We start from the raw sequence: 71,246 nt of genomic DNA on the forward strand, positions 1-71,246 counted from the left end.
AGACATTTCACCAAAGGAGACATACAGATGGCCAAGAAGCACATGAAAAGATGTTCAACATCACTAATTATTAGAGAAATGCAAATCAAAACTACAATGAGGTATCACCTCACACCAGTCAGAATGGCCATTATCAAAAAATCTAGAAACAATAAATGCTGGAAAGGGTGTGGTGAAAAAGGAACCCTCCCACACTGTTGGTGGGAATGTAAATTGATACAACCACTATGGAGAACAGTATGGAGGTTCCTTTAAAAACTAAAAATAGAACTACCATGTGACCCAGCAATCCCACTACTGGGCATATATCCTGAGAAAACCATAATTCAAAAAGAGACATGTACCCCAATGTTCATTGCAGCTCTATTTACAATAACCAGGACATGGAACCAACCTAAATGTCCATCAACAGATGAATGGACAAAGAAGATGTGGCACATATATACAATGGAATACTACTCAGCCATAAGAGGAAACGGAATTGAGTTATTTGTAGTGAGGTGGATGGACCTAGAGTCTGTCATACAGAGTGTAGTAAGTCGGAATGGAATCTAAAAAAAAAAAAAAAAAAATAGTACTGTTGAACCTAGTTGCAGGGCAGGAATAAAGACGTAGACATAGAGAATGGACTTAAGGACACAGTGGGGGGAGGGCAAAGCTGGGGTGAAGTAAGAGAGTGCAATGGACATATATACACTACCGAATGTAAAATAGATAGCTAGTGGGAAGCAGCCGCATAGCACAGGGAGATCAGCTCGGTGCTTTGCGACCACTTAGAGGGGTGGGATAGGGAGGGTGGGAGGGAGGCTCAAGAGGCAGGGGATATGGGGACATATGTATACATATAGCTGATTCACTTTGTTGTACAGCAGAAACTAACACAGTATTGTGAAGCAATTATACTCCAGTAAAAATCTAGTTTTAAAAAAAAGAATAAATTTAATCAGAGAAGTGAGAAAATGCAGAAAGGTAAACAGTAAAACAAGACAAAATAATACTTTAGCCATTAAACAAAGTCAAGTATCTTTAGTTCTTCCTCAAGGACTATAGATAATATTGTGAGTCATGTCCTTTGAGCTGTTTTACAGATACTGAAACCCCCATCAGGTGGAAGAAGTTAACTGCATGCTGCCCCCAAGCACGTAGACCCCAGACCGGTTGGAACCAGAAGGTTAATGATGCTGACTCCCGATGACCTCATCACCAACCAATCAGAAGAATGTCCAGGAGACGAGCATGCGCTGCTCTTTGAACACTCTAAGACTCCTCTCTAAGCCCTCAGGATGAGACAGTCTTCAGGCTGTGGCTTCCTTTGCCTGGCAAAGCAGTAAAGCTCTTCCTGTCTACTTCACCCTAAACTCTGTCTCGGAGATTTAATCCGCACCGGTGTACAGAGGCCGAACTTTGGCAACAGCACCCGGCTTAGAATACAAAGGCCTCCGGTCTGCTGGAGGGGACCCCTGCCCATCCACTCTCCTGCGTTGGGGTTTATCATCCCGCTGAGGGGATGTTACATCCCTAAGCAATACCAAGCACTGTTTGGCGTATTTTAAACTTTGTCTAAATGGCCTCAGACCTTCTGCAATCTTCTGCAAGTTGCTTTGCAGTTTGTTTCTTTTCTAAGGAGACGGGTGGCCAGCAGTGGGAAGATTCCTGGTCCTAGAGCCCAAGCCTGCACTTGGCAGTGTGACTACATCAAATCACACAGCCTCCCAGCCTCAGTTTCTTCATCTGTAAAACAGATGGGGAGGCAGCGGGCCATGCCCGACCCAGACATGGTCCTTCTTCTGCTCCCAGCGCTGACGGCAGCCCCCAGCCCCTGGCACCTGTTGCCTAGCCCAGAGCCGGCTCAGAAGAACTGCCTGAACTCTGCCGCCTGACCCGGCCGGCAGACAGCGGAGCCTACAGGGTCTTCTCCATTTGTCCCACATCACTGCTCCAGTGGCTCCCCCAGGGGACCCTGCTCTACCCGAGGTCTCTGTCTTTGGCTGACAGGGGGTTTTTCCAGCCCTTTGGGCTGCAGGGGACTCAACCACCCTTCCCAGAGAGATGCTGCTGGTCTCCTGGGCCTGGGCCGGGCTCTGACCTTCACATCCCCCAGTGTTCACCCCGCCAGCCGCTTCTGAGCCACCTGCCCGACACCAGCTCCAGGCTGCTTCTTCTCAGCCTCCTTTGCTGTTCTCAGCTCTTCAGCCTGTGGGCAGATGCCCGAGCCTCGGTTTTGGAGCACATCTCATCCCACTTCCGTAGGGATGCCTCCCTCACTGGGGTTTGAAATACCAGCACCACAGCAAGGGCTGCCAGGTTCGCACTGAGCTGCAGACTTCGCCCCTAAGCACAAGGCCTCAGCCACCCAAACCCCTCCTCCTGACGCAGACCAGGAGCCCTGACGGTCACATCCAAAACTAGACTCTCAGTCACCTGTCCCCAAAACCCACTCCATGCCAGCCCCCACTCAACGAACGGCAAGCTCATCCTTGCACCTGCTCAGACCAGCACCTTGGGAACGTGCTCATCCATTTCCTTTCGCTCATTCCTCCTGGCTTATCTTTCAAAACACATCCAGAATCGCCATCTTTCACTGTCCCGCCACCCCACCTGGCCCGGGGCTGCTGTGACCTCTCTGCAGGATTGCAGGAGCCTCTTCTGGTTCCCCTCACTCACCCCGGCCCACCTCGGAGGTCTGCTTGACCCAGAGGTGGAATGAACCTGTGAAAGTCTACATCAGGTCCCACCACCCTCTGCTCAAAACCTACAAGGGGCCCCTCTTCACACAGGGCAGCAGCCAACATCAGGACCACAGGACCCGGCCCCCACGCCCCTCAGGCCACAGCAGCTACGGCTCCCGTGGGCCCAGAACACACCGGCTGCAGCCTTGCCTTCTGCCTCCCAGGCGGGGCCCTGCCGCCCACCCCCCCGTTCATGCCCTGGAACCTTGGCTCAAACCTCCACTTGTCAGTGAGGCCTCCTCTGGCCTCCATGGTTCCCCCAACCCTTTCCCTGCTCCCCTGATCTCCATAGCGGGAGTCACCTGCTAGCATCTCTTCCCAGTCTGCCTCCCCTCCCTGAAAGCTCCGCGGGGACAGGGCTTGGGACACACGGCACCCTCTGGACACGGGGAGAAGCTGCAGGAGGAAATCTCAGCCCAGGCCCCAGCCGTCCTCAACCCCTCCTGCCCACAGCCAGCAACACCCCCAGGCCTGATACTCACACCCACTCCTGCAGCCCTGAAGGCTTCAGCCCTTCTCCTGGCCAGGCCCCTTCCCCAGCTCACTCCTTGGTGGGCCACTCCCCACCCCAACTCCCCACTCCAGCCATTCCCCTGCACAGCCCTGGGCCCACAGTGTGAGAACGTCTGTCCTCTCAGCAGGACCCGAGAGCCCAGGCCAGGGCCTGGGCACAGAAGGAGAGAAAGGGAGGCAGGGAGGGTGGGGAGGCCTGAGGGTCTCAGGAGCTGGGGGCCGTGGGGGGCTGGGGGCAAGCTGTCCCGGCACGGGCTTGTTCCACGGTACCTGGAACGGCCCTCAGAAGAGCCACCTGGCTGTCGGGAGCTGCAGCCCTGACCGCTGACGCAGCACAGGGGAAGGGAGCCCTTTCTCCCTCACTCATGTTGCCCCTGAACCGGGGCGCTCTGAGAGCCGGGCCATGCGTAGATGGTGTTTCCCCTGGTTTGGATGTGACCATTTGTCTCAGAGGGTGGGCAGCCTTGCTCCTTCCGCGGCCGGGCCTCCCCATCACAGCACGAGTTTGTCCTCTCTGCCCTCGGGAGGGACTCCGGGCTGGCTCTCCTAGCCTCTCAGCCTCTCCAGGATAACAGACGACCAGCCCAGGCCAGTAGTCCCAGAATGCCACTGAATGCATTTTAATATTGGAACCCTGAGCTCTCGCCCAGGTAAAGCTTCTTCCTTCCACCAGCTCAGGCCTGCCTTGGCCTGCACCTGCCGTGGAAGTGGGTGCCTGGCCTGCTCTTTCCTGCCCTTTTCACTGTACCCGCTGCTGTTTAGGGCAGCTCCAGGGCTACGGAGGGTGGTCTCGGGGAGTAGGACTGGGGACACAGTGATAGGAAAAGTCGACTTGATGGGCCCAGCTGGGGAAGCTGACTTACTCCCTTGGACAGTTTGCAGGTTCCTCAGTGGCCGCTGGCTGGAATCCTGGCACAGGCAATGCCCTCCTGGGCTGGCTGCTCTCAATCCCTCTGCTGGGGCCCTTGGTCTCCTTCAAGGCAACCCTCACTGGTGTTGGGCACCCACCCTTCATCCCACCATTGGTGGAAGGGGACCGCGTTTCCGTCAGGTTCCATGTCCTCTGCCTGGCAAATCCCTGATAGCCTCCTGCCTTTGGGCTTTCCCAGCAGTGGGGGTCACGGGTGCTGGTCCCCACATAGGCATACGGTAATCTTCCGTCTCCAGGCCCACCGTCACAGTCACACGATTCACTTTGGACGATGACATGGGGACAGCTGTGAGCCAGCTGTGTCACTCCCAGGAGAAAGCGTTAAGGTCCAACATGCAACTCGCCACATCCTTTTCCTTCAGCCAGAGCAATAGTAGGAGAACACATAAAAGCTGATGGAGGGTCCCTGAGTGACTATGGGACCAGAAACCTCCACCAGCCCGTGCTGGGCAAGGAGTGTGAATGGAAAGAAGCATCATGGTGTGAAGCTCTTAGCTTTGGGGGTGCTCCCTACTGCAGCATCACCTAGTTGGTCCTCATACACCAACCAAAGTCAGACTCCAGACCTCGCATTCCCTATGATCCAGTGCCTCCCCTGAAGCCTTCTCCCTCTTGCTTGGGGGAGGGGGGCACCCTTCCCCCACTGCGCCCCTTTGGGGGTGGTAGGCACAGCACACAGCAACCCTCCTACCGTGGGGTCTTCAACTTCCCACATAGCCAGAGGCAGGGTGTGGACCAAGGCAGGCACAACTAGCCTCACCGTCTTGCAGGGTGCCCCTGGAATGCAGCCTGGCATCTTGCTTCAGGGAGATGCAGGGCTCTGGCCTGGCTGTAATAGGAACCAGGAAGCAGCATCTTCACCCTTCTCTCACTGTCCCTCAGACCTGCGTCTCCTGCCCCAAGCCCTGCTCCCTTAGATGAAAGTTCAAGTGGGTCTTGTAAGTCTCTGGATATTGCTGGTATAATAAAACGTTTTCCTGTCACTTTTAGTCCAAAACAGCATTCCTTCCACGATCGACGTGCCCCTAAGTCAAAGTCAGAGACCCTTGCTTGGTGAGAGCTGCCCCTTCGCCCCAGGGGGCTCAGAGGCGGGACTTCCTCTCTGCACGGGAAATGTCAGACCCCACCTCACTGGAGGGGTGTCCCCGGAGCCTCGGAGATCCCTGAAGAGCCCCTCCAGGCATAGCTGCCCTCACCTGAGAGCCCAGCTCTCCCTTCGCTGGCCCCTCTGGACGAATGTCCCAGGCTCGGGCACGTCAGTGCATGGAAACACGGCCTGCGGTGCGTCCTTGCCCGCCGCCTCTCCAGGCAGCCTCCCACTTGGTGTCAGTTTAGGCCAGACTTAGCCAAGTGCCCAATGTGGCCCCCTCCTGGGGGAACCTATCAAAGGCTAAGGGTCTTCCTGAAGCCCCTCTGGCCTGGTCAAGACGATGTGGAGCGACCCCTCCCCTACAGCAGGCCAACCGCCTTCCCCAAAGAGAACCTCCTCTCGCACCTTCACACTCAACTTTTTAAAGTCGAGAGGGTGCCCATTCTTTCATCAGGTACTTACTGAGCATTTACCATGTGCCAGTCACCACTGTGGGGACCAGGGATACCTCAGTGAATGAAACAGACAAGAATCCCTGCCCTCGTGGGGCGGCCCTTCTGCTGGAGGAGATAAAAAGACACACAATAGACTACTAATAGATAACCAATAAGAGCCTACCATATAGCATAGGGAACTGTACTCAATACTCTGTAATAACCTGAACAGGAAAAGAATCTGAAAAAGAAGAGATATGTGCATATCTGATTCACCTTGCTGCACACCTGAAATGTTCACAACATTGTAAATCAACTCTACTCCAATAACTAACTAAATAAATAAACAAAACAGTCAGTTACAATCCCCGAACTACCTTTTTGCATAATAAAGATCTCCAAACCTAAAATTAATAATAATAAGACACACAATAGTGCAGCAGATGACACAGCATTAGAATGCCACTGTCCTGTGAAGGAGACACCAGAGAGAGGGTGCGGAGTGAGACCGCAGTGGAGAGGGAACTGCCACTTTAAACACGAGCCTCAGGGAGGGCCTCAGGGGGAAGGTGATGCTGGAGCAAGGGCTTGGGGAAGGTGAGACCGTGGACCATGGAGGAAAGCATTCTGGGGCAGTGCAAAGGTCCTGGGGCACATCAGGCCTGGCACACACCAAGCAAACAAGGAGGCCAGTGTCGACAGAATGAAGTGAGACAGGGGAGAGAGGTAGGTGTTGAGGTTAACAAGCTCCTGGGGGCCAGATGACACAGGCCTCTGAGAGAGCAGGAGTGGGGGGCGAGTCTCTGAGCAGAGGAGAGGCGTTTCGCGTCGTCCGTTGTAAAAGGATCGCAGGCAGCCTGGGGAATGTGGATGTGGAGACCAGCTGGGGACCAGCACAGTAACCCAGGTGAACTTGGGTCCCGGAGGAGGAAATGCAAGCGGTGAGAGAGGGTCACAGCAGGACATGTTTTCAAGATCGATCGAGCCAAATGGACTTTCTAGTTCACTGAAAGTGATACGAGAGAGAAAGTGAGGCCAGGACAGCCCTGGGGCGCTCGGCCTGAGCAGCTGGACAGCTAGGGCTGCCGTCCCGAGACAGGGAGGCTGGTGGTCTGGAGTTCAGGAGTGGGTATCCCTGTCCAGAGCCGAGGAGAGGCCGGGCTGGAGACAGCCGGGGCCTGAGCACATGGGCCTGGCAAGGAAGCCAGCACAGACAGAGAAAAGAGGTCCAAGACAGCGCCCAGCCAGGAGGCTGACAGCAGCGCCGAGGCCCAGCGGGTGTTTGTCTAAGGCCACTGCCTGTGCAGGTCCCACCCACGTACCTACTAGCCCCTACTTTCGAACGTGGGACACTCACCATCCACTTGTCCTCTGCATTTGGGGGTCTCGACCAGAACTGACAGAAAAGCCCCATGTTAATCTCTTGCTACAGGGTCATTCTTTGGGGACCCTGGTACAGGTAGATGAGAAAATGCAGGCCAGGTTAATGTCAACGTCTAGGTCAAGGGCACCCAGCAGAGCCAGCACCCTCCACCTGCAAGCCCAGATCTGTCTGTGGGGCTGGTGGGGGTCTGGGCACATCCCTGTCACACTGCAGTGGTTCTGAGTGCCCGAGGACCCTGCAGCCTCCACGTGTCTGCACTGACGGGTCACCTGGAAGGCCTGAGGGGCAGAGACGCCAAGGCCAGCCCTGGACTGGGCACCGCAGACCGCCCCTCCTGCAGCAATCAGGGCGCCTTCAGTGTCAGGACCCATGGCCACACTACGCCAGGAGTGACCACATAGAGGCATGTCCGCCTTCAATACCTCCTGTTCGATTGTACGGTGAGCTGAAGACGGGTCATCAAGTTCTCATCAGGAGGGGTGGGCGGTTAGCGGATGACGCTGGGGCCCTCACGGGGCCCCTCCCCTCCCCCTGGTGCTCACAGCGTCCTGGCCGACAGTCTCTGCCACCTGTGCCCCCTCCTCCCTTCTACCCTTTGCATCTGCCATCTGTCTGTCACCAAGACCCAAATAGCACTTCTCAGGGAGCAACCTCATGGGCATCTATACGAACTGATAGCGTATCCCAGGAGAGTTTCCCTCACCCCTGCCTCGGCGTGGGGCAGGGTGCATGCTGAGAGACGCAATGCTCACCCTCACAAGGACCTCACAAAGCAGGGACCCCCGACTCATTTCACAGGTGAGCAGAGCAAGGCCAGTGTGCGTGCAGCCAGGACACGTGACTCTGTAGCCTGCCCTCCCTCAACCACAGGTAAAGAGAGAACCTTACTAACTCCCGCTTGGCAGGTAAGAATTTCGCTATTTCTGCTCAGACGATAGATTCCTAACCAATTAGCAGAAAACCGTGGAAGGTTGGTAGCAAACATGAATTTTGATAAAACAGGAAAATGCAAGATCCCATTTGTTGAGAACACTTGCTGCTGCTCCCTCAGCATTACGCCCCCTCCCCCTTCCACAGCACTAATCCCACCCAGCCACCCATGGGGTCTCAGGGGAGCAGCAGCTCTGCAGCCTCCAAGCACGGAGCTGGCCTCCTGGGCTGAGCCAGTTCCTGCATCCAGTCACTGAGATGGAGATGGGCTACTGTCACTGCTCGTCCTGGCAGGAACTACAGCGGCTGTGAACACCAGAACCAAGGCTCCTTCTGGCTGGACGTGAGAAGACTCGAGTTGTTCAACAAGCTGCAGTCTGCCATCTTGGGAGCCGATATGAAGCAGTCATTTGTTAAATCTGGCGCTGTGGAAGGCAGTATGGGGAAATGGGCCTTGTGACACTGCCAAGCCACTGAAGCAGGTCCAGGAAGATCCCACATGCCACGGAGCGGCTGGACCCGTGAGCCATGGCCTCTGAGCCTGCGCGTCCGGATCCTGTGCTCCGCAACGGGAGAGGCCACAGCAGTGAGAGGCCCGCGTACCGCAAAAAAAAAATAGTCAACATTTGTAGGGGCAACTCTCAGGGTCCCGAAAAAGAATTGGGCAGACAATTGGGTAAATGTTCCTTCAGCTCAGGATTCTGTACCCCTTCTCCTCAGGAAGGGTCAGGCACACATTCACGCAGCCCTTGATCCCCACATCCAATAACCCAGTGCATTCTATCAACACCCCCTCCCAGCTCAGACATGGAGGGGGCAGGGCGCTTGCCCTTCTCAGGGAGTCCCACCCTCTGGGCTTCATCCACACCCACCACCCTCTCTGGTCACCTTCCTTCTACCAAACGTGACCCCCTCAGGATGGGAAATCTGCTTGTACAAGCTTCCCAACCCTATCTTTATGCTATAAGCTTCATGTGCTGAGTCCTTCTCTTTCAAGAAGCCAGGCTGTTAACTACTAAAAACCTAGGCTTGCAAGACTGTGTCTCTGCTATGTGTTTTAGGGGAATATTTTGAAATCAAACTGTGACTCTTGGTATATGAGTCGGTGTCCTCCAGAAAACAAACCAATAGGGTGTGTGTGTGTGTGTGTGTGTGTGTGTAAAGAAATTTATAACGATCAGTCCATGTGATTATGGAAGCCAACAAGTCCCAAGATCTGAAGTTAGCAAGCTGCAGACCCAGGAGTGCTGATGGCGTAGTTCCAGTCCAGATGCCAACAGGCTTGAGATCTAGAAAGCGCTAATGTTTCCATCTGAGCGCGAAGGCTGGATGAACTGATGTCCCAGCTCAAGGCAGTCCGGCAGAAGGCACTTACATGCTTGTGCTATTCAGGTCTTCAGCTGATTGGCGAGGCGAGCCCCATGGGGGAGAGCAAACTGCTTTCCTCAGTCTACCAATTCAGATGTTAATTTCAACTCCCTCACAGACACACCCAAAGTAACGGTTGACCAAACGTCTGGGCACTGTGTGGCCCAACCAAGTAGACGTATAAAATGAACCATCACACTAACAAAGTTCCAGGCTGTACCTGCCTCTATGCACTGGAGCCAAGGCACACAGGAAGCAGTCGTTTCTGGGGGAATCTGGTACAAAGAGCTTGTGTAATATCTCTAAGGTTATCCTGCTACACTGAAGTCCAACTCCAGGTTTTTACGAGCAGTCTTCCCCCAGCCATAAATTCCCTCCTTCCTCTTTGTGGTTACCCTAGTCTTACGGACCACTCAAGGCCCAGCAAAATGTGCACCCCTACAGTCTGAATCCCCCCTTCCCAGGCAGGGCTGATAGGGGATAATCTCTGAACAAAGCTGGGGGTGAACTGAAGACCAGTAGTGAGCGTCCAGCTGGATCCTGACAGCAGGCAGGGCGAGCCAACATAGACCGATAGCTGGGTACTGGGGCCAGGGATGGAGAGGCAGGAGAGGAGAGCCCACGGAGCAGACATGGGCTCCCACTCAGGACTTCCCTTCTCCACAGCAGCGGTCCCCAACCTTTTTGGCACCAGGGACCGGTTTCGTGGAAGACAGTTTTTCCACGGATGCTGCGGGGGTGAGGATGGTTCAGGTGGTAATGCCAGCAACGGGGAGTGGCACATGAAGCTTCGCTCACTCGCCCACCGCTCACCTCCTGTTGTGCGGCCCACCTCCTAACAGGCCGCGGACCGGTACCAGCCTGCAGCCCAGAGGCTGGGGACCCCTCCTCCCCAGCACACGCTCCTGGGTGAGGCAGGACATAGATGGGCCCCAGGCTGAGCAGCTGGACTCTGTCCCCTATGGACAGACACTCCAAGATAAAGATGATAGCAGGAGCAGAGAGGAGCTGAGTCCTGCCCAGATAAGAGATAAAGAGACCACATATACCTCATTCTTGAGGCCAAAGAGACCTTCCTGTCTACACATGCACAGAAAGGCTCCTCAGGGATCACAAAGGGGCACCATCCCATAGTAGGTGATGTCAACCTACCCGTAGGCCTCTTCGCTGGAATCCATCATGGCTAAGAGATGCACATGCGCACAGGGGAGGACCCTGAGATGTACCAAATATGGACTCAGAACCAGGCAAAGCAAGATGATTGACCAGAGGAAACCCAGAAGCAATGCCCCATAAAAGTGATTCAAACTACCACGAGGGTGCGACTCTCTGAGCTCACCCGTGTGAGTCTATTCACACATACATTTTTTCCTCCTAATAAACACTTTACTTGCTCCACTACTTTCTGTCTCTTCATGGAAATTCATTTCTACAAAGCTGACGGGCCAGGGCCTTGTCACTGGACACTGGTCTTGTGGCTAGGGTTCAGCGCTCTCACAGCCTGACTTCAGTCTGTGGCCGGGAACCAAAATCCTGCTTCAAGCCACCTCAGGCTGAGGCCACCCAAGACCATGGGGACAGGATGCACCCAAGACAACTTTGCCTCCTTCACCAACCAGGCAGAAGTGCCCACGCCATTTCTCCGCCGCCATCGGCTTGAGACCCAAACCTGGCCCCTCCTGCTCTACTGAAGGAGACAAAAGGGACTCATCTAGAGGGCTGGGCCAAAGGCTACGGTTATCTCCACTGCCAGCAGCCCCCTCCCCTGTGAAATGCATAATGCACCATAAGTACTGCTCAGAGGCAGATAAAAATAGCTTTGAATCAAAGAGGTAGTTTCCTTATTTTGTCTCCAAGGACACAGATCTGAGGGCTGGACGGCATGTGGGCAAATCAGTTTTTGCTCTTGGCAGGAGTTTCAGTGCTTTTCCTCCACAAGCACAGAAAAGTCTGCCAGTGTCGATATCTGAAGCTGAGATAATAGGCTGGAGCAGTGCTTTATCTTTTCTTGACCCACTCCCAGCCTTCAAGGTCTCCACTCTCCGTCTGTAGACACACAGGATAAGCCAGACATAACAGCAATAGCAGAGAAGTCCACCAGGCCCGCTGGACCGATGAAGTTGTGTAACGATGACCATCGCCCTCCACCGCAGACATCTTCTGCCTGCAACTCTGCAGACCCATAGCGGCAGCCCCATTTTACAGGTGGGAAAACCGAGGCTCAGAGAGGCCACATTATTTTTCAAGCATCAGTGCTAAGTCCAGCTACCCTCAAAGCCTGAGGTCTTTTAAGACTCTGCAGATGTGGAATCACTATCTTGGCTTTGCCTCCTGCCTCCTCCACTTAAAAGCTGGGCCACAGAGATCCAGGCTCTTAATCTCTCTGAGCCTCAGGTTCTTGTCTGTAAAATGGGAGTCAAAACTACTTCCAGAGCTGTTTGTAACTCAAAGGAGATCGTGTAAAGGAGTTTTGTATTCTGCAAATTGACATGTAGATACTAGTTATTGTTATTCTTATAACTGAGCACTTAATGCACACAAGGCACTGCTCACCAGGCCCCTAGGAGGCAGGTATTATTAATATCCCCACTGTGCAGCTGACTGATTGAGATGCAGGAAGGCTAAGGCCTTGCCCACAGCTAGGAAGAGGCAAAGCCATCACTGGAACAGAGGCAGCTGGCTCCAGCGTGGGCACAGTGAAACCTAAACATGGCGATGGTTACCACAGATGTATTTTCCTACGCTGAAGACGGTTAAGGGTGACGGTGCCTTGCAAGAGTATCTTCGCCTCCCTTCAAATCCTCCCAAAGGTTTATTCTATTCTGTAGTTCAATCCTCAGTCTGGGGAAAAAAAGATCTGATAAAGAAGTCACACCAAGGTGTTGCTGCTGATAAAGCGTCTGTAAGCAGCAGGGGTGTTTGCATCCTAATCAAAGCCTGGAGGGACGGACAAGACAAATAGAAGGCAGACTGGAGGGTCAGCGCCCAGCACCCTCCTCAAGGGGGCGGGGGAGGGGGTCAGTGGGGCGAGGTGGGCGGGGCTGGGAAGAAGGAGGCTTTAGCTCACTCTCCGGGACACTCACCCCAACAGTGCGCTGGGCTAGCGAGCAAGTCCAAGTACACCCAGGCCCCACAGCAGCCCCTTGGTTCCAGGGCGAGGACGTGGGAGGGGTCTGAGCATACAAGCCACGCCCTGGGGTGGAGCCCCCGCAGAACCACCTCCTAGCCCCGCCCCCAAATGCCCAGCGTCAGGGGGAGTGTCAGAGCATTCCTTCCTCTGTAAGATGGTACGAGGGCCTCTCTCCCGGGTGGTTATGAAGGTTAGATGAGATGCGTGTATACGAGTCGTGATTGCAGAGCAGATGATCACAGGTGGCCATTGCCCCCTCCACCCCCATGCAAACTCCTCCCCACACCCATCGCGCCTGCCTCCCAGGCTCGCTCACCTCGTGCAGCTCTCACTGCTGTGTTGAGCGGGTGCTAGACATTCAGCCCAATGCCTAGCACCCACTCCCTCGTGCCTTTGGCCAGAACAGGGTGGGCAGTCCAGATGCCCCAATCCCTGGCAGGCAGGGCCGAGGACCCATGTGCCCATGGGAGGAGATGAGCAGAGCTGAGCTCACAATTTAACCTGAGACCCAGAAGAACGCTGCCTTTTAGCTGGACTTCCTGGAGAAGTGCTGAGGCCGGCTGCCTTAAGCCATCTTCTCCACGGAGTACTGAGGAGTGAGACATGTTTGAAGAAGAGAAAGGAGAGGAGAAGGAAAAGAGAAAAATATGCATTTATGCTGTCTTTTATAGTTATATAATTGCAGTTGTATACCCTTCCTTTTCCCTCACTCTGGCTCCCCTCCCTTGGCCCCTTATCAGGCATCTTCAGACCCCCTTGTAACATTCAGGATGGCGAGTATCCAGGTGCCTCCCCCAGCAGCTGCGGCAGCTACCCTGGAGGGGGAGCCACACCAGAGCAGGAGAAACAAGGGAAGCCAGGGTGAGCTCTCTGCCTTTGGGGAATCACAGAAAAATCATCATCATGGCTGAGCTTCTACTCTATGTCAGGACCAGACGAAGCTAGCTACATACAAGATCATTAGCCTCACAACAGCCTGGCCAGGAAAGTGGCGTCATTCCCATTTTGCAGATGAGAAAGGTTAAATGACTTGCTTCAAGTCAACAACTGAGGTAAGATTTTAACACTTTTGTCAGGTTGCCGTGCCAGAGTCAGATAGCCTTCCCAAGACATTGGAGGGAGTGCATATTTGATCCACATTCAGGTGCCTTTCTTGAACCTTCATTCAACGGGTGTCTCCAGGAGGTACCCTGATAAATCCAGCTGGTTTTACTCTGCTTCTCTGATAGAATAAAGTGATCGGGAAAGGAAGTGTGTATTGTTGTTTTTAAATTATAACTCCCTTTACCTTCCCATGAAATAATGAAACTCGTTTCTAAAGGGGAAAAAATTAAATCACATCCATGTTCTGTCAAGATGGGCAGCATCACCTCAGAATACAAACGGTTCTGTTACTTTTCAAAGACCTTTTCCTCATTATAAAAATAATAGACAAGCATCAAAATGGAATATATGATACGTTAGAGGAAATTTGAAAACGCAGAAAAGTATAAAGAAGAAAATATAAATCACACAAAATTCCTCTATGAAAAAACAACCAGTATTACAATTCTGGTGCATTTTCTTGCTTTTCTCAAGTCCACTGACATTATAACCTGTAGGAGTGGTTGTAAGACTTCAAGTGGGAAGAAGGGGGGTGGGGCAGGGCAGAGCTGAGTTCTGCTGGTTAATGGTGTTGACACTTTCTGGAAGCTCAGCCCCCATTTCCTCATCTGCAACCCCCATGGGCTTTGATAAACACACAGATGTGAGCGAAAGCAATTTTTATGAAAGTTTGCTAGTTACTCTCCTTGATGGCAGGGACCATGTTTTCATGCCCTTTTATGTGCCCAGAATTTAGAAGACTGCCTGGCCTGTGGAAGCCTTCTATATAATTTTATTTTTTAAATGATGATGAACACTTCTCTGCTTTTTGGCTAAGATCAAGTATAGTATCTGTTCCTATCAGTTTAAAACGGTGATAGTGTTGAAGTCTTTTTAATACACTGGTGTCCAAACATTTTACCAAATTTTATTATACAAATGTTCACGTTCACACTTTTTTAACAGTGTGTCATGTATTTTAAAGAAATCTTATGTGGAACCCAATATCTGATAGCATTTACAGAAGCAAAGTAGCCCCTGTTAAGGGGAAGGGTATAAGAGCCCACCCTACACCCTCTTGCCCCCAAGGTATTCCCCACAGGATCTGCATGGAAGCTTAGGTCACGATTTGAAAAATAGTTTCAGAAACAGTTTGCAAACCACTCTTTTAATTATTTGAAGGCAGAAATGGGGCTCTGGGACACAGCAAAGTAAAGGAGGTTTCAGCCTCTCCCAGAACCCCATTCAATGGCCACTCAGTCCTTTCCCTCATTCCAGCTTCCCCAAGAGAAAAGGGGCCATGGCAGGCAGTATTGCAGGGACAGCAGCTAGCATTCACCAGCCTGAGCTGAGGCCCTAATCCTACCTAACCCTCAAGGCACCCTAAAAGTCCAATGCCATTTGTACGCCCATTTTGCAGATTTAAAAAAATGAAAGCTTAGGGAGGTTAACTAACTTGCCTCAGATCAATAACTACTGAGGGAAGGATTCAGAATTGCCCCCAAACCAAAGTCCATGCTTGTGGCCACTCGTACTGGAACACACTGGGGGCATTCAGAAAGAGGCACAGCAGAAACACCCAGACGGGAGGAAGGGGCAAGCATGCTAAGGCTGGGGTGCCCAGTGCCAACCCCCCCCGCCATGCTCCCACCCCCACCCCCCTTTGACAAGGCCTTTGGTGGCTGGATGCCAAAACTCCTCCCTTCTCCCTGGATGGGAAGCCGGGGGTGGTAACCCAGGAAGCACAGTGTGGAGGATGGAGTTGCCTGGGCTCTAGTGCAGAGAAGTGGGGGAACACTGATGTCCCCATATGTGGCCCAGGCCCGATCACCAGCCCAGAGCACATGCAGGACCCCAGTGAGGGGGCGGGGCTGGGAACCCTGGCCCCAAGAGCAGGGCCTCCACCACATCCCTGAGAGCAGAGAATCAACCCAGCGGGGTTGGGGGCTGGGGGCGGGAGTCCTGTCTAGAGAGTCAGCCAAGTCCGCACTGCAGGATGACAACCATTTCCGTGGACGTCCTAGGGCTGCCTGGCTTTGCCAGGTACACCCCACTTCCCTCCTCCCATCCCCCTCCCAAGTGTCTGGGTGGAATCCTTGCTCTTTTGATGCACTTCCTGATGTGTTTTTTAAATGGTGCCTACTAAGTGCCTGGCACCCTGCTAGGGGCTGGGTTGCCATCAGACACCCAAGTGGAGAGACAGACAAAGGACAGAAGCAGCACAGGTGGGGACAGGGCCTGGAGCTGACCAGGACTCTGCGTGCGGGGGGGAAGCTCAGTGTGGGCCGGGAACATGAGACACACGCAGACAGACCCCAGAGGTCTCTGCAGCCCCTGCCCTCGGCTCTGCCAGGCCTAGCTGGGAAGCCACCGGGCCCTCTGTGTGCCAAGGGGCCAGCAGCCTCCAGGGATGAGCTGAGGACCCCCTGGGGTGAGTCCAGGAGAAGGGTTGGGTGGGATCCCTTAGCGTCCCAGGTCATCTGGGGTGGGGTGGAGTGGGTCCAGCCCCAAGGAGAGAGGGTCAGAGAGGATCGACAAGTCCAGGGCCCTGGAGCCAGGGTATTTGGAGCTTTCCCTAGCCTGGGGCAGTGTACTGGCCTCTTGTCCAGACCTCCCAAAGGAGTCAGTCCTCGTGCTTCAGAGATATCTCCTGAGCTCAGAGTGAAGCCTGCACCACGTGAAAGGCTGCCAGTACCCTCGTGACCCCACCCTTGCCTTTTTCGGATTTAGAGGCCCAGCACACTCTGATAACGTGGGGTTGCTGCCCACCCAAAACAGGCCTGCAAATGTGCTTGCCCTTCCCCATGCAACTGGTGCCCTTCCTTCCCCGGCACAGGGGACGTCTCGGGGACAGGAGTGTGCCGTGATGGCTCATTCAGAGCTCAGCCTGGGCTCAGCCCCTTGAGGAACAGGAAGGAAAAGGGGGGCTGGGCCAGGGGGCGAGCAATACTTGTTCCACATACATCACCCTTTCTGCAGGGCCCCTGGCCCTTCACGGTGTCCTCTCCACCTGGTGAGGTCTGGGAGCTTCGTGAGATGCGGTGTGATGGTCCCTCCCCGACTGGCATCCAGACAACGTGGAATTAACTCATACAAAGGTCTACTGTGCACCCAGGCTGGCACCAGATGCTTCTAAACGCTCAGCCAGCCTCTGCCCAAGGCCAGACCGGCCTCTCCTCAGGCTAGTCTAGGGTCCTGCAGATGCAGAGTTAAGACCCCAGGCTGGACTCCCCAAGGCTCTTCTGCCTGGGGGCAAACACTCAAGGGAGCTGATGTCTCCTGACTGGGTGGGGCCGGGATGATGGTTAGGGTACACCCCTTCTCCCCTTTGGGCACCTCCACAGTGCAGCCCTTTGTCAAGACAACAGCTGCAGGAAAAGAATAATAGTCCTGTCATTAGCAATGAGCCTGAGCATTCCACACAGACACATAAAACAATTTGCGAAATCTGGTTTGGGTTCCCTCTAACATATATGTCAATGGAAATCGCCAACTCTGTTTTCAGGAAACACAATAACCTGTCATGTGTATTGAGCGTGATCAAGAAAGACATCTCCTTCCGCCTTCTGGCACTACATCGTTAATCTCCCTTAACAGCCTGGAGGCGGGGAGCATGTCTGTGGGCAGTGTGACTGCCCCTCCACGGGTCCTCTCAGCCACAGCCCTCCACTGATAGACGCTGCCCCCAGAATGAGGAACTCAGCTGCCCAGAGCGAGCTGCACAAATCAGGAACAATCTGACATCTCGAGGTCAGCTCAACGGAAAAATCATCACAAGTATCTCGAGGTGACAGATCTTCCCATGATGCCACAGGTGCTTTCCAGCCGTGGCGCTGCCAGTACAGTCCCAGGTTCTGGTGGGAGTGAAGGTGGGAAACAGACAGAAGGGAGAGAACAGAGCAAGAGTCAGTGAAGCCAAGACTGAGGGGGCTCTGCACTCTCTCCCAGACGTCGCTCTGCTGTGATGCACAGATGCCCGGAGCTGGAAGGAAGCTCAGAGATAGTTTGCTTCAATAGTTTGTTTCATTTTCTCAGAGAAAACTGAGATCAGAAGGGGAACAACCTTACTGGTTCACCAGGTGACAACCCTGGGAGGGGAATTCAGATCCCTCGCCAGCACCTCCTCGGATGGACAGAGGCAGAACTCCAGTTCTCCACTCAGGGGCAGGTGCAAATACTCAGTAAGCATGATAGGTGGGCAAGACCCCATGGAGGTGCCCCTCTGCCAGTTCGCAGATGAGAAACAGAGAATCACACAAACCATTATTTGATATGAATTGTGGTTGAAAGCTCGTGGAGCTAAAAGACCTTATAACCAGGGGGTCTAACCTAGTCTGGGCCTGCCGATGCAGGGGGGGCTTGCCTAAGGAGGTGTCACTGAACCTGAGACTGGAAGGTTAGCCAGACAAAAGGTGGGCAGAGACCCGGGAAGAGGGTGTCTCCCTCCCCCCCCGCCCCCTCCCTCTCCCTCCTCCTCCAAGACAACCCAGCTGGCCACACTGCCGGCCTTCATGCCCAATACAGGGGTCACTGTCCCACTCCCAGGCCTCCTGCAGCCACATCTCTCGCCTTCCTCCCATCCAACACTTCAGGTCCTGCGCTCCCCCTAGGACCACAGCCTCCCCCAAACCCGTCGCCGCGAGTGTGCTGTGGACTCCATCTCCAACAGCGCCAATCACACGGCCGGACATACGATGGACTTTCAGTTACGAATGAATGAATGGAGTAGAGGGCCCATAAGTGGGGCAGGATAGAGGGCCAAGAATACTCTGGGATGTCTGTTCCTGTGCAGCAAGCAGCCCAGAGCAGCAGGTATGCTGGTGAGGCCTGAACAGCAGCCCAGGCTCCTCTCCACAGCAGAGCCCTTTTAAAGCCTGTTCCCTCAAGGTGCTTCTCTGCTCAGCGGTCCAAAACACAGCCTTATGGAAACTCCCTTACGTCTCGGCCTGATAGGGCCGGCGCCAGGCGGACGGGAAACAGCCATCTCGTCCAGATATGGTCTCCCCCATCTGCTGTCCCCACAGACTCCCAGGAGTAAGGGCTGCGGGGAAGTCAGTAGACAAATATCCTGGATGACAAGACACGTTGCCAGGACCTCTGATGCAGCCTGTGACCTGCCCACCCACGTGGGTGGAGAGGAAAGGGTGATCTATCAGCCGATAGATCAGCACAAACCGATCACTTGAGCTCGGTGACCTACACATGGGAGGAGGTGCAGGTGAGATGGAATTTTAAAGCCAAAACAGCTTCTTCTGCATCTAAGAGTAGAGACAAGTCACCTTGCAGTCCATTTTTGTTTTCTTGGAAACCACAGGAGTGGTCCCTCTCCAATTATGACATCAGTGAAGAACCCTTGCTCCAGAAAAAGCTATAAGAGGACCTTTAGTTTTCTCTGTTGTACAATCTCCAGTGAAGAACCCTGGGGCCCTCTTGAAGAGAAAACACCCAGGCATGTATGCGGTGCAGCCTGAGTGGGTCCCGGGGCAAGGCCCGCACTGTAGCAGTGGACCAGGTCCACCAAGCTGTGCGAGGCTAGTGCACAACAGTGACACCACGTGGCAGCACCAGAAACCACAGCACCTCTGGCTTGACTGGTTCCCCAGCTCTCTCTCTCCCTGGGTGTCTGGAAGCAGGACCAGCTCCAGAGATCAGGGACAGATCAAGGAGTTTCTGCCTTTCCTACTAATGAAGGCTGGTGAAGACTCCAGAAGTTCCTGCCATGTACCCATATCTCCCTATCTCTCCCAGGCTGGTAAGGGGCCATCCCAGTTTGACATACTCTGTCTTGTTTGATGCCCATAACCACCTGGGAGGTGTGCACCCATAGTGTTGTCTGAATTCTGCAGGTAAGAATGTTCAGTGGTTAATGACTTTCCCAAATTCACACACCCCAAATAAATGGCAATGCTGGGATTCAAACCAGGCCTGTCCTACTCTGGGATCCACACTCCTTCTGCACCCCACAAGGCTCTCTCTGCCCCCAGCAGAAGCCAGGAGCAACAAAGCATCTCAGGGCCGCATTGCTTCTGGGTATTGTGTCCCTTTGGGTTTAGCCCAGTTAAAGCTTCCCTGGAAACCCGTCCCTTCCCACCCCTTCTCCAGTCAGTGTAATGTCTTTGACATTTGGTTCACATGTGGCCCCGGCCCCTTAGATCAAAGACCATGTGTGTCACATGGCATGGGTGTTTTTGGGTTTGTGGTGTGTGTGTGTGTGTGTGTGTGTGTGTGTGTGTTTCCATTTTGCTTAGCTGGTACAAGAGACGTGTCTAAGCAATCAGCATAACTTTTGAAAATCAATTTGTATTCTGTCAGCCCGAGTATCATTAACAACCTCCGCTAATACAGCAATAATGAACATCTGGAAACACAGCAGCTGTTCAGGGAACGAGGTATAAAAAACACTAAGATGACAGCTTGTTTTTCATAAGCTAGATTGGCTCTGTGCAAACGGGAGAGGCAAACAGACAAACCAGAGGAGGAGGGGAAGGGAAAAGGGAGGAGCGCTTATGCCCCAGGAACGACTTCATTGAGAGAAGACCCTCACTCCGCAGCTTCTCTGAGTTGGGCTGCCCTGGGGTAGGCACCTGTGCGCTCAGCGATCCCTCTGGACAATCAGAGAGGCCAGCAGTCCAGCGTATGGAAGCCTCTGTGTGGATGAACATCCAGAGATGGGCAAGCTGGCTGAGCAGGCAGAACGGCCGCCCAGTGCAGGAGACGTTTAGGCCTGGACTTGATGTCGAGGGAGCAGGGGAAGGTGGACTCTCCAGGCCAGAGGGGCTGAGGTCCTAGGGATTCTGGGTGTGGCCAGAGCATCAGGCTTGGAGTCGAGGGGATAGAGGCCAGTCCACAGGAGGCCTGGGAGGCCCTGATGGGGGTGCACACTGGGTCCTGGAAGTAGGGGTGACATGGGTATTCTTAAAGCCACATCAAAGATGGGACAGATGAGGCGAGGCCTCAGGCCTCTCCCCAGGCAGCACTGCTGAGCCCCCAGGAGGATTCAGCAGGCGACAGGGCAGATAAGGTCTCTGTCCTCCTGAGAACCACAGACGGGGAGCAAGGTCAGCAGACTAACGTGATGCCTTCCCTGGGGAGGGTGTTCCCTCAGATGCAGCTGCCTTGAGCGGTTGGAGTGAGCAGAGCCTGAGGCCGGGGAAGCCTGACCCACAGCTTCGTGGGGATGGGAACTCCAGGCAGAGGAACTGGCAAAGGCAAAGGTCAAGTGTGCTCAGGAAGAGAGCACCCTGAGGCCCGGGCAGGTGAGAGGGAGACTGGTAGGAGAGGAGAGGCCATGGGGAAGGGCCCACTCTGGGCCACTGGCTGCAGCTCGGGCCCTGAGGACCATATGACCCCACCAGCCTCTCACAGGCTGCCCCCTGCAGAGCCAGGGCCCCTCGTCCTCCCAGCCCAGCCCTCACACCCGAAGGCCATTTCAGAGGGATGGAGGCTGGTGGGGGAAGGCTGGAAGGGGGAGTGGCCCCAGCCACTCCTGGCTGGTTTATAATACTGTTCAAGTCCTCTGTTTCTATATTGCTGTTTTGTCCTAGATGTTTTATCTGTCATTGAAAGCAGGGTATTGAAGTTTCATATTATTATTATTGGAGAACTATTTCTTTCTTCTATTTTGTCAATATTTGCTTTATGTATTTTGAGGCTCTGTTGTTTAATGTGTATACATTTATAATTTTTCTATCTTCTTGATAAGTAGAAATTTTTATAAACATGTTCTTCTTTGTCTCACTGTAGTAATTTTTTACTTAAAATCTATTTTTTTCTGATATTAGTATAGCCACTCCAGCTCTCTCTTTCCTTCCTTTCACTTTCATCCTATTTGGGTCTTTGGGTCTAAAGTAAGTTTATTGTAAGCAGCATAAAGTTGGATCATTTTTTTTTAATCTGTCCTGCCAATTTCTGTCTTTTAATTGATTGGTTTAATCCATTTACATTTAAAGTGACTACCAAGAGTTAACAACTTACTTCTGCTATTTCGTTATTTTCTTCTATGTCGTATGTTATATTTTTCTTAGTTTCTCCAGTAATACCTTCTTCTGTGTTTGACTGATTCTTTTCTAGTGTACCTTTGTGATTCTCTCTTCATTTACTTTTCTGCATATTTTTAAATTTATTTTCTTAGCGCTTAGCATGGAGATTACAACTGACATCCTAAATTTATAACAATCTAATTCCAGTTCATACCAGCTTAGTTTCAATAGCATACATTAACTCTGATCCAATCCTACTTCATCTCCCTTTTGTTTTATTATTGTCATAAATTACATCTTTATACATTGTATGCTCAGTAACAGATTTGTGATTATTGTTTTAAGCAGTTGTCTTTTAAAGCATACAGGAAACAAAAAGAGGAGTTATAAATCAGAAATGCAATAATGGTAATTTTACATTTACCTATATAGTTAACTTTCCTGGAGATCTTTATTTGTTCATACAGCTTTGAGTTACCATCTAGTGTCCTTTCATTTCAACCTGAAGTGCTCTCTTAGCATTTCTTGTAGGACAGGTCTACTAGCAACAAACTCTCTTACATTTTGTTTATCTAAAAATATCACAAGAATTCCCTGGTGGTCCAGTGGTTAAGGCTCTACACTTTCACTGCCAAGGGCCAGGGTTCAATCCCTGGTCAGGGAACTAAGATCCCACAAGTCACATGGTGTGGCCAAAAAAAAAAAAAGAAAGAAAAATGTCACAAGGCTAAAGTAATCAAAACAATGTGGTATTGGCACAAAAACAAACACATAGATCAATGGAACAGAATAAAGAGCCCAGAAATAAACCCAAGCATATATGGTCAATTAATCTACAACAAAGGAGGTGAAAATATGCAGTGGGAAAAGATAGTCTTTCAGGAAGTGGTGCTGGGAAAAAATGGACAGCTACATGTAAAAGAATGAAATTAGAATATTTTCTCACACCATATACAAAAATGAACTCAAAATGGATTAAAGACCTAAATGTAAGACCGGACACCATAAAACTCCTAGAAGAAAACATAGACAGTACACTCTTTGACATCAGTCCTAGCAATGATTTTTTTGATCTGTCTCCTCAGACAAGGGAAAAAATCAAATACAGACAAATGGGACCTAATTAAACTTAAAAATTTTGCACAGCAAAGGAAACCATCAACAAAATAAAAAGACAAGCTACAGAATGGGAGAAGATATTTGCAAATGATGTATCTGATAAGGTGCTAATATCCAAAATATATAAACAAGGACTTCCCTGGTGGGCCAGTGGTTAAGAATCCACCTTCCACTGCAGGAAACTCAGGTTCAATCCCTGGTGGGGGAACTAAGATCCCACATGCTATGGGGCAACTAAGCCCACGTGCTGCAACTACTGAACCCATGCACCACAACTAGAGAGAAGCCCACACATTGCAATGAAGAGCCTGTGCACCACAATGAAAAATCCCGCATGCTGCAACTAAGACCTGATGCAATCAAAATAAATAAATAAATAAATAAATATATATATATATATATATATATATATATATATATATATATATATACACACACACACAGCTCAAATAACTCTGTATCAAAAAAAGTAATCCAGGGCTTCCCTGGTGGCACAGTGGTTGAGAGTCCGCCTGTCAATGCAGGAGACACGGGTTCATGTCCCTGTCCGGGAGGATCCCACATGCCACGGAGCGGCTGGACCCATGAGCCATGGCTGCTGAGCCTGCGTGTCTGGAGCCTGTGCTCCACAACGGGAGAGACCACAACAGTGAGAGGCCCACGTACTGCAAAAATAATAATAATAATAATCCAGTTAAAAAGTGGGCAGAAGACCTGAATAGATATTTTTCCAAAGAAGACATGCAGATGGCTAGCAGGCACATGAAAAGATGCTCAACATCACTAATCAGCAGGGAAATTCAAATCAAAACCACAATGGGGTATCACCTCACATCTGTCAGAAAGGCTCTCACCAAAAAGACAAAAAATAATAAATATTGGATGTGGAGAAAAAGGGACCCTTGTACACTGTTTGTGGGAATGTAAATTGGTGCAGTCACTATGGAAAACTGTATGGAGATTCTTTTAAAAACTAAAAAAAGAACTACTTTATCATCCAGCAATTCCACTCCTAGGTATATATATGAAGAAAATGAAAGCATTAATTCAAAAAGTACATGCACTCCAATGTTCAAAACAGCATTATTTACAGTAGCCAAGATATGGAAACAACCTAAGTGTCCATCAACAGATAAATGGATAAAGAAGATGTGGTGTGTATACACACACACACACACACACACACACACACACACAATGGAATATTACTCAGCCCTATAAAAGAATGAAATTTTGCCATTTTCACGAACATGGGTGGACTTAAAGGGTATTATGTTTAGTGAGGTAAATCAGACAGAGAAAGACAAATACTGTATGTTTTCACTTATGTGTGGAATTTGAAAAATAAAATGAATGAATATGACAAAACAGAAAGAGATTCACAGATATAGAGAACAAACTGGTGGTTACCAGTAGGGAGGGAGTTGTGCCGGGGAAACATATGGGAAGGGGATTAAGAGGTACACACTACAATGTATAAAATAAGCAAGATACAAGGACATAATGTACAGCACAGGGAACATAGCCAATATTTTATGGTAACTTTAAATGAAGAAGCATCTATAAAAATGTCAAATCACTGTGTTGTACACCTGAAACTAATATAACATTGTAAATCAACTACACTTCATCTGAAAACAAAGAATGTCTTAACTTCTCCTTCATTTTTGAAGAATAATCTACCAGATACAGAATTCTTGGATAGCAGATTTTTTTCTCTCTCAGCATTTTTTTTTTAATATTAGTTAGTTAGTTAGTTGTGCCAGGTCTTAGTTGCAGCAGGCAGGCTCCTTAGTTGTGGCTCGTGGGCTCCTTAGCTGTGGTTTGCTGGCTCCTTAGTTGCAGCATGTAGGCTCCTTAGTTGCAGCATGTGGGCTCCTTAGTTGTGACATGAAAACTCTTAGTTGTGGCATGCATGTGGGATCTAGTTCCCTGACCAGGGATCGAACCTGTGCCCCCTGCAATGGGAGCACAGAGACTTATCCACTGCACCACCAGGGGAGTCTCTCTCTCAGCATTTTAAATATATCATTCCACTGCCTTCTGTTCACCATGGTTCCCGATAAGAAGCTGGCTATTAATCTTATGGAATACTCTTTATACCTGACAAGTTGCATCTCTCTTGCTGCTTTTCTTTGTCTTTAACTTTTGATGGTTTGATTATGTGTCTCAGTGTGGTTCTCTTTGAGTTTCTCCTGCTTGGATTTCCTTAAATTTCTTGTTATTGTACATTCATGAATGTGTACATTCATGCCTTTCCTCAAACTTTAGGAGATTCCAGCCATTATTTCTTCAAATATTTTTTTCTGCCTTTCCTCTCCTCTCCTCTCCTCTCTTCTCTCCTCTCCTCTTCTCTCCTCTTCCCTTCCCTTCCCTTCCCTCTCCCTCTCTACCTCTCTCTCTCTCCCCCCTTCTCCTTCTGGGACTCCCACAATATGTATATTGGTCTATTTTATGATATCTCATTGGATCCTTCGGCTCTGTTCATTTTTCTTCATTCCTTTTTCTCTCTGTCCTAATTTCAGTTGCCCTACCTTCAAGTTTGCTGATATTTTCTTCCACCTGGTCAAATCTTCTGTGGAACCTCTCTAGTGAATTTTTATTTTGTCTATTGTACTTTTCAGCTTCAGAATTTCTATTTGGTTACTTTCTATAATTTCTATCTTTTTATTGATACTCCCTACTTGTTCATACACCATTCGGATTCCTTTATTTCTTTGTCCATGGTTTTCTTCAGTTCTTTTAACATATATAAGACAGTTAAAGTTTTTGCCTAGTAAGTTCAATGCCTGGGCTTTCATGGGGATGGTTTCTATCAATTTCTAGTTTTCTTGTTGAGAATTGGACATTTTGAATACTGTAATATAGTAACTCTGGAGATCAGATTCTTCCCCCTCCCCATGGATTGCTGTTTTTGTTGTTGAGGGCTGCAATCATCTATTTGTTTGCTGACTTTTCTAAACTATTTTATGCAAAATCTATATTCCTTGTTTTATGTAGTCACTGAAGTCTCTGTTCTGTTGTCTCTGTGGTCAGAGAGTGACCTGACAGTGATTTCTTTGAATGCCTGGATCCAATTTAAAAAAAAAAAAGACACTCTGTCTCTTTAAATTCTTTCAACAGACGCTGTTCAGGAAGGTGCTTCAGCCAGAGGGGTTGAAACAATGACCAGCACCTATGTTGGCCCCTCCTTTACCCGTCAAGGCAGAAAAAACACACAATCTTATATTTGGAGGGGAAGCTTTATTGCCCACTCTGGCACCAGCAAACCCACCAGGAAGACAGGCCATCTGTCCCATAACTGCTTGACTCAAGGCAGAAGAATGGAGGATGGTAGCTGCTACAGAAACACCAAAATTTACCAAACCCTCTCTTCATCCAGCACTCCCCTATGCTGCAAGGATCTGACTAATTTCCAGAGTTCCAAAATAGTTGATTCTGACAGTTTATGCCAGTTCGGTAACTGCTTTGGTGGAGGGACCAGTTCCTGGAATTTTCCGCTCTGCCATCTTCTACAACATGTAACTAGTTGTTTATCTACCATTTTATGGATCATTTTCTACTTTTTCCTATTTCTATATTCAGGCTTTCTCTCTCTTTTGGAGTAAGTTTTGGTCATTTATATTTATTTGGGAAATCATCTATCTATTGAGTTATATTTAGCAATTTCCTGACCCCATTTCAATCCCCTCCACATCTGAGGTGCTGACCCTCCTTTCCAGCCCCTGTGCTTTACGTTCCTGCTTCCTCCACACCGTGAAGAGGCAACGCTCTCTTTGCGGGCATGAGGTTAAATGTACAATAAAAGGTTTTTTTCTCTAATTATAGTTCAATTTCTAAAGTTTTGCAGACTTTTTTAAAATTAATTAAACCAAATTCAAGTTTATCCCCGAATCGATCACACTCCACTCACTTGCATTCCAAGAGAGTTTCCTGAGTGTTTGAGGAATGGAGTTTCTGGGAAGGGTGTGGACTTGCACATTAACCCTGGGTCTGCCTTCAGGAAGCCATCCTGCCTGCAATGCCATCCATCATGTGTATCCTGGCGAAACACACCAGGGCCAGCAGGACCAGCTAGTGATTTACCTCTTTTGTTGGGGGTTTTCCAAAGAACCAGTTCTACTATTTATTTATGGCTTGGGGTTTCTAATTCATTAATTTCTGTTCTTAACTACTAATTCCTTTGTCCGATTTCCTTAAGTTTACTCTATTCTTCTCTTTTTAACTTGAATTGAAAGCTTACTTTATTTATTTCTCCTTTCTGCCTAACATTGAAAGCATTTAGGGTCATGAATTTGCTTCATTATAACTTTGACAGATCTCCTAGGTCTTGATATATAAAGTTTTCACATTACCGTTTTCTTAGTACTCAGCAGTTGTAGTTTCAAATTTGTCTTTGCTTCAGAAGTTATTTAGGAAATGATTGCAGTGTTTTTATATTTGGTTAAATTTCACATAGATGGAGGGTTTTGCTTGTACTTTTGTTATTAGTCTCCATTTTCATTGCACCGGGTCAAAGCACTGACCTGTGCAATTTCTATTAGGAGGAATTTACTGAAAATTTTTTCTTGCCTGTTACGTAATGAATGAAATATTTTTGTAAATGTCCCATGAGCACTGGGGAAGAGCATGGCTTCTCATACATACAGAGTGTGGTATGTAAGTTTGGGGTCATCCCCCTGATTACACCACTAAGAGTCTCCATGTCCTTATTGATGCATCCAGCCCTTAGAGCTATGCTACAGTTTTTCACTGTTATTGTGTTTCTTTCACATTTTCCTTGTGTTCATGGGTGCAGCTGAAGGGAGCTGATGTCAGCAAAGGGGCCTGATGTTATTCTAGCATGCTGCTGTTTACAAAGAAATACAACTGGAAAAGGTCACTGAACAAAGGAGAGGCAGCACACCCACGGTCAGTAGCCGGAGCCCCTGTGTGCTCCGCAGAGCCCAGCCTGCCCACCCAAGGGAAGGTGACACCCTAGCCTGGGACCCGCTGCTCGTAGGACATCCTTAGACTGCTCCATGTTCCAATTCTGGGGCATACCCAGCATGTTAGGAAATTTTCCATATTCCATTATTTTGGGCAACCAGTCTACAGAAAGGGCTTGGGGGGTTATGCAGCAATATGGCAGCAAGTTAAGGGAATTGTACTACCAGCCCCTGCTTAAAACCATACCCATCCTCCCCCCAACTCTGCCCCATCAATAGCTTTAGCCTCTGTGTCCCCTTAGAAAGAGAACTGAGATACTCAAAGAGGACGTGTTCAGTATGACTTTCAAGGGCCTTCTGGGTCTTCTTACACTCATGTTATACAAAGCCCAGTAAGTTACCCAGGCTCCACTGACTAATCCAGTGTTAGATGGAAAAGAGGTATGTTTTTACTCCCTCTCACCCCTTTCTTCAAGTTTTTATTGACCTTTGGAATTTTAGAGTCAGTTTCTCTTTGATTTTATTATCACTAATATCTTTTAATGACTTGTACTGAAGAAGTAATACAAGCTTCACAAATAAAACAGGAAAACATAAATTAAGGGCATAATGGAATAACCCTATACATCCACCATATTGGCAAACACTAAAGGCCTGACGGTATCAAGTATCAGCAAACCCCATGGACCCACAGGAACTCTCAGACACCAGACACTGCTAGGAAAAGTGCAAAGTGGTACAAACACTTTGAAAAACAGTTTGGCCTGGACCTCCCTGATGGTCTAGCGGTTAAGACTCCATGCTTCCAACGCAGGGAGCAAGGGTTCCATCCCTGGTCAGGGAACTAAGATCCCGCATCCTGAGTGGTGTAGCCAAAAAAAAAAGAAAGAAAGAAAGAAAAGAAAAGAAAAAGACAAACAGTTTGGCCTTATCTAGTAAAATTGAAAATATGCTTGCTTATGACCTAGAAATCCCAATTCTGTGTGTATAGCCCAAACAAATGTGAGCACATGTGCACATATAAAGGATGATCACTAATATGGAAATACCCGTATTAGTCAAATATTGGGCACAATCCATATACCATGGAAAGTGAAATGGAGAAATAAATTGGGGTGTATTCATACCATGGAATGCCATACAGCAAAATAAACAAACTACAATACATAAGACTTTCTCAAACATTATGTCAAGTGAAGCAGAAAGATGCAAAAGAATGCAGGTAGAACTGTGTACAATCTCCAATGCAAATCACCCCAAACTCCCATCTTCTATTATACCCAACTACCCACCCACCTTTCCGCGTGCACCTCAAACTCAGCGCGTAACATCTGAATTCCTCATCTTTCCTCTCAGAGTCCGCTCCTCCCATCAGCTTGTTTAATGGCAATTCCACCTTCCAGTTCTCAGGCCAAACACCCTGCGGTCATCCTTGCCTTCTCTCCTCCTTCTTGTCTAAATCTAACGCCTACTGGCTCCAAACTCTATCCAGAGTCTGCCCTCCAACTCCTCTGCTGGTCCAAGCCTCCATCATCTCTCACTGCACCAGTCAACAGCGACTACACCTCTCCCTGCTTCTCCCAACACCGACAAGATCATGACCCAGCATGGTCTGGCCTACTTGGACCTCGACTGTGCTCCTCACTCACCCTCTGCTCCAGCCACTTTGGCTTCCTTCCTAAGCCTTGGAAATGCCAAGCATCGTCCTGCCTCAGGGCCTTTGCACCTCGGTTCCCTCCATCTGGAGCCCTCTTCCCCTTGTACCCACGTGGCCCTCTCCATCGCTTTCTTCAAGTCTGTGCTCAGATGTCAGCCTTGGTGTTGAGGCCTCTTTGGAATGCCCTGTATAAAACTGTCCTCTCCTCCTCCCTTGGCATTCCCATGCCTGGGTCCCAGCCTAGCTTGTTCATACTGTTCACCATATTCTGACACTGTCTGCAACTTCCTTATTTCTTTACTGTCTTCCCCAGCTCACCAGCACTTCTAGAACATCAGCTGCATGAAGACAGAGATGTTTTTCTGTTTTGTGCATTACTGTCTCCCAGTGTCCAAAACACTGCCTGGGACATAGTATGTGCTTATTGTAGCATCGCCTCCTTAGAAATCAGAGCCTGAGGTCAAACGTGTGTATCACCACTTCCAGATATGCCTTCATCCTCTGTCTCTCAGAGCAGCCCCCGTGGGTCCACTGGGTCAGATCTGGGCAGGGAGCTGCAGAGATGGGATTCGGAGGCTGACCCTCACTCTTGGCCCCGGGGAGGCCCACACACGGTGGCCACAGAAAGCCTGAGAGCCATCACGAGGACCGACCACTGAGCCAGGAAGTGAGGCGAGTGGCCAAGGCCAGGCAGATCCAGGCCCAAGTGGACACTGGGGGACAGAAAATCTGGGCCTGATGGACAGCTCCATGTATTTGCTGGTAGATGAATCCACTCTTCCCAGCTAACATGAAATGTCACTTTAACATAGAATACACTGTTGGAGCTGCTCATCTTAAATCATTATTTTATGTCATTTACTTTATCTTCCATTATTTTTAGAAACACTTTATCCTGCTTTCCGCTCTTTACTTATGGCTTCATGGTTTGACAAAGTCAGACCTGGTTGCTTCCCGCTAGCACATCCGTCCCGGGACATCCCCGCGTCGTGTGTCTGTTCCTCCTTGAACAGCAGGGATTCTGATACTGGGCCCAAACCAAGTGAGTGGTTCTCCTTGGATCCCCGCAATCTCCACGTGGATGTCTTAACAGCCTTTCTGTCGATCTCAGTGACCCCCTGACACCTAGAGGAGGGAGCAGGGCCAGGCTACAGGAAGTCCTGCGGGGGTGGACTTCATCTTTCCCTGTGCCAGCAGCCAGGAAGTCTGGGCGGGACGTTCTTAGCCGTGTGGTTCAGGCCAGCAGGCCTCCACACCCGCCCCAGGGCTCCCTGCATGTGCCCCAGGTGCGTAGGTGCACACAAAGTCACATTTAGTCACTCACGATCACAGCCAGCCTGAATAATGCCAAGAGCGTCCAGCACGGTAAAAGGTAGTGAAAAAGTGAGAGACATGATGCCTTTGTTTACAACACAACTCATTCAATTGTAGGGTTATACAGTTCAGTTGTTGATAATAGTTGTGATTAACAACCTGCTTGTGAACCCCTCAGAAGCTCTGGGTCGGTGAGCACGCTCCCTTGGCCCGTGAGATCCTTCAGAAACACGACCTGTGTACCGGTGAAGCAGGGAGCTCTTGTGATGGAGAAAAGCGGGCAACTTGGGGCTTTTCTAAAACAAAATCATTCCAGAGGCGTAAACCACCTGAGCTTTATCTTCAACCTGGAGGGTGGAGGTCTGCAAGAAAAGAAAAACTGGGCTGGGCTGGAATATGGGGAGAACCGGACAGGAGGCCTGAGGTCGGGCCGGGACCAGGCTGGCCACAGGCCTGGAGGGTATTGAAGGTGCAGGCAAAGGAACGGCCCTTGACTCGGTGTCAGCTGTCTGCTGGGCGCTGGGCTGCACTCAACAGTCCTGCAAGGTAATGTCCGGATTTACAGTCACTAATTAATTGGTTAAATCAACAAGCTTGCACTTAGTGACTAAGTGAGCCCTGGCGGGGCTGGCGCTCCTGGGAAGCAGAGGGCAGGTGGGAGCATGCACACGGGCCCTGGGCAGGCGGCTGCAGCGCTGCGTGGGCCATGCAGGAGGGACACAGTCACTGTCAGTTTGGCCGGGGCCTCCTGAGAAGGGGACATTTGAGCAAAGCCCTGAAGGAGGTAGGGAGCTGGCAGGGAGACGAGGGTCCCAGGCAGAGGCCTTGCCCAGGGGGCTCATGGAGGAGCAAGGAACATGGGCTGCGAGGAGAGAGTGGGCAGGGGGGTTAGGGCCCCCGGCATGTGGGGTTGGGGATGAGGGGGCCTGACCCAAGCACGGCTGCCGGCAGAGCACAGACATGGCGGCCAGCAGGCGTCGGGAGGGTCTGAGCGAAGACATCGAGGTGCTGAGACGGGGAGAGGGGATCCAGCCCTGGGTGCCCACTCCAAAGCCTCCTGCCACTCCAGCAGACCAGAGCTTTTGAAACCAGAAATCGGGTTTCCAGTCGGGGAATATAAACTGAGGCTGGACGGAGAGAAGGGCAGGATCGAGAGACAGAGGACACAGGGCGCAAGTATTGGGTGCAGTGATTAGGTTTTATTTTTATCCAAGTTACACATGTACCATAGTTAGAAGGATGGAGCGTTCAGAAGAGGATGCTGGCCGGAGCTGACCAAACCAGGCCAGTGACCGTGTGTGCTGGACAGAGGTGTCTGCCAAAGCCCCACCCTGGCCTCTGGCCATCTGACCAGCCGGGCTTAGTCCGATCCTCTGCCCTGAAGCCTGCTGCGGCCTGAGGTCTCACCTAAGCCTGCAGCACAGAAGCCCCGCTGCTCCAGGGAAGAAACCCCTCCTTTCTCAGTCCCTTCCCGGCCACCCACCTAGCAAGCCAGGGTCCGCTGCGCCTTCCCAGATATGTACAAAGGCGAGGGCACATTTTTTCCCTGGATTCCACGCTGGGAAATGTGTAGCTGGTGGGAATCCTGGATGCACACCCTGCTGAAAATAAGCACTTTGTGTCTCCCCAGGCTCCACCTGCCAGGGAGCTCAGAGCCACGTTGGAACTCAGCTCTCAGCTTGCAGAAATGACACAGGTCCTAAATCAGCTGCTAATTTGCCTGCTCACTTTTCATGGATTTACTGTTCCATCTTCCTTTCTTCTTTTATTTCGTTTTAAGTACATTCAGCCTTGTTCCAAAAAAGAAACAGAAGTTGCTACAAAGTTACATATATAGAGCAAGCGAATGTTAAGCAGAATAAAAAGAGACCCAGGGCAAAGCTAAGGGGCAGTGGGCCAGCGTGGAAGCGGGTGACCCACTCCCCGGCAGTCAGTGCATCACTTCTGCGCAGACATTTGCTTACTCAGTCCTTCCCCATTTCGGGCACCTGTCTGGGCTTGGGGCAGCCTGGGGGGAGGGCGGGTGGATGACCCAGACTCTTCCCTTCACAGACTTGGCAGGGAAAGGCAGTGTGGAGACCAGGGCTGCGGTCAGAGGAGCCCAGCCCAGCCTGGGACACAGAGACCCGAGGAGTGACAGCGCTAGCCGGCCAGCTCAGGGAGGACAGAGAGAGTTCCTGGGGTGGAATCAGCCCCCTGTGACGTGATCCCAAATGAGGAGAACCCCACAGAGGCGGCACACACCCTGGAGCCCAGACCTAAGGCAGGAGGTGAGGCCAGGTTGGGGGCAGAGCGTGTGAACTCGATCCCAGGGCCATGGACCAGCCTGCCACTGCCCACTAGGCACCCTTATTTACCTTTTCCCTGGGCAATGATTCTGTCTCTATTTTGTAATTACTGTATTGTATGAGTTCTTGTGAATCGCCTTGAACCCTCTGTGGGAAGAAGAAGGGCATTCGTTAATTAACAAATTAATTAGCAAGTCCTTTGCCAGCCACGCTTTACACCTGGGCCTGCCCAGTCCCAGCACAGCACCCGCCCTGAGCATCCTGCAGCTGGGGGGAGTCTGCGTGCTGGCAGGCAGGGTGGCCCCGCTGGGAGATGCTGGCAGCCCACCCTGCCTCTTCCCGCGCCTGTGGGCAGCACACAGAGGCCTGGAGCTCCGTAGCTGGACGCCACCCTCAGGAGCAGCCTGGCCACCTGAGCCTCCCCTCCCACCCTGCCCCCTACCGACAGGTCCGCCCTGCTTGCCTCCTCCCTCTTCCTGAGCCCCTCCGGGGAACTGGGACCTCCATGCCGCTCTAGCTCCACCCGGAGCTCGTCGCCTCTCCTGGGCCCACGGCGGCTCTGCAGCTGTGCCAAGCTGCAGGTACAGGGCAGAGCCCTCGACACCCTGAGCCTCAGCCTCCACAGCGTTCCCCAGGGGACACCCCTGCATCAGGCCCGGCCGCGGGGCCTCGCTCCTCCCCAGCATCACCTGCCCTGGAGCTTCCTGCTGGGTCTAGCCAACACGAGGCCCCTGTGGGAACCTAGAGGCAGAAGAAGACAGGTCAGAACCTGGCTGTCTCCCCGGCAGGCCACAGCGAGCAGGGCCACGTCCTCTGCCTAAAGCCACTGCCCCCGTGAGCGGCTGCTTCCTCCAGCCAGGGCTTTCTCCGGCTCCAGGTCGTGCCTGAGCACCCCCCATCCCTCAGGCCTGGGTGGTTGCAGCCCCTGTGGTTGCTCTCTCTTTATGTTCACTGGTTCCCTCCACAGGCACTCAGGTCAAGTGTGCTATTTTCTGCTGGGCCCCCTTCTGCCACATCTTTGTCATTCCAAGTTGCCTCAGACAAGGCTCTTTTGTTTCCAAGGGAGAGAAGTATGCATAAGCCACATTAAACCCCTGTGTCAGGCGTCCCCAGGACCATCCTCAGGCCGGACAGTTCACTGGATGGACTCACACCACACAGAAAAAGCTGTTATACTCACAGGTACGGTTTGTGATGGGGAAAGGATGCAGATGAAAGTCAGCAGAGGAGAAAGGCACCTGGGAGAAGCTCAGGAGACACCAGGCACAAGCTTCTGGGGGTCCCTCCCGACAGAGTCACATGGGACACATTTAATTCCCCCAACAATGTGGAAACAGGTGCAAAGCGTTCCCAACCAGGGACTGTCCCCTGAGCCACGGTGGCCAGAGTTTTTACTGGAGCTCAGTCACGAAAGCCTGCAGCGCCCACCCAGCCCCAGAGGAAACACAGGCATTTGCCAGAAATCACACTGTCAGGATAAACATATCCGGTCAAACTGGTCCATCATGGCACGAGGCCTCAGGCATGCAGAAAGACTCTTGCCAGGCAATATATTCTAAGATCTCTGAAGACAGGCCTTTACCCGGAATGGGCAGGGCCTGCCACTAAGCAGAATGAGGAAAAAGCTGTTCCCAGAGCTCGGGGCGGGGCTGACAGCTGAGCCTCCAGGGAAGCAGACCAAGCAGGGAAGTCTTCAGGGTTCCCTCCTCCGTCCCGCAGGGGCTGCCTTGTCTCTCCTTCTTGCTGTTCCTGCCCTTCTTGGTTTCCTTGTCTGCCCTTCTCTTCTCTTCCTCTCTCCTCCCCTGTCTGCTCTCTCTCCCCCTCCCCCTCCCTGCCAGCATCCTCCCCTTCCATTGGCACGTGGGCCAAAGGCAGCCGCCGCAGGCCAGCTGCCTCCTTCATTCGCGGTTCAGGTACAATCTCAGTTGTCTGAGGCCCAATCCCCAGTGACTGGGAGGGAGAATGTGATTGGATCAGCTTGAGGCAGGTGCTCACACCTGCTCCCATCAGCCGTGGCCAGGGAGGCGGGTGCGGAGCAAGGTGGTGTGGGCTGGAGAGACGCCCCCGAAACGCAACCGCTCCACAGGCACGGCGCTCAGCTCCCACGCTGACAGGGGAGACCAGGGGTTCACAGAGAGTGCGGGAGGGAGAAAGTGCACAGGCGGGACCAGGAGCCCAAGGAGGCCACACTCCTGTTTCAGCCAGAGAAGCCGTCGGCACAGCATCCTGGAACTGACCTTCTTTCGCAGAAAGACCTGAAACAGTCTAAAATGACCTCAGTCTGAGATGATCTGACCTCACGGCCAAATGAGGCACACTTGGACCTAATGCCGCACTTAAGTCTCCTGCGTGGACATAGCTGGTCCCAGAGACAGGGGACCAGTCAATCTGACCAGGAGCAAAGGAGGCACCTTCATGAAAGGGACAGGCCTGCAGACCCCTTGTCTTTTGGCCCCACGTTATTAGGCCCCCTCTGGTGGACTGGGTGGGCCTGACTAAGGTTCGCAGAAGGACCCTCAAAAGGGTCCTCACCTAGAAGGAGGAAGGAAGCTGCTTAACAAACTCGACCCGGGACCTGTGCGGGGGCTGTGCTGGCAAGCGGGGGGGGGGGGGGGGTGAGGCTGGAGGCGGAGCAGCTACTCTGGCCCACGTGCAGACGGAGGTGAGGGCCTCACCGCACGGAGAGGAGAGGACTCACAACCGAGCAGTGCCGGGACCCAGCCCCCCAGGGCAGGCGCGAGTGTGAGCGCAGGGTAACTCTGGCCCTGCGGCCCGGTGGCGGCTTGCCCGGCCTGTGCGTTCTCACCTGAACAGACAGGCCGGGCAAGCCACCACCGGGCCGCAGGGGCCGGGGTGCAGCTGTGACACTCTGCGGCCAGGCCAGGAAGCACGTGGTGCCCTTAGGGAAAGGCCCAGCTCCTCGAGTTGAAGGAAGCCCCAGGACAGCCAAGGGGAGGGGAGGTCTCCTCTGAATAAGGTGTGTGCGTTCAGCCCTGAATCGGAGAAATCATCCTGGTAGCTCTCACTACGGGGTACCTAGACTGGTATTGGATTAAAGGTTATTTCTTCCAAGAAATGTACTGTTGAACGTACAAAGGCCAAAGGATGGATGCTCTCTGGGTGGACTGTCTGGACTTAGAAAACAGAGGAGCGACGTTGAGGGCCCGAGGGTCCTTCCTGCTGCCCTGCTCCCACCCGGTTGCAAAGAGGAATGGATTGTACATCCAGAACACGCTTGGCCATCACCATTCCACTGGGTCTCCGAGGCTTCTGTGGCCCCTGACCCAGCCCCTCCAGCCGGGATGTCAGGGCCTCCCAGGAGCCAGGGCAGCACCCAGCAGGCATTTCCACAATCCCTATCTTTCTCACCTCTCCCCCAGGCCAGGCATTTAACCCCCCAGAGCTGCTGTTCATCCAACAGTAAAATGGATAGAATAATATCAATCTCGCCAGGGTGTTATTTAGATTTATTTATTAATGCTGGCAATATACTCAGAGCCCTCAAGATTAAAGCAATAGATCACCCGGAAATATTATCACATCCTGTTGCCATAGAGATGGGTCCACCCTCCCGGTTCCTCCTCAGAGCCCTGTGCCCAATTAGGCTCCGAGGGTCTGGGGAGCAGAGCTGCACCAACCAGGACATTAACACTAACAACTGTGATAATTAAATTACACAGAGAGGAAGCCCATGAAATATGTATGGGAAAGAAATGGATTTGATTCATTTAGGCAAATGTGCATGTTTTCCCATTAGAAATGGCTCCCCCAAGCCTGGGGCTGCTTCCCTGCGGCACTCATCTCTTTCGACAAGGCAGAGAGATTGGGGACCCAGGTAGGGACCTAAGTTGGAAGCAGGGGTGGGGCAGAGACCCAAGTACAAGCTTCCTGAAAGCAACAGCGCTGCTGGCGCCCAGAACTGAGGTGGGTGGCCCTAGGGCACAGCGGTCCTGGGCAAGACCCTCATCTGTCTCTCACCAGCAACTCCCCTGACTTTTCCTCCACCTGCCTCTTCTGTAAGATGGGGTGGCACTGGGGTGACCCAGGTTTTGTTGTAATGATTCGAAGAGACAGGAACGAGGCACAAACTGCCCTCAGCGGTGACCCCTGAGAAAAGGGGAATCACCCACCCCTTTGCACCAGGCGAACTCTCGGCTTCAGAACCGGGTCGGGAAAATTCTCTACGTGTGGTTGGCTATTTAACTTCCTGTCTAGCGGGAGCAAGCCGCGGCCACGTGAACTGGGTCCCCGATGTAGAAGCGTCAAAACTAGCTGCATCTCCCAACTCTCCCCCATACGTCCCACTGCCCTCACCCTCCCAGCCAGCCCAGCCCAGGATGCTTCTTCCAGGCAGCCACCCTGTCCACCCTGAGTGGCCTTACTCAGCACAGGCCCAGGGACACCTCCATCCTGTGGACAGGGACCAGCTGCCTCTACTCCTCCATGCACCCTTCCTGCCCAGGATGGGAGTAAACCTCAAATGGGACCCCAGCAACTCGTCCCTGCCCTGCCTGGACCAGGAACCTGAGGGAAGTCTGCTGCCAGAGGCCTGGGCCCCCGAAGGGAGGAACTGGTGTCCCAGCTTGGAGCCAGACCCACGTGGCACTGGCCGCTCCTTCACTAGCTCACCTGGGAAGGTGGTTGGATGTGCCCTGGGCCACAGCCCTCCTGTCTTGGCTGTGGTCTCTTCTCAAGGCCTCTCACCCCCTACAATCCCTGTCCCTTGGGATGAATGCACCACGCCAGAGCCCCTTGCAGCAGACACTGTCACTCTGCCCATTTCACAGATAAAGAAACTGAGGCTTAGTGAGCTCAGTCATTAGCTCACGGTCACCAAGCATGTCAGCAGGGGCAGGATTCAGGCCCAGCTCTCCCAGAAAGGCTTGGGTTCCTAGCCATGTTGCCCATCTTGGAGGGAAGGGCTCTGTGTCAGGGGTGGAGTGTGCGCAGGGGTCCTGATTTTGCCCCTTGCTGCACCCCACCTCTCTCAGAAGTTTTACAGAGCCCTCCTCCACCTGTGTGTGCCCCGTGAGGTCCAGGGGAGAACAGCTCAGGTGCCCAAGGGCAGCATCATTAAGGAGCCCAGGTCTCCCTGACACAAACAGAGGCGGCTCAGTGAGGCGCCCTGCCCAGGAGCCACCAAGCACCCCTCTGAGGTCCCCGTGGGGCATCCCTTCCCTGGGAGGTCCCTGCCTGGGCCTGGTTCTGATGTCATCCTGGATGGATCTCAGTTTAGGCCTTGTGTCCCCCTCAGACCAGGAGCTCCTTGCCAGCTGGGACAGGGCCTCCCCACCACACACAGACACACACACACACACACACACACACACACACACACACATACACATGGTCAAACCAGCTCTTTCCGCTTCAAAGCCCAGCGTGCTCTCCCCAGCACCTCACCGAGGATCAGGAGGCCAGCAGAGTCCCTTCCACTGTGACCCTGGGCCCCGTTTCCGTGGTCGTGGGGTCAATGAGCAATGCGCTGGTGACCTTGCACTGCACAGTATCTTAGCAACATCCCTTCACCCGGTGCCATGTGCCAGGCACTGTTCTAGGCACAGAAGAGACTCAGGGAACAAAGATCAAAGCCCCGCCTTCGTGAACCTCACAAATCCACGTGAGATGGCCTGTGCCCAGGGTTGAGGGGGTGACCAGGGAGCCTCGCTGAGAAGATGACAGCCAAGCAAACCCCTGAAGGAAGTTCAGGAGCTGACCACAGGGTATCAGGAAGAAGAGCACTCCAGGCACGGACACGGCATGTGCCAAGGCCCTGGGGCACCGACTTCCCACTGTGTCTTGGTACATGAAGGCACCTTGTTGAGCTCCCAGTGCCCAGGTGGGGGCCTGGCACCTGCCACTTCCTTTACAGTTACTGTATCCCTGGGGCCCCACGACCACCTGACGAGAGTTAGCCCCATTTTGCCGTTGAGGAAACTGAGACTCAGAGATCTTAGATGGCTTTCTAGAGGTCACACACTCGTGCGTGCGACTTGATCACAGGTCTCCTTGGCTCCAAGGCCTGTGTCTGTCCATGTGCCCCCCACCCCCTGCCCCACTTAATGCCATGAGTCCAGCTTACCTAGCGTTGGTGTTGATATTCCTCCTGGGGAAAGGATGAACAGATGAATGAATGAACGGACCAACAACAAGACGCGCCCTGCAGTCTGGCTGGGCAGGGGGCTGGCCCCGGGGCCCTGTCCAGAGTGGGTCACGGCTGGCTGAGCCCAGTGTCCGCTGAAGCCACCCTGCTGCCAGGCAGCCTCAGGCCAAGCCTAAGGGAAGCAGAACCGTGACCCCAGTCAGCCTCTTCCAGGACCAGGGCAGGCACCTTTGGTTGACTGACAGAGGCTGCACTCACACCTACTCTTGTCTCCAGAGGTGTTCTGATGCACGCCTGGACTGCAGTCCCTCAAGGGTGGCAGCAAGGAAAGGTGTCAAGACGGCCAGCACCACCCCTGCCCTCCGCTCCAGCCACCACCTCCCACCTTTACCCCATGGGTCCCAGCCACACAAAGCTTCTGCTGGTTCCCAGCAAGAAGCCCCTCGGGGGCTTCCCTGGTGGCACAGTGGTTGAGACTCTGCCTGCCAATGCAGGGGACACGGGTTTGAGCCCTGTTCTGGGAAGATCCCACATGCCGCGGAGCAACTAGCCCCGTTAGCCACAATTACTGAGCCTGCACGTCTGGAGCTTGTGCTCTGCAACCAGAGAGGCCGCGATAGTGAGAGGCGCGCGCACCGCGATGAAGAGTGGCCCCGGCTCGCCACAACTGGAGAAAGCCCTCGCACAGAAACGGAGACCCAACACAGCCATAAATAAATAAATGAATAAATCAATCAATCAATTAATTAATTAAAAAAAAAAAAAGAAGCCCCTCGGCCAGCCCTTGGGTATGGCGTCCATCTACCCAGACTGCTCTTCATGGCCACTCCTGCTTCTGAGGCTCAGCGCAAATCCTGCATCCCCCAGGTGGCCTCCCGACCCCCGGCTCCATCAATACCCCCTTGGAGACCCTGCCCACCAAGGGTTGACCACTTGTTATGGCTGCAATGCTCAATGCAGACCTTGTCCCTAGAGCAGCCCTGACGGTGCATTGCTCTGCCCTCCGTCCCCAGCAAGCCACCACCAGGCTCTGCAGAAAGCATGTGGGGACAGAACCAAGCTGTCTTTGCGCATCTCAGGCAATCTGTTTTCTCTTTCCCAGAGTGCTGCAAATCCATTTCCCTGACAGTGATGGGAATGGGTATTGTCTGTGGTGGGGAGAGCACATTATGAATGATTCCACTTGAATCCATTTCTAAAAGGAGGAAATCAATACGCTTTTCCTGGCACAGTCTGCTCCCCTCACCTGACCTCTCCGCTCAGGCCCCAGCTGCTCTCTGCCACCACCCTTTCTCCTCCTTCCTTCCCAGAAGGGGCTGATCTTTTCTCAGAACCACCCACAGACCTCAGGAAACCAGGCTTCTCTTCCAGGGAAAGTGCACTCACCCCCACGGGTCACCAGGGGAGAGAAACTTGTTCTGTGCTTGAGAAACCTCCAGAGACCCAGCCTGGGACCCCCGAAATCACAGTCAAGGGCAGGCCGGCCATTTGCTGGGCACTGCTCGGCATTCACACACATTGTTTACAAAACTCGTGGGAACACCAGGACATCTGTCCCAAGATCTGCCCTAGGACCTCTACCTGATGGGCAGGCAAGGAAACTGAGGCTCAGAGAGGCAAAGCGGTTCTCCCAAAGACACACAGCTCAAATGTGGCAAGATCTAGGTGCAAAGCCTGGTTTTCTTCCGCAGCTACACGAGCCGGCTCCAGGGACTCAGGGTCAAACCCCAGCTCTGTCACCACAAGCTGCGTGAGCCTGGACAAATCACGTAACGTGGGCAAGCACCCTCCAAAACAGGCTGGTACAACTGCCTAGGGCAGCACCACGAGTCTATCCAGAAAGGGCCCAGCCAGCCACGCTGCGAACGGGGCAGCCCATCGCTGGCCCTCATCCCATCCTGCATCTGATCTCTGCCTTCTCCCTTCCCAGCAGACCTCCGGCCTGGCTGTGTGCTTCAGGAAGTACAAACCTTTGCCCAAGGATGCCCTGGGCCTCGCCTGGCCACTCCCCTGCCAGGAAGCCTCAGCCTGTGTGAGCAGCTGTACACACCCTTCTGGCCTCAGGCTAACTTTAATCATGAGTGTCCAGTGAGCATTCTCCTTACTTTATGAACTCTCCCTCGCCCCAAAGTCAGGCCACTCACTTTTCTGTTCTGCTTTGGAAACACTTCCACAAATCCACTTTCTGGAGGCAACATGATTCAGCACAAAAGAGGCTAAGGCACCACGCAGAGATCGGGTTCCAGCTGTGTCACCAAGTGGCTGTGTGGCCTGAGACACCGCCCTTCCCTCTCCAGCCTCAGTTTCTCCCTCTGTGAAATGGGAGGGTTGAGCTAGATGCATCACCAGGGCCCCTCCAGCTGGGGGCACCGCCTCATTTCTGGGCAAGTCAAGCTGCCTCAAGGGGTTTGGCTGGTCACTGGAAGAGGAAGCAGGAGCTCTGAAGGGTCTGACATCAGAGAGTGAACACCCAGCCTGGAGCTTACACTCAGCCCTTCTGCTCACAATTAAGCCCGGGCCAGTCACTGGGCCCCACCCAACCGTGAGGAAACCAGGAGGTTCCCCCTTCTGCGTGCCTGGAAGGTGGCCAGCTGAGCACACATCAGGGAGCAGCCCACTGACTGCCACCCACACCCGCATCTCCCAAGCAGGGGCTCGGGGGGAGCTGCCTGGTGACGAGAGGGAATGGGGAGGGGCCGCCTGGCCCTCGGACCAGCTCTGAGCCCTGTGCAGAGGGGAAGGAGAGTCCCAGCCAGACAGGCTCTCGGTGGGAGCTCTCGTGCAGCTCCCTCCGGGCCCCTCCCTGGCCACAGCCTCTGCTGGCTTCTCCACTTCACACTGTCCCCACTCTGGGGATCTGGCCCAGCTCAGGCCCTTGTGGCTTCCCCTGGGGCCTAGGTCACTGGTCGGCCACAAAGAGGTTTCCTGGGCCAAAGACCCTCCTCTGGGCACCTGGCTCAGGCCGGGGGAGAGGAACAGCCCTGACCACAGGGACCTGGGGCCACAGATGCCCTCAGGAAGGGGCCAGGGGACAGCGCAATCACCACAGGTGTGACAGGCGGAGGACCAGGGCCTCGGGGCCAGCACCAAGGGCTGGGGGGTGTAGGGAGACTCCAGGACCAGACAACTGGGGACCCTCCTTGTGCCCTGCCCCTGAGCATTCTCCCAAGGGTGCTGTGCGTGGAGCAGCTTCATGGGGGACAGAGCAGGAGAGGGAAGACCACGTGGGCAGGCACCTGGGATCCCAGAAAAGCAGTAGTTGGGGGTTGGGAAGGTCCGAGGGAGGGGGTTGCAGAGGAGGGGGAATTAAACCTTGGAACTTACTGCTGGTCATGTAGCTTCATCCTCATACGCAGGACCTGCCAGGACCCGGAGCCACCTTGGGGAGGAACACAGGTTGGGGAGAGACAGCCCTGCGCAGTTACAGCCATGTTTACTGCGTCTTCCAGCGATGCCAGCCTTAGGCAGGAACAGATGTCTGCCCAAGACTCTGACACTGTTTGTTCGTTGACCTTGAATTCGTCTGAGGAGCCCAGGGCCGGGTGAGAGCGGCAGCAGCCCTGCCCCCAGACACCGGACACAGGGTCACTGCCGAGCTCTGACCCCAGGCCTGCCCTGATCCCGCAGCCCCTTCCTCCCCCCTCATCCCATGTTTCCAAGGACTCTGCCAGCACCAGGCCCCGGGACCGCGAGGACGGCCCACCGGACCACTCTGACCTGCTGCCCACCAGCCTGGCAGGACACGTACCTCCCGGGAGTATCTGCGGGAGGGCAGCTCACTGAGCCTACTCTGACGACACATATGAGACAATAAGGCTCATAAAAGCTTTGTCTTGACCTTGCTGGCAAATTGCCCACTGGGGACTCGACCCCGCTGGCCTGCCTCAGGAGAAAATTGAGGACACAGTGGGCAGCAGCTCACCAGCATCCTTCAGGGAACCAGAAGAGCGTGCACGGAACCCCGAGCCAGGGCCTCCATTGCAGGAAGCTAACTAAACCCTTCTCCCAACTGGCGCCCCTTGGGTCTGCCCCCAGGGCAGGTCTTCCTGGAACCTCTTCTTCTGAGAAGCTTTCTCTACACCCCAGGTGCCCCACCTGCTCCCCTTCACCACAGCTGAAGGCCTGGTCCTTGGTCAGCTGCCCCCAATACACATGGGTCCCCACGGGTCAGGACCCAGTGTCACCCCCTCCTTGGACCTTAGCCCAGCAAAGGTCCAGCCTCAGCAAGATCAGGATGTTAGTGGGACGGGATGGATGAATTCACTGATACCCACCTCATACCAACGTGATAATAGCATTTCACCTTCTCTTTTTTTTTTAATAACTTTTGTCCTAATCAAAAATATGTAAAATACCAAATAAAAAAATTTAAGACAAAAAGGAAAGAAACTCATAAACTCACTGTTGACACAGTCATATATTTCCTTCCAGCCTTTTCGCTGTTTAGGGTTGGGGACGATTTTGTTGCCTGTGTTTTGTGCTCAAGGTCACATTGCAAGGATTTTTTTGGTGTTAACTCATACGTCTAGTAATCACCGCACCGCATTCATATTAATCACTCCATGATTTAGATAGTCTTCCTCTAATGGGGACTTTAAGTAGCCGCCGGTTTCAGGCCACATAAGTATGGCCCCAGGTCCTCTCTCCGGGCGTGAGTCGAGATCAGCATGTCCAGCACGCCCAGGGCAGATTCTCACCTGGCCTCCCTGCTCGGAGCGCTGGCTTTAGTAAGGCTTTGAACCAGATGCCAATGGCTTTCCAGCAACTATGGCTGGCATCATCTCAAGAGCAGGTCTGGGAATTGCCCCCTCGGGGCCCTCCCGGTGCAGCCCCGGGTCCTGCTCTCACCTCCAGCCTGAAGGGGGAGGACTTCTGCCCGGCCCGGGCTCGCCCTCTGGACCCCTCGCTCCCTCTGCCCCCCACACCCGCCAGGCAGGGCTGGCCCAGGCCGGCCTCACACTGCTTGTCTGTGAAACATACCTGACGACGACTTGGTTACCAGTCTGGAAATGAGCATACAGCGGGGAGAGCGGCGCCTCCCCGGGATGGAGCCCTCGCTGCCCCTGCAGGCCTGGGGCGCCGTGCCTGCCCCTGGAGAGAGGTCTGGGACGCCCTTCCTCAAAGCACATCCAGCCAGAACAGCTGAGGCAGGAACCAGGCTGCCTCGTGTCACGTCACTAAGGCCTCAGGCCCCGGGAGGTGGGGCTCCCTGAGTCAGCGCTCCCTCCCACGGGGGTCTCTGCCTCTCTGCACTTCTCCTCACCGCCCCCTTCTCCTCTCCTGACCAGCTGCCTGCCAGCGGCGTGAAGCTCCCTCCTGACCCCTCCCTGGCCACAGTTTCTGCTGACTTCCCCACTTCACACTGTCCCCATTTGGGGAACCTGACTGGCCCAGCTCAGGCCCTTGTGGCTTCCCCTGGGGCCTAGGTGACTAGTCAGCCCCAGATAGGTTTCCTGGTCCAAGCACCCTCCTCTGGGCTCCTGGCTCAGGCGGGGGGAGAGGAGCAGCCCTGACCACAGGGACCTGGGGCAACAGATGCCCTCAGGAAGGGGCGGGGGACAGCGCAATCACCACAGGTGTGACAGGCGGAGGACCAGGGCCTCAGGGCCAGCACCAAGGGCTGGGTGGAAGACATGGCCACTGGCCACAGGTGACCAAGTGCGGAGTAGCCCCGGGGCAGGCAGAGCCCAGTGGGTGGGGCCGTGCTCATGGGGAGCCGGGCGGGGCCAGCAGAACCCATGGCTCCTGTGACATCACCGAACACATGACATCACCAAAGAGCTGGACCCACACAGCTCACAGGCACCTCTGGGCACAGCCCCTCTTCCAGGCAAAGGCAGCACATGCCAGACAAGAACTGGGGACCCAGTTGCCAGCAGCGGTAGGATGTCCCCTGGGGATCCCTGCTTACTGGGGGATAGAAGGTGGGGAGAGGGCTGCTAGGGTGGGAGGCAAAGACAGGAAAGCCCGAATGGTCACTAGGAGATGCTGTCAGCCACCGCGGGGGTGGGAGGGGCGCATCCCAGCTGCAGAGGCCACGCCCTCCCAGGCAGCCCGGTCCAGTGGCTGGTTGAGGCAGGATCATAAGGGCCTGGCCATCTCGGCCCGCCGTGGGACATCTCTGAAGGCCACTCCAGGCTAGCAGGTGGCCTGCTGGCTGCCCCACTTCTCTCTGCCTACTCTATCCCAAGGTCATTCTCTAAAAACTGTCCAGCCCAGTAGACTCTCTCTGAGCCTGGTTCCAGGATGCCAGTGTACAAGCCTCATGATTCCCAGGGATGCCGCCAAGGTGCTTCCCGAGGCAGCTGGGCACAGTGAGAGACAGCAGGCCTCTCCGGTCTGTGTCCTGGACCTGCCCATCTCTTCCCCTGGGGCTCACTGCCTGCTCCCCTGTGAACCAGTGTCCACCACAGCACTGCCAAGCCCGGTTCCTAACCCTCGCCATGCCTTCCTTTCCCCACACTCTCCTTCCTGCAGCCTTGGCCCTCTGCCAGCTGCTCGCCACCACTGCAGTCCTCAAGGCCTGCTCAGAGCCCTACAGGGCTTCGTGCTGCGACCCCTCTGAGATTGCCCCCCACCCAGGCGCCCTAATCCTGCCTCAGCCTTGGCTTCAGCCTTCACAGGCAGGACAACTGTGCCCTGGGGAGCCTGGCCGGAGCAAATGAAGAATAGGTCCCCTGGGTCCAAATGTGCAAGGTCAGAGACAGCTTGGGGACAGGCCACGGAGAGCTGCTAGTGGAGCTTTGACTTAGAAGGTACCGGGTTGTCCCACCTTGGGTATTTCTCATCCGTGAGATACGGAAGTGGAGGGCCCAAGGACCCAGCTGGAGGGTCACTCCTGGTTGGCCCAATTGTGGGACAACCCCGCCTCACATTAATGATGCCACAAAGAGCGGAACCCCACCAGTGCTGTAAAGGGTCACTGGGATGAGTGCAGGTGGGGCTGTGGGCATCAGCTTGGGAAGGAAGACGGTCAAGGGAAGGGCTTGAGGATCCCGCCTCAGCGAGGCCACGGGGATGCCGTGCTGGTGAGTGGATGGGTATCCAAACAGCAGGCCCAGGAGTGCAGGCCAGCGCAAGCCGTGGCCACCCCCGCGGGTGTGACTGTGACAGCACGCACACACCGGTGTATTCGTCTGCTAGGGCTGCCATAACAGAGTGCCACCGACCGGGAGGCTTCAACAACAGACATTATTACCTCACCGTTCTGGAGGCCAGAAGTCCAAACTCAAGGTGTCGGCAGGGCTGGTTCCGTCCGAGGCTGTGAGGGAAGGCTCCATCCTGGGCCTCCCTCCTTGGCTTATAGAGGCCCGTCCTCTCCCCATGTCTCCACGGGGTCCTCCCTCTGTGCATGTCTGTGTCCCATCTCCTCTTCTTACAAGGAGTGCAGTCCCATTGGATCAGGGCCCACCCCATGAACTCATTCTAAGTTGATTGTCTCCATAAGGGCCCTATATCCGAATAAGGTCACATACTGAGGTGCTGGGGGTTAGGACCCCAGCATGTGAGTGGAGAGATGCAGTCCAGCCCACAGCACCAAGTCCTCGTGGACTTGTGCTGTTTCGCTGCATCAAGGAAGGCCTGGCCTGAGGACAGCAGGGAACCCGCTGGGGGCTCTGTGTGCCTCTGCACAGGCTGCGGGCCACGGGAGCCACTGGTCGCTGCTCCCCACGGCCCTCCTCCCCAGAGGCAAGAACAGAGTGCTGGGGGCTAGCCCAGAACCAGCCAGAACCCCGGCAACCCTGTCGTCCATTATGAGGCAGCTCACTGCCTGCTCTGGGCTCTAAAGTAACATCGATTTTTGAGCCAAGGCTCAGTTACCAGTGATGTTGCTAACAAGGGAAAATAAGTCATCATCATTAGAACTGAATCCAAATGAATGAGCTACCGTGGGTCTCCCTGGGATTTGGGCTGCTGCTTTTTCTTTTTTTTTTTTCTTTAATTGTCATAGTTTGCTGACATAGTTTGTCCTAAACTGAAGCAGCATGAAAGAAACCTTTTACCAAACATGACACATTACCATTTGGGAAATATCAAGGCATTGATTACTCTGTTTACCCATTGCTGTTTTACAAACCATCCCAAGACTTAGTGGCTTAGGGCAACACAGTTTATTATCTCTCACTACGTGGTGGTGAGTGGATGGGTATCCAAACAGGAGGCCCAGGAGTGCAGGCCAGCGCAAGCCATGGCCACTCCCGCGGGTGTGACTGTGACAGCACGCACACACCGGTGTATTCGTCTGCTAGGGCTGCCATAACAGAGTGCCACCGACCGGGAGGCTTCAACAACAGACATTATTACCTCACCGTTCTGGAGGCCAGAAGTCCAAACTCAAGGTGTCGGCAGGGCTGGTTCCGTCTGAGGCTGTGAGGGAAGGCTCCATCCTGGGCCTCCCTCATTGGCTTATAGAGGCCCGTCCTCTCTCCGTGTCGGGACAGACCTCGGCTGGGTGACCCTTCTGCTCTGCATGACCCTGACCGGGCTTGCTCTGCAGTGCCCAGCTTGAAGCGCAGCCGGTCCAGGATGTCCACGCCCAGGCGCTGCCACTCCCATCCTGGTCTCAGGGCCTCCCCTGCAGGGCCGCCAGGCCTCTGTGTGGTGGCCCAGTGTTCCAGCAGCAGGTAATCTGGGCAGAGATGCTGGGAGCCAGGCCCAAGTCCCACAGCAGAGGTGGGGAAAGTGGCCTGGAGAGGAGCCCGGGGAACCAGCAGCCTGGAATGGTAGGTTCTGCTCAGCAGGAGGGGGACATCGGAGCAACGGTGCCCAGCAGGCAGAGCAATGCCAGACTCTCACCCACACTCACACCTGCCCACACACACGCTTTCCCTCTTTTGCACACTCTTAATCACACGTACTCATGCACATCAGCACACTCACAGACACATAATCGCCCTCACACATCCATACACATACCGATCACACCCACACACATCACACACATGCATACGTCACACGCTCACATACAATCACACTCACAGACTCTCACACTTAGTTACACACACAATGTCACCACAGCACAAAGCTGTGGACCACTGGGGGACAGTCATGGAGAACACATGAAGAGGAATCACCTCCTCAGGAATGACTAGCTGGACATCACCGTGCGCCAGGCTTGTCCCAGGTGGGGGGCAGCAGCAGAGAAGGAAGGAGACAGGGGACGTGGGTGCGAGGGCGCAGCGCTGATCCAACGTCGACACCCCCTTTCCTCCTCTAGAGATTTGGCTTCATAATTCGCGGCCTCCACCCCAGAGGTGCACCCACAGGACATCCAGCTAGCAAATCGTTCAGCCCTACTGTGGCTTTTCTGTGTCTCTTAAATCAGTTATCAATTTTTACAACTCAGGAGATAACACATAAAATCTAGATTTCTGGCTTCCCTTGAAAAACTGGAAGATCTTAGAACTTGTGTGATGCCAGCCTGAGTGCTGGGCCCACCAGCTGGCCTCAGCCCTAAGGGGGCCTTTCCAGCTCCACCCCCTACCCCCGACTCATGCCTGGAATTGGTGACCTCCATGTCATAAAAGGGCAGTCCATAGAGATGTCATTTCCTGCTAAAGCGTCAGGCTGGAGAGGAGGTAGCCCTGTCTGCGGCCACAGTGGAGCAGGGCAGGGCCACTAGGCCTGGCGTCCTCTGGTGAGGCCGGGGGGCACACACCTCACGTCTCCCCATTCCCTCTCCCGGGGCCCCACACAGCTTCCGGCCCCTGGTGCCTGCCCCATGCCATCCCAGGGACTTGACCCAGGATAAAACACAGCCCAGGTTCTCCAAATTCCACTTCCGAGGTGGAGCCCATAACTCCAAGTGCTGGACAGCCTGGGATAGAGGTTCTGCGCCCAGAAGGGTGACAGTCCCCAGGGCCCCAAATGGCCCAAGGATGAAGGTCTGCCTGGGGACCAGGCTGATGCCAGTCTCCCCACGTCCTCTGCATCCCAGGGCCCTGTCTCACCTCACCAGCCAGGTTTCCACTCCCTGGGGCACCAGCCTCCAGCCTCACCTCTCCACACCCTCCCTGAGAGCACCTACCTGCTCACACAAGGCTCAACCATGGCCGGGTTTCAGAGCAACCGAGATGACCCAGGCTCCACCTCCTCGGTGAACAAAAGAATTTCCAGACCCCACACAGAACAGGTGACATCAGGTAATAACACCTACCCTCAGCATGGTTGCGAGGATGACAGCACAGGCCACGATCTGACACCTAGCAGGTGCCTGGGGAGATGACAGCTGCCGGCATGATTATCATCAAGGAGAAGTTCACATCCTCTCTTTACTAAATTTGGCCAACATCGAACAGTGGAAGAGATTCGTTAATTTCACCATATGTCCTAATTGGAACCATAGCCTGAATCACTACCACTTGCCAGAAGAAAAAAGAGAAAAAGGCAAAAGCCAAAAAAAAAAAAAAAAGGTTTTTCCTGACTTCCTACGGTTGGAGCAGTTATCAGGCAAATGTCTATCCTCTGATTCTGATTCTGGGATTTTCTCGACAGCCCCGTCCTTGTCACCCGCTTGCACTGGTTTTTGTGTCAGCAGTCATCCCCCAGCCCGCGACTAAGGGGAACACCTCTGAATTCCAGGAAGAAGTATGTGCTAACAGTGATCTTTCAGGCACCGTAGTACAGAAAGCAGTTCACTGAGCAAATCCTCACAAAGTAACTGCCTACGTACGGGTGGTGACGAGCACATTAGAACTGAGCCCACCATGGTCCCTGCCCCAGGCCTCTCAGGGCAGAAGAGAGGGGGCGACAGATGCCACATCTGCCTATGCAGCCCTCTTAGGGGACCCCTGGCAGGGTGCTCCATCAGCACAGAAGTGCTAGGACCCCTGCATCTGTGAGCTGCCAGGGCTCGTCTAGACATATGGCTGCCAGACCAGCCATGTGCAGAGGAGGCCGCGATGTGCAGGGAAGCCTCCACCTGTGTTACAGGGGCAGGAAGCCCCAACTCCAACCCCGCAGGGGGACCTGGGAGCCAGGTGCTCCGAGCCTTCACATCCATTAGAAAAAGGTTCATATGTGCCCAGATGTTGAAGAAACAGACCAATAATAATCAAGTCATCTGTACAAGGCACGATGCTTTGCATGTGCTCAGCTGAGTCGGTGAGGAAAGGAAGGAACAGGTACCACTGACACTGAGAGAAGAGATGGCCCAGGTGTCACTCCAAATCCTCCAGGCCTCACCTGTCTCTGTCCCGAATCCATGTGTTCTCTGACATACTCCACACAGATGAACATTAAGTGCACGCTCCCGCCCTTGCCGGGACTCGTTGCTGGCATCCCCAGGGAGGCCATGGCATCCACATACACAGGGAGGAACCAGGGGTTAATACCCTGGACAAAATTTTACCCAGCAGCGCACAGGAACCAGTGGGCAAGTTCCTTCCCCTCCCCCACCCTCACCCCGAATCCCAAGGGATAGCCCTGGGCACAGCTGCTCAGGGGCCCTGGACTCAATCAAGTCCAGCACAGTGGACAGCTCCTGCGTGCTCCCCCTCCTGCCTTGCCCACGGGCCCGGTCCTGGCACCCCCAGCCTTGCACTCCCTAAGAAAAGCATTCTTTGCACAGAGGCACCACGTAGCATCACTCACACAGGGAACACGTGGGAAGCATGAGTCCTAGGACATCATCACTATAAGGGTTTTCAGGGCTCCCTTGTCTTGTTCAACCCCAAACCCCTTCTTCCATTTTGTAGATAAAGAAACTGAGACGCAGAGGTGAGCGTGGAATTTGTTGTCCAAGGCCACACAATTGGAAGCACGACTAGAACTGAAGTCACATCATTTGTCTCCTCGGCCGACTCAGCCCTCCACCCTGCTGCCTCTTTAAATGGCCCTTGGTATGTGTGTTTATGACAGGGCCCCAGCAAGACGATACTGGAACAAAGGTAATGGCATTTAATGGAGATAGCTCAGGCACCTGGAGCTCCAAGAGGTGAGGATGTATCCTGGGGTGAAAAATCGATCTTCCTGAAACTTCTCGATTAAAATCCTGGCTCCTGACTTCTGGTGCAAACCCATTTTCTCTGTTCCCTCTAAGTTCATCGTGGACCCTGGAAATGGTGTAGTAGACGAAATACCAAAGGAGATCTCTTTAAAGAAAAGAAAGGTAAGAAGGTGAGTTGGCTCTCCTGCGCCCGACCGCCACTAGCTCATTGCGCCTCTCCTGCAGCCTGGCCGGCACCGGCTTCCACTCCCGCTCCAGCCTCCCTCCATTTCGGCTCCAGCCTCGCACCCACCTCCGGCTCTCAGTCAGCCTGTTTGCATCCTCCCTCCCGGTTCCTGCCCTGAGCCAGCTCCTACTCCGGGATTCCGTAACCAGACCCTCAAGCCATGGCTGGTCCCTTCTCTCGTCTCCTGTCTGCCCGCCCGGGGCTCAGACTCCTGGCTTTGGCTGGAGCTGGGTCTCTAGCCGCTGGGTTTCTTCTCCGCTCGGAACCTGTTCGAGCCGCCGGCGAACGACGGAGGCTGTATCCCCCGAGTGCTGAGTACCCAGACCTCCGAAAGCACAACAACTGCATGGCCAGTCACCTGACCCCAGCAGTCTATGCCCGGCTCTGCGACAAGACCACACCCACTGGTTGGACGCTAGATCAATGTATCCAGACTGGCGTGGACAACCCTGGCCACCCCTTCATCAAGACTGTGGGCATCGTAGCTGGTGATGAGGAGACCTATGAGGTATTTGCTGAGCTGTTTGACCCTGTGATCCAAGAGCGACACAATGGATATAACCCCCAGACGATGAAACATACCACTGACCTGGATGCCAGCAAGATCCGTTCTGGCTACTTTGATGAGAGGTATGTATTGTCCACAAGAGTCAGAACTGGCCGAAGTATCCGGGGTCTCAGCCTGCCTCCAGCCTGCACCCGGGCAGAGCGACGAGAGGTGGAGCGTGTTGTGGTGGAGGCACTGAGTGGCCTGAAGGGTGACCTGGCTGGACGCTACTATCGGCTCAGTGAGATGACAGAGGCTGAGCAGCAGCAGCTAATTGATGACCACTTCCTGTTTGATAAACCTGTGTCCCCATTATTGACCGCAGCAGGAATGGCTCGAGACTGGCCAGATGCTCGTGGAATCTGGCACAACAATGAGAAGAGCTTCTTGATCTGGGTGAATGAGGAGGATCATACACGGGTCATCTCCATGGAGAAGGGTGGCAACATGAAGAAAGTGTTTGAAAGATTCTGCCGAGGCCTCAAAGAGGTGGAGCGGCTGATCCAGGAGCGTGGCTGGGAGTTCATGTGGAATGAGCGTTTGGGATACATCTTGACCTGTCCATCTAACCTAGGCACTGGACTTCGGGCGGGAGTGCACGTCAAACTGCCCCTGCTAAGCAAAGATAGCTGCTTCCCAAAGATCCTAGAGAACCTAAGACTCCAAAAACGTGGGACTGGAGGAGTGGACACAGCTGCCACAGGCGGCATCATTGACATCTCTAATTTGGACCGACTGGGTAGGTCAGAGGTGGAGCTGGTGCAGCTGGTCATCGATGGAGTAAACTATTTGATTGACTGTGAACGGCGTCTGGAGAGAGGCCAGGATATCCGCGTCCCTCCGCCTCTCCCCAACAAGCATTAACTCCCATCCCCAGCAGATGACTCAAGACTCCCAGGACCTCTGCCATTCTAACAGTGGCCCATTCTCCTTACTCTGGATCCTCCCTTTCCCCCCTCACTCCCTCTGTCCTAGTAAAGACTACTGGCTACGCAAAAAAAAAAAAAAAAAAAAAAAAAAGAAGGTGAGTTGGTTTGGGACTCCAGGATCAAGGAACAGCACAGTGGCAGGAAGTCTTGCATCCCCTGACCCAACAGAAGAAGGAGGTCCAGGCCCAGTATTTCCCAACCTCCAACCTAGCAAAGGAAGGCAGCCCAGGTGGGCTTACTCCTCCCCTGGATCCATCAGAGGTCCCCTTCCCCCACCTCCACACACACTCAAACACACACACACACACACACATACCCACCATTAGATAAGCCCAACACCACCAGCAAGATTGATCAGTTGGGGGCTTCCCTGGTGGCGCAGTGGTTGAGAGTCCGCCTGCCGATGCAGGGACACGGGTTCGTGCCCCGGTCCGAGAAGATCCCACATGCCGCGGAGCAGCTGGGCCTGTGAGCCATGGCCGCTGAGCCTGCGCATCCGGAGCCTCTGCTCCGCAACGGGAGAGGCCACAACAGTGAGAGGCCCACGTACCGCAAAAAACAAAAAACAAACAAACAAAAAAAGATTGATCAGTTGGGAGACCATCAGAAATAAGTGGCAGTGGCAGCGTTCTTTTCCCTTCCGAGCCTGAGACTCCCTTCTCCACTGAGAGACACTAGGGCGGGTGGTAGGCAGGGCCAGCAAGAGAGGTCACCACAGGCAGCCTAGTCCAGAAAGCTCTTTGTCCTTCCCTGACCAGAAACACCTGGGCGGGTAAGTAAGGGCCCTGCTACAGCAAGTGGTCTGGTCTGGGAAGCCCTTTTGTCCCCCTGGGCCCAAGACTCTGCTCCCCCGGAGACACCTGGACATCCAGGGGGCAGCAGTAGAGTGGTGGCATCACTCCCCTCCCCACCAAGAAACCCTGGGTAGCCTGGCCTTGGAAAACTCCTCCCACACCCCAGACAGCACCAGCAGGAAGCAGAGGGAGTCAGTAGCACAAGATAAGTCGGGCAGACCAAAGTAGCAGTACAAAGGCTCTGAAGTTTCATCGGAGCCACAACTGACAATAGTAGACAGCAAACTGAACCCAAACAGGGTGACTGCCTGTTAAAATAAAAGACGATACAGAACACAGAGTCTCCTAACATAACAGACAAAATATCAGGAAACAATAGAAAAATTATCCGTCACACCAAGAACCAAGAAAACCACAACCTGAATGAGAAAAGACAATCAAACACAGATGAAATAAAATTCATATATTATGGCAAGACAAAAAGAATTTAAACATAAAATTTTTCTCTGCCTGTTTGGACCTCCTCCCTCCCCTTTAGTATATATGGTTCATCTGCAGTAACCAGACCTCCTTAGGAGATAACATTCCTTCTTAATCCTGCAAGGGGTCATGATGACCCAGGACTCGATTTGTACATGCAGATCGGGATTGTAAAAACCGTCAATACGTCATTTGATATATAACCCTTTGCCTCAGAAATGTTTATAACTGTGCTTCTGAAACAGGAGGGAAGGGAGCAGGGCACAAACTTTAAAGGAATGACATAGCCTGACGACATGACATAAACTGATTAGAACCAAACAGGTCCAAGTCAACTTCCACTAGACCTTGAGCCGCAGTTTACACTCACTGTTAACACATCAGCAAGCTAAATGACACACCCACAGGCGCCATGACAGTTCCATGGCCAAAGAGAAGGGCCAAAAAGTGGGCAGTGGCCCAGTTCCTGGAAATCCCTGCCCCTTCCCGAAATAGCTGGAATACTCCTCCCACCCATTAGCCTATGAAATTACCCAGCCCTATAAAAACTGACAACCCCATACCCTGGTGCCTTTCTTACTACCTTCTGAGAGGGCCCACACTCTGTCTGTGGAGTGTGTTTCTCTCTAAATAAATCCACTTCTTACCTATCACTTTGTCTCTCACTGAATTCTTTCTGCTATGAGACATCAAGAACCTGAGCTTCATCAAGTCCTGAGACCAGGTGTGTGATCTCAGTTGGAAGATGGTGGGTTTTGGCCGGGTTCAAGTCCCGGCACGTGGGCTCGAGTGCCAATCTGAGGTGCATGGCTTCACTTTGACCTCTAACGGGCAGAACAGTCCTTAAAGCTTTCTGAAAGACTGTCTCCCAGGTTATAATCCTCAGCTTGATTAGAATATAATTTTCTACTTCTTTCTTAGATTGACTATTAATTAATTTTTCATCAACATTCACATGGTGTAGTCAGCAAGACATCAGAGATACCCACCAAAGGACACCTGGAAACTACCCTTTAAGCCCCACCAGCTTCTCAGTACTCCCAGATATTCTGATGAGTTCACCTGATACCTGGATCTCATTGTTTTTAAGTGATGATCCTAAAAATTTTTATTCAAACTGTTTTTGCTTAATACTTGGAGTCTTAAGGGGCACCAGTGCGTTTCCTAGGCAGGGACCTAGGGGGGATCTGGGCAGGAGGCCCAGGGAAACATGGGTGGCTAGGGTTTTGTTAAACTTGGCTTAAATTTTTTTTTTTAAGTTGATATATGGTCTGAACAAACTGTTTGCTAGTGAAATGAGAGATTGACTTATTCAGCTCCAAAGAAAAAGGGACATCTGCTCCTTCTGGCCAAACGGTGCTCTCAGGCAACTGAGGACTTAGCAGAACTGTCTGAGGATTAATCCTGTGACATGCAGTAGTCCTACAGGGAACCGCACTGTTGCAGGAAGCAGGACCCCTTCCAGGGCCCAAGAGTGGGGTCTTGCCTAATACTCAGAAATGAACTCTCCGTGGAGACACATGTGCAGACAAAGCAAAAGACCTTCCTGGGAAGGGGCGCCTAGGCAGAGAGCAGCAGGGTAAGGGAACCCGGGAGAACTGCTCTGCCACGTGGCTTGCAGTCTCGGGTTTTATGGTAATAGGGTTAGTTTCCAGGTTGTCTCTGGCCAATCATCTTGCTTAGCCCATATTTGGTCTGACTCCGGGTCCTTCCTGGTGGCGCACGCATCGCTCAGCCACGGTGGATTCCAGCGAGGAGGATTCTGGGAGGTTGGCAGGACATATGGAGTGGCATCTCCTCTCTCCTTTTGACCTTTCCTGAATTCTTGTGGTTGGTGGTAGCTTGTTTAGTTCCACGTTCCTTACCAGGACCTCCTGTTGTAAGAGAACTCACGCAAGTGGTTACTAACAGGCCTGGCCAGGGCGGGCGGTTTCGGTCAGTGGTTTCCCTAACACCACTACAGCTATTAAGTGAATGCTGCTCTTCCCGGGATGCGGATGGGGGTGTGCAACAGAGGCTGATCACCTAGCACTCCAAGCAGCCACAGTGGTTCTAGACTACTGGAGGGAGAGACCGAAACACGTAAAAGAGCCAAACTGACGCAAAGGTCACCCCTTGGGGAGGGAGACTTAGCAGCACATATCTGTCCTCAGAAATGTGTTCAGATCATACCTCATATCTGAATTAGACTACCAAATTAATAATGGGAAATTATGCCTCAAAGGCCAAACGTCTCCTGGACAGACAGCCACCTATGGGAATGCCAGCTGACTTTACATATAACACATAAAGCAGTGATATTTGCAAGCTTACTTAATTAGGAATTAAAGGGAATCCCATCCTGAAATGGGCAAGATGAGGCTCTTTTGGCATTCCAAAACTGATTTTTGAGTGTACAGTTAGAGAAAGCTGGCAGAAAGTAAGGTCTTACTCTGTCCGACAGTCTCCTGGACCCCTGCCTGTAGGGTCTACTGGAAACAAGAGTGGTAAGTTTTTCTCTTTTCTAAAATTAGGTTAGCAGGAGAAAATATTTGTAGGGCTAGTTTCTTTGTTCCTTTGCTTTGGAAAGACTTGTAAGTTGTTAAAATTTTAGAGAACTCTCAGCTTAAACTATTGTACCTATTTTTTTTTAATTTTATTTATTTTTTTAATTTTTACTATTTATTTGGTTGTGCCGGGTCTTAGTTGCGGCAGGCAGCCTCCATAGTTGCAACTCACCAGCTCCTTAGTTGCAGCATGCAGGCTCCTTAGTTGCGGCATGCATGTGGGATCTAGTTCCCTGAACAGGGATCGAACCCGGGCCCCCTGCATTGGGAGTGTGGAGTCTTATCCACTGCGCCACCAGGGAAGTCCCTATTGTACCTATTTTAATTGTCATGCATAAGCCCCAAAAGACTTCAAAATGCCCAAATAGCCTCACTGAAGGATTCGTTATGAAAGATTAATGATATAAAAGATACCCAAGACATAAAAACTGTAAGAATGATGTAACTACTGTTCCCCTCTGTTTTCCTTTAATTGAGTACTCATTCTAGTAATCCTCTGTCTGAATTGCCTTTCCACTCTGAAGAGGTTATCAAAAGGTTGCCTTTAGGGGCTTCCCTGGTGGCGCAGTGGTTGAGAATCTGCCTGCCAATGCAGGGGACACGGGTTCAAGCCCTGGTCTGGGAGGATCCCACATGCTGCGGAGCAACTGGGCCCGTGAGCCACAACGCTGAGCTTGCGTGTCTGGAGACTGTGCTCTGCAACAGGAGAGGCCACGACAGTGAGAGGCCCGCGCACCGCGATGAAGAGTGGCCCCCGCTTGCTGCAACCAGAGAAAGCCCTCACACAGAAACGAAGACCCAACACAGCCAAAAATAAATAAATAAATAAATAAATATTAAAAAAAAAAAAAAAAGGTTGCCTTTAGAAATGGGACCACCTGTGTCTATAGGTGATCCTCTTCGGGTCAAGGCCATATATTGAAAAAAAAAATTCTGGTAGTAAGGAAACAAAGTCCTCATAGGAGAAACTAGCATTTCTCCACCTGTGCCTTAGAGATATAAATGTTCTACCTGGCCTTCTCCAGGAACTCTTATCTAAGCCATCTTTTTAAAATGCAAATTTCAGGAAGGTAACTCTCATGGGAAGAAAGAACAAAAGGGGAATAGGTAATCTGGAGCTTGACTTGTCAAAGACAAATACAAATCTTAAGTGTCTCCTCCGTAAATATTAGTAAAAAGGCTTTAGCCATCTAAACAGGTGACCTTGATTTGTTCCATCTGCCAGAAACCGAATTTGAATCCGACTTCTTTTGTAACTCATGGGTTTTGTATTATTGTACCTGCTTCATGACTAAAATTTTGGAATGGGAACTATGGGGTCTCTGTTTGTGTCTATTTGTGTGTTTGTATGTAACTGTATATGTGTATATTGCAGATGTGTAGTATTGTCAAAACTAATTTGTAAAACAACTCTATTTAATTGACTTAAAGGAAATTGAGCACTTATAAAAATACTCAGAAATGTAAAAGAAGCTAACCCAAATGAATTTCAGGATGATGTTATATAGGAGTAATTTTTAATGAGTAAAAACAAGTTTAATGGGACTTCCCTGGTAGTCCAGTGTTTAAGACTCTGTGCTTCCACTGCAGGGGGCATGGCTTTGATCCCTGGTCAGGGAACTAAGATGCCACATGTCACGTGGCATGGCCAAAAAAAAAAAAAAAGTTTAAGTTTGTTGGTTTAATTAATACAGACATGTCTTTAGATTCAACAATATTAAGTATAATATTTTGATTATGCCTAGATATACTAGAAATCAAACAAGATCTTATTCCTGTTACAAAATTTGTCAGCAAGAAAAATAACTTGATAAAAATTTTAAGTAAATGAAATGTAAATGAGATAAGAGTTTTTAGGTGAACTCTTTAGAAATAAGTACGTTTTAGGACTATCTACTTAAAAGTAGTTTCTCCAGGTTTTTGGTAATTTGAAACTGCTAAATTAAATTAAATGATGGGAATTCACTGAATATCCAGATCATTTCCAAATAAAATAATGGAAATTAATTGCTAAACAAATCTAAGTTTACGTACATTTTTTAATATAAATTTATTTATTTACTTATTTATTTATTCATTTATTTATTTATTTTTGGTTGTGTTGGGTCTTTGTTACCCAACACATGGCTTTCTCTAGTTGCTGTGAGCAGGGGCTACTCTTCATTGTGGTGTGCAGGCTTCTCACTGTGGTGGCTTCTCTTGTTGTGGCTCACGGGCTCTAGGTGCACAGGCTTCAGTAGTTGCGGCCCATGGGCTTAGTTGCTCCACAGCATGTGGATCTTCCCAGACCAGGGCTAGAACCCATGTCCCCTGCATTGGCACGTGGATTCTTAACCACTGTGCCACCAGGGAAGTCCAGTTTACCTACTTTTGACTTCTTACTAGAGAAAAACTAAAGATATTTGGGTTCATTGGACACGTCTTTTTCCCCATTGAGGAAAGAAATTGGGTTATACAATAAGTTCATAAGTTTGCCAATCAGGAAATGTTGGTATGACAAACAGTACATAATTACTTGCTCCTTGGTTTTCACTAGAAATTAAGGTTTTTAAGGGGTAAAAAATAGTAATATATGTCATTAAGAAGGAAAGTAGGATATGTATTTTCAGTAAAAGAGGGTATGAGGAATGGAAATGTATTTTGTTAAGGGAAAAGAAAGTAATTTTGTCCTAAAGCTGATTATTTCTAAATGGGAACGAAAATAAGGAAAAAATTAATATAGATATAGAAAGTTGTAGAAGGTTTGTTTTAAAAAATGAGGGGAGGATCTTTAGAAAGGAATTCTATGTGTGGTCAGGACTGACCAAGATTAAAATAAATTTAATTGAGTGAATTAATATTAAAGGTAAGATGGTGCAAAACCTGAATTTGATTTCTTTCTCTGTTAAGAAGACAAAGGTTTCTTAGAATATTGATCTGCTTTTGATAATAGATTTAAAGTTTCTTTACCTTTGAAGTAATCTGATATAACTACCTGGATTTGCTTCTGAACTCTTTTATTGTCATTTAGTTAAGTGAACAAGTATTTTTTTAACAGTAACCTATGAGCTTATTTGACCAAGTGTTTTAAAACCTTTTGGGGAGACTTTCCTGGTGGTCCAGTGGTTAAGAATCTGCCTCCCAATGCAGGGAACATGGGTTTGAGCCCTGGTCGGGGAACTAGGATCCCAGATGCTGCAGGGCAACTAAGCCCATGTGCTGCAACTACTGAGCACACAGGCCACAACTAGAGAGCTCGCATGCCACAACTACAGAGCCCACGCGCTCTAGAGCCCACACGGCACAACTAGAGAGCCTGAGCACTGAAACTACTGAGTCCACGTGCCACAACTAGAGAGAAGCCCACGTCCCGCAGCAGAGGATCCCACTTTGTGCAACAAAGATCCCGCGTACCACAGCTAAGACCCGACACAGTCAAAAAAAAAAAAAAGTGGTGGGAAGTGGGGGACCTTGTTTAAAATACAACCCAATCCAAAGATCCTTTAAAAAAAAAATCTTTTGTGATATTTTTGACAAATTTCCCAAAGATAGAATTCTAATTGAAGATCTTTTGACTTCTGATAACTTTGGATTGCTTCAGAGGGCCCCTGAAGCATCTCAGAAAGAGAAATATTAAACTAATTAGGATTATTTGGTATGTTAAACTACATGGGAAGCATTGTCAAATGAGTGGTGATAAACCTCCTTAGGTTATATTGCATGTGTAAATGTAAGTAATATAAATGTTTTAGAAATTATGTGAAATTTCTAAAAGTTGAATATGTCTTGGTGTAATGTTATCAGTCATAATTCTAGTTATCCTCTTAAAATGTTGTATGTTACAGAAATAACCAAGTTTGTCAATTGCATTGTAACCAGGTTTTTAACCATGCCTTTTTAAGTCTTTTGTCATTTCTAAATGTACTCTGATGCTTTTGCAGAGATACTTCATCTTCAAGAAGATTCATAGAAAGAACATTTTGACAAGTACAGGTTTCCAATAACTTCCAGATCATACTGCTGAGCTGGGTAAGAAATTAAAGAATTCTAACAGAAAACCTGATGGCTTCATAAACTGCTAGCAAAAGATCAACAAGGATTAGTTACATAGAGCTGCTTAATCCTTATTTTCCAAGTGTAAGGAAACCTTTCCCCTGCAGTTAATTACGACTTACAGCAATTTGGTAAATTATACTTTTGTAAGTAGAATTGAAACATTTATCTTTTCTATCTAACCGATCCCTCCAGAAATTGGAAACTCTTAGGTTCCCAACAGCCTTATTAGGTGAATAAGGAAGGCCACCTCCTAGAAAGTGCAGAAATCTTGAGACATTTTGGAGACCTCAATAAGAGAGGAATTCACCTAAATCTGAAGATATCACAGGCAGAATCTGAGGGAAAGACTTTAGTGTGGCTTTCGTGACCTTGAGAGGTCTTTTGAAAGTTCAATTTGAGATTCCTGATAAAAAGGTCGAGCACAGCCAATTTAAAGGAGCCTGTATGATCAATTAGACTTAAGTAAATAATCAGACCAATTTTATTGAAACCAGACTTATTTTGCAAACAAATTAGTATTAATTTGGCTATATTTGGTAGAAATTAGGGTATTTTAGAGACAAAAATTATGTTTCAGTGGATATTAAATTCTAGTGTTGTTAACTGAGGTCTGTATTTACTGCCTAAGACTCTTTCCCAGATAGTTCCTTGTTGCTATATTAAATTATTGTAAAGTTTAATTGAATTATTAAAATGATTTTCTAAGTTTGTTTCTGAAGATTATCACAGTAATCTATTTTGTGATGAAGATCAGGTGCCCCATGACCTGCATCCAGGAGATTATGCATACTGGAAAAGTCATCAGATAAAGGAATCTTTGTAGCCACATTGGAAGGGACCATACTCACCCTCCTCTCTTGAATGGGCTACAATTCCTGTTTCTGACACACACCTGACTTCAACTAACTAAGACCAGAACTACCAGACCAGGATGAGAAGATGATGGCATCTGCAGTACACAGCTGACCCAAGATGACAGACCAGGCCTATATACTAATTACTTTGACACTTGCTCACACCTTTGCTTATGAACCAAATGTATTTCTTCCTTGGACTCAATCATATGCAAGAATCAAAACTCAATCCAATTGCTGGGTCTGTGGCCAATTACCTATGTCTAGTAGTCCTGGGTCACTTTGGTAGATTTCTTCTCTCCTAGGATACAACTGGATGGCCCTTAGAAATTTTACTTTACAAGAAAGAAACTCTAGAACTGCGCAAGCTAACACTACCACTAGTATCACTAAGTGGGACCCTCTTACCTGGGAAATACCTGTTCTGAACCTGGCCAGAAATACTCCATTTCACTAGATGCTAAATATTGGGTAGCTCCTAATGGGATCCAATGGATTTTGGAATAAGTTTATGGTCTTGGCTCTCCCAAGGTTGGATAGGAAGATGCAAAATTAGTTTCCCTTGGGTTCAAGGCCACCTACAGGTAACCTTAGAAACAATCCCTGCTGATTAGCCTTTAATGCAAGCATGCTGGGTTTGATCAATTTTCCAATGGTATGACCAATTGGTAACAATATTTTTTCCTTCACTTAAAAGATATCATCACTCATATAGAGGCATTCACAAAATTTACTCAGCAATCTTTGAATGTCAGTAATCAGGCTACTAGCTTGCTCAATTCAGAAGTCTCCATGATGAGAAAAGTGGTCCTACAGAATTGCATGACCCTCAAGATTCTAATTGCTTCCCAAGGGGAAGCATACTGAATGTTGTGGTTTTGTACATGATTAGTATTCCAATGTAACTTGTTTTATGGTACAAGAATCAAATTTCTGCTCTGAATGATTCTCTTCCCATTTTAGAGGAAAAAGTAGGGAAAAGGTTTGGTTTAAGGGGATCTTGGCCAAAACCTTTACTGATGATTTTGTTACTCTTATTGGCAATTTTGATTACAGTTTGTGTATCTTATAAGGAGATAGTTTCTTACCTTTTGTGCTGCGTATCACCTACTCCTACTAAGATAATGATATCTAAACAACTTGAAACTACTGATCACATCTAGTTCTCTATAAATTAATGAATATGCACAATGCACATGCAAGGTAAAATTGGCATAAATCCTATTGGACAACTTGGAATTGACCATAAGTTCTTGCCACACATCTTACTAGTACAACTCACTAAAAGGAAACAAAGAACCAGGCTATTATGACCTAATATTGAGAAACATAATGGACCCAGGGCAGGCAAGCAACCACTCTGACGTTGAGGGACATACCTTTGCATATGAACCACATGTATTTCTTTACTTAATGCTTTCTATCAAAAGATTAATAAACAAAATGGGGAAATTGGTAAATAAAATTTACATTTTATGGCAAGATGAGAGAAATTTAAACATAAAATTTTTCTCTGTCTGTTTGGGCCTCCTCCCTCCCTTTTAGTGCGTATTGTACATCTGCATTAACCAGAGTTCCTTAGCAGATAACATCCCTTCTTAATCCTGTAAGGATCACCAACAACACTACGATTCTACAGTCATTAAAAAAGAAATAAGGGAATACTATGAAAAACTTTGCACTCATAAATTTAACAACAAAAAGAAATGGACTGGACGAATTCATTGAAAATTATGAAGGACCAAACTCAATCAAGATGTAACAGACATCTTAATAGACCTATAACCATCAAAGAAATTGAATTCATAATTGAAAATCTCCCAAAAAAGAAATATTCTGGAACAAATAACCAGGTTTCACTGGAGAATTCTATCATTTAACAGAAAAATTCACACCAATTTTACACAGTCCCTTCCATAAAACAGAAAAGAATACACTAATACCAAAACTAAGGAGAAAACTGTAGTCCAGAATCTCTCATGAACTTAGATGCAAAAATCCTCAACATATTTAAAAGAAATCCAAGAATATAATAATAAGAATTATATACCATGATTAAGTGGGATTTATTCTAAGAATGCAAAACTGGCTCAACATTTGAAAATCTATCTATGTAATCCACTATCAACAAGCTAAAGAAGAAAAATTATTTATCATATCAATTTCTGCAGAAAAAGCATTTAACAAAGTCCAACACTCATTCATAATTTTTTAAAGAAAATCTCACAAAACTAGGAATAGAGAAGAGCTACCTCAACTTCTTAAAGAACATCTACAAGAAAAAAAAACTATAAATAATATTGATACTTACTGGTAAAAAAAAAAATGCTGAATATTTCTCCCTAAGAAGTTCTAGCTACTAAAATAAGATAAGAAAAATAAATAAAAGGAATACAAATTAGAAAGAAAAAAAACCAACTATATTTGAAGATGACATGATTATCTACATAGAAAAACCTTAAGGAATCTACAATTTGAAAAACTCCTAGAGGGATTTCCCTGTTGGTGCAGTGGTTAAGAATCCGCCTGCAATGCAGGGGACATGGGTTCAAGCCCTGGTCCAGGAAGATCCCACATGCCACGGAGCAACTGAGCCTGTGTGCCACAACTACTGAGCCTGCACTCTAGAGCCCGTGAGCCACAACTACCAAAGCCTGCATACCTAGAGCCCATGCTCTGTAACAACAGAAGTCACCACAATGAGAAGCTTGTGCACCACAATGAAGAATAGCCCCTGCTCGCCACAACTAGAGAAAGCCTGCACACAGCAACAAAGATCAAATGCAGCCAAAAATAAATGTTTAAAAAATAAATAAAAAACTCCTAGAACTAATGAATGAGTTTAGCAAAGTCACAGAATACAAGGTTAACATCCAAAAATCAATCACATTTCTGTACACTAACAATGAAATGCAGAAAGCAAAATTTAAAACACAGTACCATTTACAATTGCTCCAAAGAAAATGAAATTATTTGCTATATACTTAACAAAACATGTATTGGATCTCTATGCTTAAAATTACAAAATGCTGATGAAAGCAATCAAAGACTTAAATAAATGGAGAGATATTCTATTTATTGGATATTCTATGGATTAGAAGACTCAAAATAGAGCTCTACCCACCACCAGTCCCTCCCATCAGGAAACTTGCATAAGCCTCTTCGATAGCCTTATCCACCAGATGGCAGACAGCAGAAGTAAGAAGAACTACAATCCTGCAGCCTGTGGAACAAAAACCACACTCACAGAAAGACAGACAAGATGAAAAGGCAGACAGTTATGTACCAGATGAAGGAACAAGATAAAACCCAGAAAAACAACTAAATGAAGTGGAGATAGGCAACCTTCCAGAAAAAGAATTCAGAATAATGATAGTGAAGATGATCCAGGACCTCGGAAAAAGAATGGAGGCAAAGATCAAGAAGATGCAAGAAATGTTTAACAAAGACATAGAAGAATTAAAGAACAAACAAAGAGAGATGAATAATATAATAACTGAAATGAAAACTACACTAGAAGGAATCAATAGCAGAATAACTGAGGCAGAAGAACGGATAAGTGACCTGGAAGACAGAATGGTGGAATTCACTGCTGCAGAACAGAATAAAGAAAAAAGAATGAAAAGAAATGAAGACAGCCTAAAAGACCTCTGGGAGAACATTAAACGCAACAACATTTGCATTATAGGGGTCCCAGAAGGAGAAGAAACAGAGAAAGGACCCGAGAAAATATTTGAAGAGATTATCGTTGAAAACTTCCCTAACAGGGGAAAGGAAATAGCCACCCAAGTCCAGGAAGTGCAGAGAGTCCCATACAAGATAAACCCAAGGAGAAACACACCGAGACACATAGTAATCAAATTGGCAAAAATTAAAGACAAAGAAAAATTATTGAAAGCAGCAAGGGAAAAATGACAAATAACATACAAGGGAAATCCCATAAAGTTAACAGCTGATTTCTCAGCAGAAACTCTACAAGCCAGAAGGGAGTGGCCTGATATACTTAAAGTGATGAAAGGGAAGAACCTACAACCAAGATTACTCTACCCGGCAAGGATCTCATTCAGACTCGATGGAGAAATCAAAAGCTTTACAGACAAGCAAAAGCTAAGAGAATTCAGCACCACCAAACCAGCTCTACAACAATGCTAAAGGAATTTCTCTAAGTGGGAAACACAACAGAAGAAAAAGACCTACAAAAACAACCCAAAACAATTAAGAAAATGGTCATAGGAACATACATATCAATAATTACCTTAAACGTGAATGGATTAAATGCTCCAACCAACAGACACAGGCTTGCTGAATGGATACAAAAACAAGACCCATCTATATGCTGTCTACAAGAGACCCACTTCAGACCTAGGGACACATTCAGACTGAAAGTGAGGGGACGGAAAAAGATATTCCATGCAAATGGAAATCAAAAGAAAGCTGGAGTAGCAATACTCATATCAGATAAAATAGACTTTAAAATAAAGAATGTTACAAGAGACAAGGAAGGAGACTACATAATGATCAGGGGATCAATCCAAGAAGAAGATATAACGATTATAAATATATATGCACCCAACATAGGAGCACCTCAATACATATGGCAACTGCTAACAACTATAAAAGAGGAAATCGACAGTAACACAATAATAGTGGGCGACTTTAACACCTCACTTACACCAATGGACAGATCATCCAAAATGCAAATAAATAAGGAAACAGAAGCTTTAAATGACACAATACACCAGATAGCTTTAATTGATATTTATATGACATTCCATCCCAAAACAGCAGATTACACTTTCTTCTCAAGTGCACACAGAACATTCTCCAGGATAGATCACATCTTGGGTCAAATATCAAGCCTCAGTAAATTTAAGAAAATTAAAATCATATCAAGCCTCTTTTCTAGCCACAACGCTATGAGATTAGAAATCAATTACAGGGAAAAAAACACAAACACATGGAGGTTAAACAATACGTTACTAAATAACCAAGAGATCGCTGAGGAAATCAAAAAAACCTAGAGACAAATGACAATGAAAACACGATGATCCAAAACCTATGGGATGCAGCAAAAGCATCCCTAAGAGGGACGTTTATAGCTATACAAGCCTATCTCAAGAAACAAGAAAAATCTCAAATAAACAATCTAACCTTACACCTATAGGAACTAGAGAAAGAAGAACAAACAAAGCCCAAAGTTAGCAGAAGGAAAGAAATCATAAAGATCAGAGCAGAAATAAATGAAATAGAAACAAAGAAAACAATAGCAAAGATTAATAAAACTAAAAGCGGGTTCTTTGAGAAGATAAACAAAATTGATAAACCTGTAGCCAGACTATTCAGAAAAAAGAGGGAGAGGACTCAAATCAATAAAATTAGAAATGAAAAAGGAGAAGTTACAACAGACACCACAGAAATACAAAGCATCCTAAGAGACTACTACAAGCAACTCTGTGCCAATAAAATGGACAACCTGGAAGAAATGGACAAATTCTTAGAAAGGTATAACCTTCCAAGACCGAACCAGGAAGAAACAGAAAATATGAACAGACCAATCACAAGCAATGAAATTGAAACTGTGATTAAAAATCTTCCAACAAACAGGGCTCCCCTGGTGGCACAGTGGTTGAGAGTCCGCCTGCCGATGCAGGGGACAGAGGTTCGTGCCCGGGTCTGGGAGGATCCCACATGCTGTGGAGTGGCTGGGCCCGTGAGCCATGACCACTGAGCCTGCGCGTCCAGAGCCTGTGCTCTGCAATGGGAGAGGCCACAACAGTGAGAGGCCGACATACAGCAAAAAAAAAAAAAAAAAAATCTTCCAACAAACAAAAGTCCAGGACCAGATGGCTTCACAGATGAATTCTATCAAATATTTAGAGAAGAGCTAACACCCATCCTTCTCAAACTCTTTCAAAAACTGGCAGAGAAAGGAACACTCCCAAACTCATTCTATAACGCCACCATCACCCTGATACCAAAACCAGACAAAGATACTACAAAAAAAGAAAATTACAGACCAATATCACTGATGAATATAGATGCAAAAATCCTCAACAAAATACTAGCAAACAGAATCCAACAACACATTAAAAGCATCATACACCATGACCAAGTGGGATTTATCCCAGGGATGCAAGGATTCTTCAATATACGCAAATCAATCAATGTGATACACCATATTAACAAATTGAAGAATAAAAACCATATAATCATCTCAATAGATGCACAAAAAGCTATCGACAAAATTCAACACCGATTTATGATAAAAACTCTCCAGAAAGTGGGCAAAAAGGGAACCTACCTAAACATAATAAAGGCCATATACAACAAACCCACAGCAAACATCATTCTCAATGGTGAAAAACAGAAAGCATTTCCTCTAAGATCAGGAAGGAGACAAGGATGTCCACTCTCACCACTATTATTCAACATAGTTTTGGAAGTCCTAGCCACAGCAATCAGAGAAGAAAAAAAATAAAAGGAATACAAATTGGAAAAGAAGAAGTAAAACTGTCACTGTTTGCAGATGACATGATACTATACATAGAGAATCCTAAAGATGCCACCAGAAAACTACTAGAGCTAATCAATGAATTTGGTAAAGCTGCAGGATACAAAATTAATGCACAGAAATCTCTTGCATTCCTATACACTAATGATGAATTCTGAAAGAGAAATTAAGGAAACACTTCCATTTACATTTGCAACAAGAAGAATAAAATACCTAGGAATAAACCTACCTAGGGAGACAAAAGACCTGTATGCAGAAAACTATAAGACACTGATGAAAGAAATTAAAGGTGATACCGACAGCTAGAGAGATGTATCATGTTCTTGGATTGGAAGAATCAATATTGTGAAGATGACTATACTACCCAAAGCAACCTACAGATTCAATGCAATCCCTATCAAATTACCAATGGCATTTTTTACAGAACTAGAACAAAAAATCTTAAAATTTGTATGGAGACACAAAAGACCCCAAATAGCCAAAGCAGCCTTGAGGGAAAAAACAGAGCTGGAGGAATCAGACTCCCTGACTTCAGACTATACTATAAAGCTACAGTAAACAAGACAATATGGTACTGGCACAAAAACAGAAACATAGATCAATGGAACAAGATAGAAAGCCCAGAGATAAACCCATGCACCTATGGTCAACTAATCTATGACAAAGGAGGCAAGGATGTACAATGGAGAAAAGACAGTCTCTTCAATAAGTGTTGCTGGGAAAACTGGACAGCTACATGTAAAAGAATGAAAGTAGAACCCTTCCTAACACCATACACAAAAATAAACTCAAAATGGATTAGAGACCTAAATATAAGACTGGACACTATAAAACTCTTAGAGGAAAACATAGGAAGAACACTCTTTGACATAAATCACAGCAAGATCTTTTTTGATCCACCTCCTAGAGTAATGGAAATAAAAACAAAAATAAACAAATGGGACCTAATGAAACTTAAAAGCTTTTGCACAGCAAAGGAAACCATAAACAAGACAAAAGACAACCATCAGAATAGGATAAAATGTTTGCAAATGAATCAATGGACAAAGGATTACTCTCCAAATTATTTAAACAGCTCGTGCAGCTCAATATTAAAAAAACAAGCAACCCAATCCAAAAATGGGCAGAAGACGTAAATAGACATTTCTCCAAAGAAGACATACAGATGGCCAGTAAGCACATGAAAAGCTGCTCAACATCACTAATTATTAGAGAAATGCAAATCAAAACTACAATGAGGTATCACCTCACACCAGTTAGAATGGGCATCATCAGAAACTCTACAAACAACAAATGCTTGAGAGGGTGTGGAGAAAAGGGAACACTCTTGCACTGTTGGTGGGAATGTATATTGATACAGCCACTATGGAGAACAGTATGGAGGTTCCTCAAAAAACTAAAAATAGAATCACCATAAGATCCAGCAACCCCACTACTGGGCATATACCCTGAGAAAACCATAATTCAAAAAGACACATACACCACAATGTTCACTGCAGCACTATTTACAATAGCCAGGTCATGGAAGCAACCTAAATGCCCATTGACAGACGAATGGATAGAGAAGATGTGGTACATATATACAATGGAATATTACTCAGCCATAAAAAGGAACGAAATTGGGTCATTTGTTAGACATGGATGGATCTAGAAACTGTCATATAGAGTGAAGTAAGTCAGAAAGAGAAAAACAAATATTGTATATTAACGCATATATGTGGAACCTAGAAAAATGGTACAGATGAACTGGTTTGCAGGGTAGAAATTGAGACACAGATGTAGAGAACACACGTATGGACACCAAGCAGGGAAAGCCGCGGGGGTGGTGGTGGTGGTGGTGTGATGAATTGGGAGATTGGGATTGACATGTATACACTGATGTGTATAAAACTGATGACTAAAAAGAACCTGCAGTGTAAAATAATAAATTAAATTAATTTTAAAAAGAAGACTCAAAGTAGTAAAGATGTCAGTTCTCCCTCAAATTGATTGATAGATTCAATGCAATTCCTATCAAAATCCTAGCAAGGTTTTTAGTAGATATAGACAAACATATTCTAAAATGTATATAGAAAGGCACTGGAACTAGAATATAAACAATCTTGAAATAAGAAAAATTAAGTGGGTGGAATCTCTTTACTTGATATTAAGCCTACATTATCAGCATAGCATTGGTAGAGGGGCTATATAATACATAGATGAATGGAAAATAATAGAGGGCGCAGAAATAGAACCACACAAATATGCCCAAGTGATATTAGATAAAAGTGCAAAACCCATTCGGTGGAAGAATAGCCTTTTCAAACACAAAAAATGAATCTTGAACCTAAATCTCACATGTTGTACAAAAATTAATTCAAAATGGATTGTAGATTTTCTTTTTCTTTTTTTTCTTTTTTTAGGTACACGGGCCTCTCACTGTTGTGGTCTCTCCCGTTGCGGAGCACAGGCTCCGGACGCGCAGGCCCAGCGGCCATGGCTCACGGGCCTAGCCGCTCGGCGCATGTGGGATCTTCCTGGACCAGAGCACGAACCCGTGTCCCCTGCATTAGCAGGCAGACTCTCAACCACTGCGCCACCAGGGAAGCCCGATTGTAGATTTTAATATAAAACATAACACTATGAAACGTTCAGAAAAAAAAAGAAATTAGAGAAAATCTTCAGGACCTAGGGCTAAGGATTTCTTCAACTTGACAACAGCATAATCCATAAAAAGAAAATTTGATAAATTGGACCTTGTTAAAATTTTTAATTTTTGTTCTGTGAAAAAGACAAGCTATAGACTGGGAGAATGTATTTGCAAACCACATATCTGAAAAGGGACTAGTATCTAGAATATATAAAGAACTATCAAAGCTCAACATTAAAAAAAATAATAAATCCAATCTGAAAATCAGCAAAAGACATGAGAAGACATTTCACTAAACAAGATATACAGATGGTAAGTAAGCATATTAAAAAACAGTCAACATCATAAGCCGCTAGAAAAATGCAAATTAAAATCACAATATTAGAGCATGGGCTTCCCTGGTGGCGCAGTGGTTGGGAGTCCGCCTGCCGATGCAGGGGACACGGGTTCGTGCCCCGGTCCGGGAAGATCCCACATGCCGCAGAGCGTGAGCCATGGCCGCTGAGCCTGCGCGTCCGGAGCCTGTGCTCCGCAACGGGAGGGGCCACAGCAGTGGGAGGCCCAGGTGCCGCAAAAAAAAAAAAAAAAATCACAATGAGAGATCACTATATATCTATGAAATTGGTTAAAATAAAAACTAGTGACATACCAAATACTGGGGGAGCATGCAGAAAAGCCAGATCACTCATGCTCTTGGGTATGTCAAATGGTATAGCCTCGCAGGAAAGCAGTGTGGCAGCTTCTTTAAAAAACTAAACATGAAATTAC

At 49.7% G+C, this 71,246-nt stretch overlaps 2 protein-coding genes, 1 long non-coding RNA gene and 1 pseudogene across 6 annotated transcripts; 2 read left to right on the plus strand and 2 right to left on the minus strand.

Moving 5' to 3' along the window:
- Positions 1–14,405: 14,405 nt before the first annotated feature.
- On the plus strand, positions 14,406–14,550 carry LOC117195520 (uncharacterized; annotated as a pseudogene).
- A 17,218-nt stretch (positions 14,551–31,768) lies between these two features.
- LOC125965073 (uncharacterized) lies at positions 31,769–34,729 on the minus strand. Its single transcript, XR_007478569.1, has 2 exons — positions 32,947–34,729; positions 31,769–32,379 (listed from the first exon to the last, which is right to left on the minus strand). It is a non-coding gene; the product is annotated as an uncharacterized LOC125965073 (long non-coding RNA).
- Positions 34,730–34,760: 31 nt separating this feature from the next.
- Positions 34,761–44,283, minus strand: LOC117195498 (uncharacterized). Of its 4 annotated transcripts, none has more exons than XR_007478568.1 (2): positions 35,746–44,281; positions 34,761–35,642 (listed from the first exon to the last, which is right to left on the minus strand). XR_007478568.1 is itself a non-coding variant. In XM_049712745.1 (2 exons), the coding sequence occupies exons 1-2, from the start codon at positions 42,173–42,175 to the stop codon at positions 39,142–39,144; spliced, it is 1,062 nt and encodes a 353-aa protein (XP_049568702.1). In that variant the 5' UTR covers positions 42,176–44,283; the 3' UTR covers positions 35,671–39,141. The 4 variants fall into 4 exon arrangements, 3 of the variants coding, with proteins under 3 accessions (XP_049568702.1, XP_033256081.2, XP_049568701.1); XM_049712745.1 differs by lacking the exon at positions 34,761–35,642 and having other exon boundaries at positions 35,671–39,152; positions 41,125–44,283; XM_033400190.2 differs by lacking the exon at positions 34,761–35,642 and having other exon boundaries at positions 35,671–42,359; positions 43,961–44,281.
- Positions 44,284–51,114: 6,831 nt separating this feature from the next.
- On the plus strand, positions 51,115–52,723 carry LOC101274047 (creatine kinase U-type, mitochondrial-like). The gene has a single exon (XM_033400189.2). The coding sequence runs from the start codon at positions 51,314–51,316 to the stop codon at positions 52,562–52,564; it is 1,251 nt and encodes a 416-aa protein (XP_033256080.1). The 5' UTR covers positions 51,115–51,313; the 3' UTR covers positions 52,565–52,723.
- Positions 52,724–71,246: the final 18,523 nt, after the last annotated feature.

Source organism: Orcinus orca, chromosome 7 (genome assembly GCF_937001465.1).
Source record: "Orcinus orca chromosome 7, mOrcOrc1.1, whole genome shotgun sequence".
NCBI lineage: Eukaryota > Metazoa > Chordata > Mammalia > Artiodactyla > Delphinidae > Orcinus > Orcinus orca.

Bases quoted from the DNA above. Each gene is read 5' to 3' on its own strand.
- LOC117195498 (XM_033400190.2), bottom strand. From the start codon at position 42,175: ATGAAGCTGCTCCACGCACAGCACCCTTGGGAGAATGCTCAGGGGCAG.
- LOC101274047 (XM_033400189.2), top strand. From the start codon at position 51,314: ATGGCTGGTCCCTTCTCTCGTCTCCTGTCTGCCCGCCCGGGGCTCAGA.